Source organism: Panulirus ornatus, chromosome 55 (genome assembly GCF_036320965.1).
Source record: "Panulirus ornatus isolate Po-2019 chromosome 55, ASM3632096v1, whole genome shotgun sequence".
Taxonomy (NCBI): domain Eukaryota; kingdom Metazoa; phylum Arthropoda; class Malacostraca; order Decapoda; family Palinuridae; genus Panulirus; species Panulirus ornatus.
This window is the reverse complement of record NC_092278.1, coordinates 8,733,666-8,805,754: the sequence shown is the minus strand read 5'-3', so window position 1 is coordinate 8,805,754 and position 72,089 is coordinate 8,733,666.

The window sequence follows — 72,089 nt, the reverse complement described above, 5'->3', positions numbered from 1 at the left end:
GGCTATATTTTCATGGTTTGATCATTTTGTTATTAGTATTTTATTGTGTTTTTGAATATATTGTCATGGTGACTGTGTTGCCATAATTTCTATATTGTCATTTGATTTATTAAATTGATGGCAATATTGTCATAGAGACTGTATTGTCATGTTGCCTGTATGGTCATCATGGTTGTCTCGTCATCGTGACTCTATGGTCATGATGGCTATACTGTCGTTAAGATTACATTCTTATGGTAACTATATTGCCATCATGGCTTTTTCTCAAAGTAGCTATATTGTTAGGTTAGCTATCTTATTGTGATGGGTATTTTTTTTCCATTAGGTATATTGCCATGATAGATATACTAGGATTATGGCAAGATTAGCATGGTGATAAAGTGTTCGCAGCCCAACTGTTGTTTTGGACATTTTTTCATGGGAATACATTATCATGGTACCTACATTGTCAAGGTTACTATATTTCATGCAAGCTACATTGTAAAGATGACGATATTGGCATGGCGGGTGTATTGTTATGTTCAATATAACGCCATCCTGGCTACATTATCTTGGTCGCTATATCAACTTGATGGCTATATTTCTATGGTCAGTTTCACAGTTGGGGATGTATTTTGTCTTTACCTACAATTTGGGTGTGATTATATTACCATGATAATATTTCTATAACGGCTTATTTGGCATCTTGAGTGTATCTGTCTGGATATCATATCGTCATGTAACTTAGTCTGTCGTGCTTTTAAACGGTGATGGTGCTTATGTGAAAATGCTGATTACATTATCATCATTAATGTATGATTATTGTAACTATATAGCAATGGCAATATCTTTTTTGATCATTTTGGTATGTTAACTTCATTTTGATAGTAGTTATATTGGTATGGCAGGTACATTTTCATGGTTCTGACATTGTTTTATGGGCTATACTTTTAAGGCGGCTGTATAGTATTGATAAATTCTGTTTTGGACGCTATTGTCTCCTGGACACTATATACTTTAGAGGCTATATGTTTCCTATGATCCGAAAGCGACTATTTTGTCACGGTATCTATATTGTCAGATGGCGATATTGACGTTGTGAACATATTCTGAATGTTTCTTTAACGTTGCGTTGACTACATTGTTATATCAGTTATATGGCCATGGTGGCTTTGTTGTTATAGTGAATATATTATAGTTGTGACTATACTATCATAATGGCTAAATTGTCATGGGAAATATGTTGATATGGATGCTATATTCTCATGATACTTTTTTGGTAATTGTAAAAATTTTTCAAGTTTACTCTAATATCACAGTGATCGATTTATGTTGTAACATTATTGTTATGGTGGCTGTACAATCATGGTGACTATATTATCGTTTGATGCGTTTTCAGTGTTACTATTTAGTGAATATGGCTTTAATGTCAGTGTAGCTATACTTTCATTGGGAACAAATTTTCATAGTGACGCAATTGTCATTATGAAATGAAGTCATTTTTTCTAATTTGGGTTACATTGCTCTGTTATATATATCGTCAACTTGGCTATATTGGGAAGGTGATTTTTTTTTTATAGGTGGTATATTGTCATTTTTAATCGTGCATATTCTGTTATAACCATTATATTCTCATGATACCCATATCATTAAGGTGAAAATATTGGCATGGAGACTATATTATCTTTATGACTGTCATCTTATGATAACAATATAGGTACACTGATATATAGGCAACATAAAAAGACAATCACCCCCTTGTAATATAACAAAAAATAACAAATAGTCATCATGGCAATATATTCACTTAACAATATAGCCACCATGGCGATATAGTTACCGAATCAATATAATCGTAATGGAAATATAACTACCATGACCATATAGACACGATGACAATACAACCACCAAGACAATTCAGGAACCATGACATTATATTATGATAATATAGCCACCAATTCAACAAATGAAATGACAGAATATATATATTATGGCAACAGTCACCATGACAATATACACACAAGTGGAATATAATCGACATAACAGAATGATTATATTATGAAAATATAGCCACTCTGCCTCTATGGCTTCCATTGGAATATAGCCAACATAATAATACATATACAATGACATTCCTGAAAACATAACAATATAGCATATCACGACAATGTAGTCCCCTAATGATTTAATCAAAATGAGAATCTCGTTTTATAATGATACATCCTCAAGGGCAAACCCAACACCAATATAAAAGCTACCTTGAAAATGTAGTCACCTTGACATTATAACCATCATGATGAAATAGACACCATGACAATAAAGTTACTTTAGCAAGATATCCAACATGATATCATTGTCATAATAACAATATAGTCATAATGCTAATATATAGTTACCGGAATGTTATAGTTATCATGATACTGTATCACTTACGACAAAAATGCATGATTAAAAAAATGAAAATATAGCAACCGTAAAAAAAAAACACGTTGCTAATAAAGCCAAGGTGATGATATATATATATATATATATATATATATATATATATATATATATATATATATATATATATATATATATATATATATGATAGAAATGTAACCAAAATAAGGAGATGGCCAAAAAAACAATATGTTCATAATGACAATAATTTCACTATGAAAATATATTCTCCATAACACTATAGGTACACTAACAGTAAAGCTATCTTCAGAAAAGTGTAAAATCAAAATACAGCAAACTACATTATAGCCACCATGACAATACAGCCATCTTGACAATAATATCACGATATAACTCAATCACCAGGACAATAGAGTCACCTTAACAGTAATCTTACAATGACTTTATAAATATCATGAAAATATAGCCCCCATGTCAAGATATTTGCTATGACAATTTAGCCATTATGTAAATATAGTCACGACGACAATCTATTCACTATGACAATAAAGCTACCATGATCATATAACTGATATGACAATATAGTCAAAGCAAAAATATAGAAACATTCAACTTATATTCACAATGGCAATATAACCACCTAACAATATAGATAATGTTAATATGTAGTCGTTTTCGGATTATAGTAAAAAATATAGACTCGAGGACAATATAGTCTCTGTGAAAAAACAGTGACTCAGACAGGATTCATCATCATGATATTCTCATAACATTATAGCTGTCATAGAATTGTAGTCAACATGACAAAATTATCACAATGAAATGAAACGACAAAACAATATAATTACCATAATCATACACCAATCATTATTATATATTGAGCAGGTGGACATAAACAAGATCATAGTGCAAAAACCAAGACAATTTAAGTGACATGATGAGATGATATCCATTCACTTACACTTACAATACCACATAAGTTTTCATGAAAATATTATCATGATCATATAATCACAACAGTATTGTCACTAATTACAAAATATATCCCGAAAGACAAAATTAACCATAACAATATAGCTATCAAGTTGATATAGCGACCAAGATAATGTAGACAGGACGGCATCATATTGAAAGTAAGAATACAACCACTACGCCAATGTCTTCACCATGACAATGTAGCTACCATGAAAATATAGTAACCTTAACTATGTACCTACCATGATAAAATACACAAAAATATCCACAACAAGAGTTAAGCTTCTAAAACACTATATCGCCATGCCAATATCGCCAAAATGTTATTATTACCATCATGATAATATACCGCCAGAAAAGAAATATATATACCCACTCCTCGACATATAGCTATTCTGATAATATTGCCAACATGAAAAGACAGTCACCTCCTTGTTATATAACGAAAATGACAAATAGCCATCATGACGATATAGTGAATTAACCATACAGCCACTATGGTAATATAGTTAGCATAACAATGTCATCTTAACGACAATGTAGCTAACATGACTATATAATCACGTTGACAATACAACCACCGTGACAATACAGATAACATGAAAATACCGTCTCTAAGACAATATTGCTATCAATTTGACAAATTATATGACAATATAGATATTATGGCAACATAGTCACCATGACAATATACTAAGAAATGGAATATAATCGCCATGATAAAATTATCCTACCATGAAAATATAGCCACCTACCGTTTTGGTTTCCATTGCAATGTAGAAACAGTAATAAAAGATTTACCATGACAGTACTGAAACCATAACAGTATAGCATATCATGGCAATGTAGTCACCAAATGATTTAATCAAAATGACAATTTCTTTTCTATAATGGTATATCCTCAAGGGCAATATCAACTCCATTAAAAAAGCTTCTACGAAAATACAGTCATTATGACATTATAAAAATCATGATAAAAAAGGCACCATGACAATATTGTTATCTTGGCAATATAGCCACTGTGACATTATAGTCATAATGATAATATAGTCGCTATGACAATACTGTCACCCTAAAAATATAATTATCATGATAATATTCCGCTTATGACAAAGTATGCAGGAGTTAAATAATGGCAATATATCACCTGTAAAAAGATCCCCTTGCCAATATAGCTAAGGTGACGATATATACATTATAGCAATGTAAATAAAATGAAAAGATAGCCAAAATGACGGTATGGTCATAATGACAATACTGCCACTATGAAAATATGTTCCCCATGACACTATAGCTACACTGACAACAAAGCCATATTCACAAAAGAGCAACATTGAAAATATAGCGAACGAGAATATAGGCACCGTCATAGTTCAGCCACCATGATAATAATGTCACGATACAAATCATCACCATGTCATTAGTCACCTTGATAATAAACTTACAATGACTATCTAAATATCACAAAAATATAGCCGCCATGTCAACATGTCTGCCATGATAATCTGGCCATTATGATAATATAGTCATGACGGCAATTTATTCACTATAACAATATAGCTACAGTGATCATATAACTGATGTGACAATACAGTCAAAGAAGCAAAAAAGAAATATGCAAATCATTTTCACTATGGCAGTATAACTACATAACAATATAGATACTGTGACAAATAGTCGCTTTTGAATCATAGCAAACATATAGCTGGCAGAACAGCATAGTCTCTATGACAAAATAGCGACCAAGACAGGATATGTCATTATAATATAGACACTTTGACAGTATGACCATAAAACAATGTAACAATCATGAAACTGTACCAGCCAAAACATTATAGATGTCATGAAATTTTAGTCAACATGACAAAATTATCATAATGAAATATCATCGGCATTACAATATAGTTACCATAATCATAGACAAATCATGATCATATAATCAGCAGGTTGACATAAACAATATCACAGGATAAAAACCATGACAGTATAAGTGACATGATGATATGATATTCATACACTTACAATACCAAAGAAGCCGCCATGAATATATTGTTATCATGATCATATAATCACAACAATATTGTAGGTATTGACAAATATATCTCCAACCAAAAAATTAATCATAGCAATATAGCCATCAACTTGTTATAGCGACCAAGATAATGTAGCGAGCATTGTATTGAGAATTACAATGCAGCCACCGTGCCAATGTCGTCACCATGACAATATAGCTACCATGAAATATAGTAACGTTGATAATGTAGCTGCCATGGCAAAATATTCAAGATAGAAAATACCCAAAAGATAGCCACATCAAGAGTTTAGGTGCTAAGACGATATATCACCAACCCAATACCTCTAAAATGTTAGTATAGCCATCATGGCAATATATCAATAGAAAAATACTCATCACAACGATATAGCTAACTTGAAAATAACTACTCTGACAATATAAGTAACATTAAAAGACAGCCACCTCCTTGAAATATAAAAGATAAAAAATGGCAAATAGCCATCATGGCAATATGGTAACAAAACACTATAGCCATCATGACAATATGGTAACCAAACAATATAGCCATCATGGCAGTATGATTACCATAGCAATGTATTCTTAATGGCAATATAGTCACCATGTCCTTACAGTCACGAAGACAATACAACTACCATGACAATACAGAAAACATCAAAACACAGTCTCTAATATAATATTGCCACTAATTCAACAAGTTAAATGACAATATAGATATTATGGCAACACAATCACGATGACAATATACTCAGAAATTTTATATAATCGTCATAAGAATATGATCCTACCATGAAAATATAGTCACTCTGCCACTATGGCTTCCATTACAATATAGCCACAATAACAAAACATTCACCACGACAGTACTAAAACCATAACCATATAGCATATCATGACAATGTAGTCACTTGATCATTTAATGAAAAATAAAAATTTCGCTTTATTATGGTATAACCTCAGGGACAAAATTTTATATACCATTAAAAAGCTGCCATGGAAATACAGTCACTATGACAAAAATATCATGATAAAATAGTGACCATGGCATTATAGCTACTCTGAGATTATAGTCAATATGACAATATAGTCGCTATTAAAATACTGTCACCATAATAATAAAGTTATCAAAATGATATATCGCTTGTGACAAAATATGAAAGATTAGAAAATGACAGTATAGCACCTATTAAAAAGATCACCTTGCCACTATAGTCAAGGTGACGATAAATACATAATAGCAACGTAAAGATAAAGAGATGATAACCAGAACGACGGTTTGTTCATAATGGCAATACTGCAACTATGAAAATATGTTCCCCACGATTCTCCAGCTTCACTGACAATAAAGCCATCTTCACAAGAAGAGTACTATTGAAAAAATAGCAAACGACTATACAGCCATCAAGACAGTACAGCCACCATGACAATAATCTCTCGATATAAATCAATCGCCAGGACATAAGCGTCACCTTGATAATGAATATACAATGACTACATGAACATCATGAAAATATAGCGTCCATATAAATATATTTGTCGTGAAAATATGGCCTCCATATGAATATCTTTAAAGTGACAGTTTCACCATTCTGATAATATGGTCAAGACGCTAATATATTCACCATAACAATAAAGCCACCATGATCACATAAATGATATGACAATATAGTCAACTCAACAATAAACGCATTTATAAATTATATCCACTCTGATAATACAGCCACATGAAAATATAGATACTGTGACAAAATAGTAATTTTTGGATCATAACAAAGATATAGCGTCCAAGAGAATATAGTCTCGATGACAAAATAGCGAAGAGGACAGGATTTATAATCACAATACAGTCACCTTGACAGTATAGTCAATAAAACAGTGGAACATCCATGAAAATGTACATACCATAACAATATAACTTACATGAAAATATAGTTACTATGACAAAATCATTACAATGAAATACAAACGATATCACATTATGGTTTCGATAATCATACACCAATCATGATCATATAAGATAAAACCTTCAAAACAAAGGAAGGGTAGCGACAACGCAGGGAGGAATAGCTACAAACTATCACTAGAAGACGTTAGCAGCTCCGTACACGTCGGTAGCTGGTGCGCGACTGTCATCAGGTGATTACACTGTCATTATATGCTATATTGTCATGGTTTCAGTACTGTCGTAGTGAATATATTGTTATGTTAGCTATATTGCAGTGTCAGGGTGATTAAATTGTCATGGTAGGATAATTTTGTTATCGCGGTTATATTGTATTTGTGATAATACTGTCATGGTGACTGTGTTCCAGTAATATCTATATTATCATTTAATTTGTTGAAGCGATTGCAATATTGTCGTAGAGACTCTAATGTCATGTTGCCTGTATTTCCATGATGGTTCCATGTCATCTTGACTATATACTCATGTTGCTTATATTCCAGTTATGATTCCATGGTTATGGTAACTATATTGCCATGGTGACTATATTGATAGGTGACGACATTGCCATGATAGCTATTTTTCATTTTTGTTATACTGTAAGGAGGTGACTGTCTTTTCATATTGAATATATTATCAGGGTAGCTATATTGTTAAGTTAGCTATATCATTGTGGTGCTTATTTTCTTTTTCTGGTGGTATATTGCCATGATGCCTAGACTAACATTTTGGCGATATTGGCATGTCTTAGCAAATAAACTGTTATTGTGGACATGTTCCATGGGATTTTATTATCATAGTAGCTACATTGTCAATGTTACTGTATTTTCATGGTAGCTCCATTGTCATGGTGATGATATTGCCATTGTGGCTGTATTGCTATTTTCAATATAATGACATCCTAACTACATTATCTTGGTCGCTATATTTACTTGCTGGCTATATTGGTATGGTTAATTTTGTCGTTGGGGATATATTTTGTAATTACTACAATTTTGTTTTAATCATATGATCATGATAATATTTTCCTGGCGGCTTATTTAGTAATGTGAGTTCAATTGTATGGATATCATATTATCATGTCACTATATTGTCATGGTTTTTATACTGTGATGGTGTTTATGTCAGCCTCCTGATGATATTATCATGATTGATATATGATTATGGTAACTAAATTGTAATGGCGATTATATTTCAATGAGACAATTTTGCCATGTTGCCTGCATTTTCATGGTAGCTATATTGTTATGGCAGGTACATTTTTATTGTTGTTCATTGTTTTATCTTCTATACTGTCAAGGTGACTATATTTAAATAAAAATTTTGTCTTGGTCGCTATTTTGTCATAGACACTATATTGTCCTGGAGTCTATATGTTTGCTATAATCCGAAAAAGATTATTTTGTCACAGCATCAATATTGTCAGGTGCTTATATTGCCATAATGAATATAATTTGAAGGCTTCCTTATTGTTGCGTTGACTGTATTATCATATCACTTATATGATCATGGCTATATTGTTATAGTGAATATATTGCCGTGTTGACTATATTATCATATTGGCTAAATTGTCATGGTAATTATGTTGACATGGAAGCCTTATTTTCATGATGTTTATATAGTCAGTGAATTATATCTTGACATTATTGTCATAGTGGCTGTACTTTCATGGTGGCTATATAGTCGTTTGCTGTTTTTTCAATGTTACTCTTCTGTGAAGATTGCTTTATTGTCATTGTAGCTATAATGTCATGGGGTATATATTTTCATAGCAGCAGTATTGTCATTATGAACATACCGTCATTTTGGCTATCTACACATTTTGGTTATATTGCAAAGATTTATATATCGTCACCTTGGCTATATTGTCAAGGTGATCTTTTTTATAATTGCTATGTTGTCATTTTTTTTAGTCATGCATACTTTGTAATAAGTGATTCATTATCGTGATAACTTTACTATTAAGGTGACAGTATATTGTCATTGTGACAATGTTGACATTATGACTATTATCTCTTAGTCGCATATTGCTAAGATAACTATACTGTCGTGGTGACTATTTCATGATGATGGTTATAATGACGGTTTGACTGCATTTTCTTTGTAGGATATTTAATGGTGTTGATTTTGCCCTTGAAGATATATCATAAAAACGAAAATTTCCTTTTTTCTTAAATTATTATGTGAATATATTGCCATGATATGCGATATTGTTATAGTTTCAGTACTGTCATGTTCAATGTATATTATGTTGTTTACATTACAATTAAAGTCATAGTGGCAGGGTAACTATATTTTCATTGTTGGATCATTTTGTTTTGACGATTTTATTGTATTTGTGAGTATATTCTCATGGTTACTGTGTTGCCGTAATTTCTATATTGTCCTGGACACTACATATCCTGATATCTATATTGTCATATCAGTTATATGATCATGGTATCTTTATTGTCATAGCGAATATCTTGTCGTCGTGGCTATATTATCATAATGGATTAATTGTCATAGGAAGTATGTTGATATGAGGACTATATTTTCATGATATTCATAAAGTCATTGAAAGATTACTATCAAGGTGACTCTAATAGCCTGGCGATTGATGTATATCATGACATTATTGTCACGATAGCTGTATTGACATGGTGGCTATATTGTCGTTTCCTGTATTTTCAATGTTACTCTTTTGTGAATATTGCTTTATTGTCATTGTAGCTATGGTGTCATTGGGAATATGTTTTCGTAGTAGCAGTATTGTCATTATGAACATATCGTCATTTTGGCTATCTGCTCATTTTGGTTACATTGCGAAGATTTACATATCGTCACCTTGGCTATATTGGCAAGGTGATCTCTTTATAGTTGCTATATTGTCATTTCTTTTAATCATGTATATTTTTTCATGAGTGATACATTATCTTGATAACTATATCATTAAAGTGACAGTATATTATCATGATGGCAATATTGTCATTATGACTACAATCTCTTAGTGGCTATATTGCTAAGATAACTACATGTGACTACATTTTCATTGTAGCTTATTTAATGGTGTTGATTTACCCTTGGAGATATATCATTATAAAAACGGATTTTTCATTTTGTTTAAATAATGAGGTGAATACATTATCATGATATGTTATATTGTTATAGTTTCAGTATTGTCATGGTGAATGTATATTATGTTGCCTACATTACAATGGAAGCCATAGTGGCAGGGTGGCTATATTTTCATGGTTTGATCATTTTGTTATTAGTATTTTATTGTATTTTTGAATATATTGTCATGGTGACTGCGTTGCCATAATTTCTATATTATCATTTGATTTATTAAATTGATGGCAATATTGTCATAGAGACTGTATAGTCATGTTGCCAGTATGGTCATCATGGTTGTCTTGTCATCGTGACTCTACGTTCATGATGGCTATACTGTCATTAACATTACATTCTTATGGTAACTATATTGCCATCATGGCTTTTTGTTAGAGTAGCTATATTGTTAAGTTAGCTATCCTATCGTGGTGGGTATTTTTTTTCCTTTTGGTATATTGCCATGATGGCTATACTAGAATTTTGGCAAGATTATCATGGTGATATAGTGTTCGCAGCCCAACTGTTGTTTTGGACATTTTTTCATGGGAATACATTATCATGGTACCTACATTGTCAAGGTTACTCTATTTCATGCAAGCTACATTGTAAAGATGACGATATTGGCATGTCGGGTGTATTGTTATGTTCAATATAACGCCATCCTGGCTACATTATCTTGGTCGCTATATCAACTTGATAGCTATATTGCAACGGTCAGTTTCATCGTTTTGGATGTATTTTGTCTTTACCTACAATTTGGTTGTGATTATATGATCATGGTAATATTTCTATGACGGCTTATTTGGCATCTTGAGTTTATCTGTCTGGATATCATATCATCATGTAACTTAGTCTGTCATGATTTTAAATGGTGATGGTGCTTATGTGAAAATGCTGATAACATTATCATCATTAATGTATCATTATTGTAACTATATAACAATGGCAATATCTTTTTTGATCAATTTGGTATGTTGACTTCATTTTGATAGTAGTTATATTGGTATGGCAGGTACATTTTCATGGTTCTGATATTGTTTTATGGGCTATACTGTCAAGGCGGCTGTATAGTATTGATAAATTCTGTTTTGGACGATATTGTCTTCTGGACACTATATACTTTAGAGGCTATATGTTTGCTATGATGCCAAAGCGACTATTTTGTCACGGTATATATATTGTCAGGTGGCTATATTGACGTTGTGAACATATTCTAAATGTTTCTTTAATGTTGCGTTGACTATATTGTTATATCAGTTATATGGCCATGGTGGCTTTGTTGTTATGTTGAAAACATTGTAGTTGTGACTATACTATCATAATGGCTAAATTGTCATGGGAAATATGTTGATATGGATGCTATATTCTCATGATACTTTTATGGTAATTGTAAAAAAATTTTCAAGTTTACTCTAATATCATAGTGATTGATTTATGTTGTAACATTATTGTAATGGTGGCTGTACAATCATGGTGGCTATATTGTCGTTTGATGCGTTTCCAATGTTACTATTTAGTGAATATGGCTTTAATGTCAGTGTAGCTATACTTTCATTGGGAGCAAATTTTCATAGTGACGCAATTGTCATTATGAAATAAAGTCATTTTGGCTATCTTCTAATTTGGGTTACATTGCTATGTTATATAAATCGTCACCTTTGCTATATTGGGAAGGTGACTTTTTTATAGGTGGTATATTGTCATGTTTTAATCGTGCATATTCTGTTATAAGCGATATATTATCAGGATACCCATATGATTAAGGTGAAAATATTGGCATGGCGACCATATTGTCTTTATGACTGTAATCTTATGATAACAATATAGGTACCCTGATATATAGGCAATATGAAAAGACAATCACCCACTTGTAATATAACAAAAATTAACAAATAACCATCATGGTAATGTATTCATTTAACAATATAGCAACCATGCCAAAATAGTTAACGCATTAATATAATCTTAATGGAAATATAACTACCATGACCATATAGACACGATGACAATACAACCACCAAGACAATAAAGGAACCATGACATTACATTATGACAATATAGCCACCAATTCAACAAATCAAATGACAGCATAGATATTATGGCAACAGTCACCATGACAATATACACACAAGTGGAATATAATCGACATAAGAAAATGATTATAGTATGAAAATATAACCTCTCTGCCACTATGGCTTACATTGGAATATAGCCAACGTAATAATACATATACAGTGACATTCCTGAAACCATAACAATATAGCATATCACGAAAATGTAGTCCCCTAATGATTTAATTAAAATGAGAATCTCGTTTTATAATGATACATCCTCAAGGGCAAACCCAACACCAATATTAAAGCTACCGTGAAAATGTAGTCACCATGACATTATAACCATCATGATGAAATAGACACCATGACAATAAAGTTATTTTGGCAAGATATCCAACATGATATCATTGTCATAATAACAATATAGTCAAAATGCCAATATATAGTTACCGGAATGTTATAGTTATCATGATAATGTATCACTTACGACAAAAAATGCATGATTAAAAAAAAAATAAAAATATAGCAACAATAAAAAAAGATCACATTGCTAATATAGCCAAGGTTAATATATATATATATATATATATATATATATATATATATATATATATATATATATATATATATATATATATATATATATATATATGATAGAAATGTAACCAAAATAAGGAGATGGCCAAAATGACAGTATGTTCGTAATGACAATAATTACACTATGAAAATATATTCTCCATGACGCTATAGGTACAAGGACAGTAACGGTATCTTCACAAAAGAGTAAAATCAAAATACAGCAAAATTACAATATAGCCACTATGACAATAGAGCCATCTTGATAATAATATCACGATATAACTCAATCACCAGGACAATAGAGTCACCTTGACAGTAATCTTACAATGACTTTATGAATATCATGAAAATATAGCCCCCATGTCAAGATATTTGCTATGACAATTTAGCCATTATGAAAATATTGTGACGACGACAATCTATTCACTATGACAATAAAGCTACCATGATCATACAACTGATATTACAATATTATCAAAGCAAAAATATAGAAACAATCAACTTATATCTACAATGGCAATATAACCACCTGACAATATAGATAATGTTAATAGATAGTCGTTTTCGGATCATAACAAAAATATAGACTCCAGGACAATACAGAGTCTGTCAAAAAACAGTGACTCAGACAGGATTTATCATCATGATATTCTCATAACATTATAGCTGTTATGGAATTGTAGTCAACATGACAAAATTATCACAATGAAATAAAACGACATTACAATATAGTTGCCATAGCCATTCACCAATCATGATTATATAATCAGCAGGTTGACAGAAACAAGATTATAGTGTAAAAACTATGACAATTTAAGTGACATGATGAGATGATATCCATTCACTTACACTTACAATACCATATAAGTTTTCATGAAAATATTATCATGATCATATAATCACAACAGTATTGTCACTAATTACAAAATATATCCCATCAGACAAAATCAACCATAACAATATAGCCATTAAGTTGATATAGCGACAAAGAGAATGTAGCCAGGACTGCATCATATTGAAAGTAAGAATACAACCACCATGCCAATAATTTCACCATGACAATGTAGCTACCATGAAAATATAATAACCTTGACTATGTAGCTACCATGATAAAATATACAATTGAAAAATGTCCACAACAAGAGTTTAGCTGCTAAAACACTATATCGCTATGCCAATATTGCCGAAATGTTATTACTTCCCTCATGATAATATACCGCCAGAAAAGAAATATATATACCCACTACTCGACAATATAGCTATTCTGACAATATTGCCAACATGAAAAGACAGTCACCTCTTTGTTATATAACAAAAATGACAAATAGCCATCATGGCGTTATAGTGATTTAACAATACAGCCTCTATGTTAATATAGTTACCATAACAATGTGATTCTAACGACATTGTAGCCAACATGACTATATAGTCACGTTGAAAATACAACCACCGTGACAATAAAGATACCATGACAGTACCGTCTCTAAGACAATATTGCCATCAATTTGACAAATTATATGACATTATAGATATTACAGCAACATTGTCACCATGACAATATACTAAGAAATGCAATATAATCGCCATGATAGAATTATCCTACCATGAAAATATAGCCATCTACCATTTTGGTTTCCATTGCAATGTAGAAACTGTAATAAAAGATTTAGTATAGCATATCATGTATAGCATATCATGGCAATGTAGTCACAAAATAATTTAATCAAAATGACAATTTCTCTTCTATAATGATATATCCTCAAGGGCAATATCAACTCCATTAAAAAAGCTTTTACGAAAATACAGTCATTATGGCATTATAAAAATCATGATAAAAAGTCACCATGACAATATAGTTATCATGGCAATATAGCCACTGTGACATTATAGTCATAATGATAATATAGTCACTATGACAATATTGTCACCATAAAGATATAATTATCATGATATTTCGCTTTTGACAAAGTATTCAAGAGTTAAATAATGACATTATATCACCTATAAAAAGATCACCTTGCCAATATAGTTAAAGTGACTAAACTAAACTAAAATGAAAAGATACTAAAATGAAAAGGTAGCCAAAGTAACTAAAATGAAAAGATAGCCAAAATGACGGTATGGTCATAATGACAATATTGCCACTATGAAAATATGTTCCCCATGACACTATAACTACACTGACAACAAAGCCATATTCACAAAAGAGCAACATTGAAAATACAGCAAACGAGAATATAGCCACCATCATAGTTCAGCCACCATGATAATAATGTCACGATACAAATCATCACCATATCATTAGTCACCTTGACAATAAACTTACAATGACTATATAAATATCATGAAAATATAGCCTCCATGTCAACATGTCTGCCATGATAATCTGGCCATTATGATAACATACTCATGACGACAATTTATTCACTATAACAATATAGCCACAGTGATCATATAACTGATGTGACAATACAGTCAAAGAAGCAAAAAAAGAAATATACAAATCATATTCACTATGGCACTATAACTACATAACAATATAGATACTGTGACAAATAATCGCTTTTGAATCATAGCAAACATATAACGGGCAGGACAACATAGTCTCTATGACAAAATAGCGACCAAGACAGGATATATCATTATAATATAAACACCTTGACAGTATAAACCATAAAACAATGTAACAATCATGAAACTGTACCTGCCAAAACATTATAGATGTCATGAAATTTTAGTCAACATGACAAAATTATCATAATGAAATATAATCGGCATTACAATATAGTTACCATAATCATAGACCAATCATGATCATATAATCAAAAGGTTGACATAAACAATATCGCAGTATAAAAACCATGACAGTATAAATATCCATACACTTACACTTACAATACCAAAGAAGCCGCCATGAATATATTGTTATCATGATCATATAACCACAACAATATTGCAGGTAGTGACAAATATATCTCCAACGACAAAATTAATCATAGCAATATTGCCATCAACTTGTTATAGCGACCAAGATAATGTAGCGAGCATTGTATTGAGAATTACAATACAGCCACCACGCCAATGTCGTCACCATGACAATATAGCTACCATGAAAATATAGTAATGTTGATAATGTAGCTGCCATTGCAATATATTCAAGATAGAAAACTCGCAAAAGATAGCCACAACAAGAGTTTAGCTGCTAAGACGATATATCACCATGCCAATATCTCTAAAATGTTAGTTTAGCCATCATGGCAATATATCAACAGAAAAGATACTCATCACAACGATATAGCTAACTTGACAATATACTACTCTGACGATATAGGTAACATTAAAAGACAGCCACCTCTTTGAAATATAAAAGAAAAAAAATCACAAATAGCCATCATGGCAATATGGTAACTAAACAATATAGCCATCATGGCAATATGGTAACCAAACAATATAGCCATCATGGAAATATGATTACCATAGCAATGTATTCTTAATGGCAATATAGTCACCATGTCCTTATAGTCACGATGACAATACAACTACCATGACAATACAGAAAACATCAAAATACAGTCTCTAATACAATATTGCCACTAATTCAACAAGTTAAATGACAATATAGATATTATGGCAACACAATCACGATGACAATATACTTAGAAATGTTATATAATCGTCATAATGAAATGATCCTAACATGAAAATATAGTCACCCTTCACTATGGCTTCCATTACAATATAGCCACAATAACAAAACATTCACCACGACAGTACTGTAACCATAACAATATAGCATATCATGACAGTGTAGTCACTTGATCATTCAATAAAGAATTAAAATATCGCTTCTATTATGGTATAACCTCAGGGACAAAATTTTATACACCATTAAAAAGCTGCCACGGAAATACAGTCACTATGACATAAATATCATGATAAAATAGTGACCTTGGCAATATAGCCACTCTGAGATTATAGTCATTATGACAATATAGTCGCTATTGAAATACTGTCACCTTAATAATAAAGTTATCAGAATGATATATCGCTTGTGACAAAATATGTATGATTAGAAAATGACAGTATAGCACCTATAAAAAAGATCAATGTGCCACTATAGTCAAGGGGACGATATATACATAATAGCAACGTAAAGAAAAAGAGATGATAACCAGAACGACGGAATGTTCATAATGACAATACTGCAACTATGAAAATATGTTCCCCACGATTCTCCAGCTTCACAGACAATAAATCCATCTTCACAAAAAGAGTACTATTGAAAAAATAGCAAACGACTATACAGCCATCAAGACAGTACAGCCACCATGACAATAATCTCTCGATATAAATCAATCGCCAGGACATTAGCGTCACCTTGATAATGAATATACAATCAGTACATGAAGATCATGAAAATATAGCGTCCATATAAATATATTTATCGTGAAAATATAGCCTCCATATGAATATCTTTAAAGTGACAGTTTCGCCATTCTGATAATATAGTCAAGACGCTAATATATTCACCATAACAATAAAATCACCATGATCACATAAATGATATGACAATATAGTCAACGCAACAATAAACGCATTTATAAATCATATCCACTCTGAGATTACAGCCACATGAAAATATAGATACCGTGAGAAAATAGTCATTTTTGGATCATAGCAAACATATAGCGTCCAAGAGAATATAGTCTCTATGACAAAATAGCGAAGAAGACAGGATTTATCATCACAATACAGTCACCTTGAAAGTATAGCCAATAAAACAGTGGAAGAACCATGAAAATGTACCTACCATAACAATATAGCTTACATGAAAATATAGTTACTATGACAAATTCATTACAATGAAATACAAACGATATCACATTATGGTTTCGATAATCATACACCAATCATGATCATATAATATAAAACCTTCAAAACAAAGGAAGGGTAGCGACAACGCAGGGAGGAATAGCTACAACCTAGCTCTGAAAGACAATAGCAGCTCCGTACACGTCGGTAGCTGGTGCGCGACTGTCATCAGGTGAGTACATTGTCATTATATGCTATATTGTCATGGTTTCAGTACTGTCGTAGTAAATGTATTATTATGTTAGCTATACTGCAGTGGCAGGGAGGCTAAATTTTCATGGTAGGATAATTTTGTTATCGCGGATATATTGCATTTGTGATAATACTGCCATGGTGACTGTGTTCCAGTAATATCTATATTATCATTTAATTTGATGAAGCGATTGCAATATTGTCGTAGAGACTCTAATGTCATGTTGCCTGTATTGTCATGATGGTTGCATGTTATCTTGACTATATAGTCATGTTGGTTATATTCCAGTTATGATTACATGGTTATGGTAACTATATTGGCATGGTGACTATATTGATAGGTGACTACATTCCCATGATAGCTATTTTACATTTTTGTTATAATGTAAGGAGGTGACTGTCTTTTCATATTGAATATATTATCAGGGTAGCTATATTGTTAAGTTAGCTATATCATTGTGGTGCTTATTTTCTTTTTTTGGTGGTATATTGCCATGATGCCTAGACTAACATTTTGGCGATATTGGCATGGTGATATAGTGTCTTAGCAAATAAACTGTTATTGTGGATATGTTCCATGGGATTTTATTATCAGAGTAGCTACATTGTCAATGTTACTATATTTTCATGGTAGCTCCATTGTCATGGTGACGATATTGCCATTGTGGCTGTATTGTTATTTTCAATATAATGCCATCCTAACTACATTACCTTGGTCGCTATATTTACTTGCTGGCTATATTGCTATGGTTAATTTTGTCGTTGGTGATATATTTTGTCATTAACTTTAATTTTGTTTTAATCATATTATCAGAACAACAATATTTTCATGGCAACTTATTTGGTAATGTGAGTGCAAGTGTAGGGATATCATATTATCATGTCACTATATTGTCATGGTTTTTACACTGTGATGGTGTTTATATCAGCCTCCTGATGATATTATCATGATTGATATATGATTATGGTAACTAAATTGTAATGGCGATTATATTTCATTGTGACAATTTTGTCATGTTGCCTGCATTTTCATGGTAGCTATATTGTTATGGCAGGTACATTTTCATTGTTGTTATATTCTTTTATCGGCTATACTGGGAAGGTGACTATATCTTAATTAAAAATATTGTCTTGGTCGCTATTTTGTCATGGACACTATATTGTCCTGGAGCCTATATGTTTGCTATGATCCGAAAGAGACTATTTTGTCACAGCATCAATATTGTCAGGTGCTTTTATTGCTATAATGAATATAATTTGAAGGCTTCCTTATTGTCGCGTTGACTGTACTTTCATATCACTTATATGATCATGGCTATATTGTTATAGTGAATATATTGCCGTCTTGACTATATTATCATATTGGCTAAATTGTCCTGGTAAGTATGTTGACATGGAAGCCTTATTTTCATGATGTTTATATAGTCAGTGAATTATATCGTGACATTATTGTCATAGTGGCTGTACTTTCATGGTGGGTATATAGTCGTTTCCTGTATTTTCACTGTTACTCTTATGTGAAGATTGCTTTATTGTCACTGTAGCTATAGTGTCATGGGGGATATATTTTCATAGCAGCAGTATTGTCATTATGAACATACCGTCATTTTGGCTACCTACTCATTTTGGTTATATTGCGAAGATTTACATATCGTCACCTTGGCTATATTGTCAAGGTGATCTCTTTTATAGTTGCTATATTGTCATTTTTTTTTTAGTCATGCATATTTTTCATAAGCGATACATTATACATTAACTTTACTATTAAGGTGACAGTATATTGTCATTTTGACAATGTTGACATTATGACTATAATCTCTTAGTGGCTATATTGGTAAGATAACTATACTGTCACGGTGACTATTTCATGATGATGGTTATAATGACAGTTTGACTGCATTTTCATTGTAGCATATTTAATGGTGTTGATTTTGCCCTTGAAGATATATCATAAAAACGAAAATTTCCTTTTTTTTTAAATTATCAAGTGAATATATTGCCATGATATGCGATATTTTTATAGTTTCAGTACTGTCATGTTGAATGTATATTATGTTGGTTACATTAATTAAAGTCATAGTGGCAGGGTAACAATATTTTTATGGTTGGATCATTTTATGACGATTTTATTGTATTTGTGAGTATATTCTGATGGTTACTGTATTGCCATAATTTCTATATTGTCCTGGACACTACATATCCTGAAATCTATATTGTCATATCAGTTATATGATCATGGTAGCTTTATTGTCATAGTGAATATTTTGTCGTCGTGACTATATTTTCATAATGGCCAAATTGTCATAGGAAATATGTTGACATGAGGGCTATATTTTCATGATATTCATAAAGTCATTGAAAGATTACTATCAAGTTGACTCTAATAGCCTGGCGATTGATGTATATCGTGACATTATTGTCACGATAGCTGCATTGTCATGGTGGCTATATTGTCGTTTCCTGTATTTTCAATGTTACTCTTTTGTGAAGATTGTTTTATTGTCATTGTAGCTATAGTGTCATGGGGAATATATTTTCGTAGAAGCAGTATTGTCATTATGAACATATCGTCATTTTGGCTATCTGTTCATTTTGGTTAAATTGCGAAGATGTACATATCGTCACCTTGGCTATATTGGCAAGGTGATCTCTTTATAGTTGCTATATTGTCATTACATTATCTTGAAACTATATCATTAAAGTGACAGTATATTGTCATGGTGACTATATTGTCATTATGACTACAATCTCTTAGTGGCTATATTGCTAAGATAACTACATGTGACTACATTTTCATTGTAGCTTATTTAATGGTGTATATTTACCCTTGGAGATATATCATTATAAAAACGGATATTTCATTTTGTTTGAAATATGAGGTGAATACATGGTCATGATATGCTATATTGTTACAGTGTTAGTACTGTCATGGTGAATGTATATTATGTTGGCTACATTACAATGGAAGCCATAGTGGCAGGGTGGCTATATTTTCATGGTTTGATCATTTTGTTATTAGTATTTTATTGTATTTTTGAATATATTGTCATGGTGACTCTGTTGCCATAATTTTTATATTGTCATTTGATTTATTAAATTGTTGACAATATTGTCATAGAGACTGTATTGTCATGTTGCCTGTATGGTCATCATGGTTGTCTTGTCATCGTGACTCTATGGTCATGACGGCTATACTGTCATTAAGAATACATTCTTATGGTAACTATATTACCATCATGGCTTTTTGTCAGATTAGCTATATTGTTAAGTTAGCTATCTTATTGTGGTGGGTATTTTTTTTCCTTTTGGTATATTGCCATGATGGCTATACTAGAATTTTGGCAAGATTAGCATGATGATATAGTGTTCGCAACCCAACTGTTGTTTTGGACATTTTTTCATGGGAATACATTATCATGGTACCTACATTGTCAATGTTACTATATTTCATGCAAGCTACATTGTAAAGATGACGATATTGGCATGGCAGGTGTATTGTTATGTTCAATATAACTCCATCCTGGCTAAATTATATTGTTCGCTATATCAACTTGATAGCTATATTGCTACGGTCAACTTCATCGTTTTGGATATATTTTGTCTTTACCTACAAATTGGTAGTGATTATATGATCATGATAATATTTCTATGACGGCTTATTTGGCATCTTGAGTGTATCTGTCTGTATATCATATCATCATGTAACTTAGTCTGTCATGCTTTTAAACGGTGATGGTGCTTATGTGAAAATACTGATTACATTATCATCATTAATTTATGATTATTGTAAGTATACAGCAATGGCAATATCTTTTTTGATCATTTTGGTATGTTGACTCCATTTTGATAGTAGTTATATTGGTATGGCAGGTACATTTTCATGGTTCTGACATTGTTTTATGGGCTATACTGTCAAGGCGGCTGTATAGTATTGATAAATTCTGTTTTGGACGCTATTGTCTCCTGGACACTATATACTTTAGAGGCTATATGTTTCCTATGATCCGAAAGCGACTATTTTGTCACGGTATCTATATAGCAGGTGGCTATAATGACGTTGCGAACGTATTCTGAATGTTTCTTTAATGTTTCGTTGACTATATTGTTATATCAGTTATATGGCCAGGGTGGCTTTGTTGTTATAGTGAATATATTGTTGTTGTGACTATACTATCATAATGGCTAAATTTTCATGGGAAATATGTTGATATGGATGCTATATTCTTATTATACTTTTATGGTAATTGTAAAAAAATTTTCAAGTTTACTCTAATATCACAGTGATTGATTTATGTTGTAACATTATTGTTATGGTGGCTGTACAATCATGGTGGCTATATTGTCGTTTGATGCCTTTTTGAATGTTACTATTTATTGAATATGGCTTTAATGTCAGTGTAGCTATACTATCATTGGGAAAAAATTTTCATAGTGACGCAATTGTCATTATGAAATAAAGTCATTTTGGCTACTTCTAATTTGGGTTACATTGCTATGTTATATATATCGTCACCTTGGCTATATTGGGAAGGTGGTTTTTTATAGGTGGTATATTGTCATTTTTTAATCGTGCATATTCTGTTATAAGCGATATATCATCATGATACACATATCATTAAGGTGAAAATATTGGCATGGCGACTGTATTGTCTTTATGACTGTAATCTTATGATAACAATATAGGTTCCCTGATATATAGGCAACATGAAAAGACAATCACCCCCTTGTAATATAATAAAAAATAACAAATAGCCATAATGGCAATATATTCATTTAACAATATAGCCACCATGGCAATATAGTTACCATATCAATATAATCTTAATGGAAAGATAACTACCATGACCATATAGACACGATGACAATACAACCAACAAGTCAATAGAGGAACCGTGACATTACATTATGACAATATAGCCACCAATTCAACAAATCAAATGACAGTATAGATATTATGGCAACAGTCACCATGACAATATACATACAAGTGGAATATAATCGACATAACAAAATGATTATATTATGAAAATATAGCCACCCTGCCACTATGGCTTCCATTGGAATATAGCCAACATGATAATACATATACAATGACATTCCTGAAACCATAACAATATAGCATATCACGACAATGTAGTCCCCTAATGATTTAATCAAAATTAGAATCTCGTTTTCTAATGATACATCCTCAAGGGCAAACACAACACCAATATAAAAGCTACCGTGAAAATGTAGTCACCATGACATTATAACCATCATGATGAAATAGACACCATGACAATAAAGTTACTTTGGCGAGATATCCAACATGATATCATTGTCATAATAACAGTATAGTCAAAATGCCAATATATAGTTACCGGAATGTTATAGTTATCATGACAATGTATCATTTACGACAAAAAATGCATGATTAAAAAAATGAAAATATAGCAACAGTAAAAAAAGACCACGTTGCTAATATAGCCAAGGTGATGATATATATATGATAGAAATGTAACCAAAATAAGGAGAAGGCCAAAATGACAGTATGTTCATAATGACAATAATTCCACTATGAAAATATATTCTCCATGACCATATAGGTACACTGACAGTAAAGCTATCTTCAAAAAAGCATAAAATTAAAATACAGCAAACTACAATATAGCCACCATGACAATACAGCCATCTTGACAATAATATCACGATATAAGTCAATCACCAGGACAATAGAGTCACCTTGACAGTAATCTTACAATTACTTTATAAATATCATGAAAATATAACTCCTATGTCAAGATATTTCCAATGACAATTTACCCATTATGAAAATATAGTCACGACGACAATCTATTCACTATGACAATAAAGCTCCCATGATCATATAACTGATATGACAATATAATCAAAGCAAAAATATAGAAACATTCAACTTATATTCACAATGGCAATATAACCACCTGACAATCCAGATACTGTTTATAGATACTCTTTTTCGGATCATTGCAAAAATATAGACTCCAGCACAATATAGTCTCTGCGAAAAAACAGTGACGCAGACAAGATTTATCATCATGATATGGTCATAACAGTATAGCTATCATGGAATTGTAGTCAACATGACAAAATTATCACAATGAAATAAAACCACATTACAATATACTTACCATAATCATACAGCAATCATGGTTATATAATCAGCAGGTTGACATAAACAAGATCATAGTGTAAAAACCATGACAATTTAAGTGACATGATGAGATGATATCCATTCACTTACACTTACAATACCACATAAGTTTTTATGAAAATATTATCATGATCATATAATCACAACAGTATTGTCATTAATTACAAAATATATCCCGAAAGAAAAATTAACCTTAACAATATAGCCATCAAGTTGATACAGCGAACAAGATAATGTAGCCAGGACGGCATCATATTGAAAGTAAGAATACAACCACCATGCCAATGTCTTCACCATGACAATGTAGCTACCATGAAAATATAGTAACCTTGACTATGTAGCTACCATGATAAAATATACGATTGAAAAATATCCACAAGAAGAGTTTAGCTGCTAAAACACTATATCGCCATGCCAATATCGCCAAAATGTTATTAATGCCATCATGATAATATACCGCAAGAAAAGATATATATATACCCACTACTCGACAATATAGCTATTCTGACAATATTGCCAACATGCAAAGACAGTCACCTCCTTGTTATATAACAAAAATGACAAATAGCCATCATGGCGATATAGTGATTTAACAATACAGCCACTATGGTGATATAGTTACCGTAACAAAGTGACCTTAACGACAATGTAGCCAACATGAGTATATAGTCACGTTGACAATACAACCACAGTGACAATAAAGATAGCATGACAGTACCGTCTCTAGGACAATATTGAAATCAATTTGACAAATTATATGACAATATAGATATTATGGTAACATTGTCACCATGACAATATACTCAGAAATGCAATATAATCGCCATGATAAAATTATCCTACAATGAAAATATAGCTACCTACCATTTTGGTTTCCAATGCAATGTAGAAACAGTAATATAAGATTTACCATGACAGTACTGAAACCATAGCAGTATAGCATATCATGGCAATAAGGTCACCAAATAATTTAATCAAAATGACGATTTTTCTTCCATAATGGTATATCCTCAAGGGCAATATCAACACCATAAAAAAGCTTTTACGAAAATAGTCATTATGACATAAGAAAAATCATGATTAAAAAGTCACCATGCCAATATAGTTATCTTGGCAATATAGCCACTGTGACATTATAGTCATAATGATAATATAGTCGCTATGACAATATTGTCACCATAGAAATATAATCATCATGATAATATTTCGCTTTTGACAAAGTTTGCAAAGTTAAATAATGACAATATATCACCTATAAAAAGATCACCGTGCCAATATAGCTAAGGTGAAGATATGTACATTATAGCAATATAACGAAAATGGGAAGATAGCCAAAATGACTGTATGGGCATCATGACAATACTTCCACTATGAAAATATGTTCCCCATGACACTATAGCTACACTGACAACAAAGCTATATTCAAAAAAGAGCAACATTGAAAATACAGCAAACGAGAATATAGCCACCATCATAGTTCAGCCACCATGATAATAATGTCACGATACAAATCATCACCATGTCATTAGTCACCTTGATAATAAACTTACAATGACTATATAAATATCATGAAAATATAGCCTCCATGTCAACATGTCTGCCATGATAATCTGGCTATTATGATAATATAGTCATGACGGCAATTTATTCACTATAAAAATATAGCCACAGTGATCATATAACTGATGTGACAATACAGACAAAGAAGCAAAACAGAAATAAGCAAATCATATTCACTATGGCAGTATAACTACATGACAATATAGATACTGTGATAAATAGTCGTTTTTGAATCATAGGAAACATATAACCGGCAGAACAACATAGTCTGTATGACAAAATAGCGACCAAGACTGGATATATCATTATAATATAGACACCTTGTCAGTATAGACCATAAAACAATGTAACAATCATGAAACTGTACCTGCCAAAACATTATATATGTCATGAAATTTTAGTCAACATGACAAAATTATCATAATGAAATATCATCGGCATTACAATATAGTTACAATAATCATAGCCCAATCATGATCATGTAATCAGCAGGTTGACATAAACAATATCATAGTATAAAAACAATGACAGTATAAGTGACATGATGATATGATATCCATACACTTACACTTACAATACCAAAGAAGTCGAAATGAATATGTTGTTATCATGATCATATAATCCCAACAATATTGTAGGTAGTGACAAATATATCCCCAACGACAAAATTGATCATAGCAATATAGACATCAACTTGTTATAGCGACCAAGATAATGTAGCAAGCATTGTATTGAGAATTACAATACAGTCACCGTGACAATATCGTCACCATGACAATATTGCTACCATGAAAATATAGTAACGTTGATAATGTAGCTGCCATGGCAAAATATTCAAGATAGAAAATACCCAAAAGATAACCACAAGAAGAGTTTAGCTGCTAAGACGATATATCACCGTGCCAATATCTCTAAAATGTTAGTATAGCCACATTGGCAATATATCAACAGAAAAAATACTCATCACAACGATATAGCTAACTTGACAATATACTACTCTGGCAATATAGGTAGCATTAAAGACAGTCACCTACTTGAAATATAAAAGAAAAAAAATGACAAATAGCCATCATGGCAATATGGTAACTAAACAATATAGCCATCATGGCAATATGGTAACCAAACAATATAGCCATCATGGATATATGATTACCATAGCAATGTATTCTTGATGGCAATATAGTCACCATGTCATTATAGTCACGATGACAATACAACTGCCATGACAATACAGAAAACATCAAAATACAGTCTCTAAGACAATATTGCCACTGATTCAACAAGTTAAATGACAATACAGATATTATGGCAACACAATCATGATGACAATATACTCAGAAATGTTATATAATCGTCAAAATGAAATGATCCTACCATGAAAATATAGTCACCCTGCCACTATGGCTTCCATTACAATATACCCACAATAACAAAACATTCACCACGCCAGTACTGAAACCATAACAATATAGCATATCATGACAATGGAGGCACGTGATCATTTCATGAAAAATTAAAATTTCGCTCCTATTATGGTATAACCTTATTGAGAAAATTTTGTACACCATTAAAAAGCTGGCATGAAAATATAGTCACTATGACATAAATATCATGATAAAATAGCGACCATGGTAATATAGCCACTCTGAGATTATAGTCATTATGACAATATAGTCGCTATTAAAATACTGTCACCTTAATAATAAAGTTATCAAAATGATATATCGCTTGTGACAAAATATGTATGATTAGAAAATGACAGTATAGCACCTATAAAAAAGATCACCTTACCACTATAGTCAAGGTAACGATATATACATCATAGCAACGTAAAGAAAAAGAGATGATAACCAGAACGACGGTATGTTCATAATGACAATACTGGAACTATGAAAATATGTTCCCCACGATTCTCCAGCTTCAATGACAATAAAGCCATCTTCAGAAAAAGAGTACTATTGAAAAAATAGCAAACGACTATACAGCCATCAAGAGAGTACAGCTACCATGACAATAATCTCTCGATATAAATCAATCGCTAGGACATTAGCCATCATAGTTCAGCCACCATGATAATAATGTCACGATACAAATCATCACCATGTCATTAGTCACTTGATAATAAACTTACAATGACTATATAAATATCATGAAAATATAGCCTCCATGTCAACATGTCTGCCATGATAATCTGGCCATTATGATAATATAGTCATGACGGCAATTTATTCACTATAACAATCTAGCCACAGTGATCATATAACTGATGTGACAATACAGTCAAAGAAGCAAAACAGAAATATACAAATCATATTCACTATGGCAGTATAACTACATGACAATATAGATACTGTGACAAATAGTCGCTTTTGAATCATAGCAAACATATAGTCGGCAGAACAACATAGTCTATATGACAAAATAGCGACCAAGACTGGATATATCATTATATAATAGACACCTTGTCAGTATAGACCATAAAACAATGTAACAATCATGAAACTGTACCTGCCAAAACATTATAGATGTCATGAAATTTTAGTCAACATGACAAAATTATCATAATGAAATATCATCGGCATTACAATACAGTCACAATAATCATAGCCCAATCATGATCATATAATTAGCAGGTTGACATAAACAATATCATAGTATAAAAACCATGACAGTATAAGTGACATGATGATATGATATCCATACACTTACACTTACAATACCAAAGAAGCCGACATGAATATGTTGTTATCATGATCATATAATCCCAACAATATTGTAGGTAGTGACAAATATATCCCCAACGACAAAATTGATCATAGCAATATAGACATCAACTTGTTATAGCGACCAAGATAATGTAGCAAGCATTGTATTGAGAATTACAATACAGCCACCGTGCCAATATCGTCACCATGACAATATAGCTACCATGAAAATATAGTAACGTTGATAATGTAGCTGCCATGGCAAAATATTCAAGATAGAAAATACCCAAAAGATAAGCCACAAGAAGAGTTTAGCTGCTAAGACGATATATCACCGTGCCAATATCTCTAAAATGTTAGTATAGCCACATTGGCAATATATCAACAGAAAAAATACTCATCACAACGATATAGCTAACTTGACAATATACTACTCTGGCAATATAGGTAACATTAAAAGACAGCCACCTACTTGAAATAGAAAAGAAAAAAAAATGACAAATTGCCATCATGGCAATATGGTAACTAAACAATATAGCAATCATGGCAATATGGTAACCAAACAATATAGCCATCATTGAAATATGATTACCATTGCAATGTATTCTTAATGGCAATATAGTCTCCATGTCATTATAGTCACGATGACAATACAACTACCATGACAATACAGAAAACATCAAAATACAGTCTCTAAGACAATATTGCCACTGATTCAACAAGTTAAATGACAATATAGATATTATGGCAACACAATCACGATGACAATATACTCAGAAATGTTATATAATCGTCATAATGAAATGATCCTACCATGAAAATATAGTCACCCTGCCACTATGGCTTCCATTACAATATAGCCGCAATAACAAAATATTCACCACGCCAGTACTGAACCCATAACAATATAGCATATCATGACAATGGAGTCACTTGATCATTTAATGAAAAATTGAAATTTCGCTCCTATTATGGTATAACCTCATTCACAAAATTTTATACACCATTAAAAAGCTGGCATGAAAATATAGTCACTATGACATAAATATCATGATAAAAGAGTGACCATGGTAATATAGCCATTCTGAGATTATAGTCATTATGACAATATAGTCTCTATTAAAATAATGTCACCTTGATAATAAAGTTATCAAAATGATATATCGCTTGTGACAAAATATGTATGATTAGAAAATGACAGTATAGCACCTATAAAAAAGATCACCTTGCCACTATAGTCAAGGTGACGATATATACATCATAGCAACGTAAAGAAAAAGAGATGATAACCAGAACGACGGAATGTTCATAATGACAATACTGGAACTATGAAAATATGTTCCCCAAGATTCTCCAGCTTCAATGACATTAAAGCCATCTTCACAAAAAGAGTACTATTGAAAAAATAGCAAACGACTATACAGCCATCAAGACAGTACAGCCACACTGACAATTATCTCTCGATATAAATCAATCGTCCGGACATTAGCCTCACCTTGATCATGAATATACAATGAGTACATGAACATCATGAAAATATAGCGTCCATATAAATATATTTGTTGTGAAAATATAGCCTCCATATGAATATCTTTAAAGTGACAGTTTCGCCATTCTGATAATATAGTCAAGACGCTAATATATTCACCATAACAATAAACCCTCCATGATCACATAAATGGTATGACAATATAGTCAACGCAACAATAAACGAATTTATAAACTATATCCACTCTGAGAATACATGCACATGAAAATATAGATACTGTGACAAAATAGTCATTTTTGGATCATAGCAAACATATAGCGTCCAAGAGAATATAGTCTATATGACAAAATAGCGAAGAAGACAGTATTTATCACCATACAGTCACCTTGACAGTATAGCCAATAAAACAGTGGAACAACCATGAAAATGTACCTACCATAACAATATAGCTTACATGAAAATATAGTTACTATGACAAGTTCATTACAATGAAATAGAAACGATATCAAATTATGGTTTCGATAATCATACAGCAATCATGATCATATAAGATAAAACCTTCAAAACATAACAAGGGTAGCGACAACGCAGGGAGGCATAGCTACAACCTAGCTCTGAAAGACGATAGCAGCTCCGTACACGTCGGTAGCTGGTGCGCGACTGTCATCAGGTGACTACATTGTCATGATATGCTATATTGTCATGGTTTCAGTACTGTCGTAGTGAATGTATTATTATGTTAGCTATATTGCAGTGGCAGGGTGGCTAAATTTTCATGGTAGGATAATTTTATTATTGCGGTTATATTGCATTTGTGATAATACTGTCATGGTGACAGTGTTCCAGTAATATCTATATTATCATTTAATTTGTTGAAGCGATTGCAATATTGTCGTAGAGACTCTAATGTCATGTTGCTTGTATTGTCATGATGGTTGCATATCATCTTGACCATATAGTCATGTTGGTTATATTCCAGTTACGATTACATGGTTATGGTAACTATATTGCCATGGTGACTATATTGATAGGTGACTACATTGCCATGATAGCTATTTTTCATTTTTGTTATACTGTAAGGAGGTGACTGTCTTTTCATATTGAATATATTGTCAGGGTAGCTATATTGTTAAGTTAGATATATCATTGTGATGCTTATTCTCTTTTTCTGGTGGTATATTGCCATGATGCCTAGACTAACATTTTGGCGATATAGGCATGGTGATATAGTGTGTTAGCAAATAAACTGTTATTTTGGATATGTTCCATGTCATTTTATTATAATAGTAGCTACATTGTCAATGTTACTTTATTTTCATGGTAGCTCCATTGTCATGTTGACGATATTGCCTTTGTGGCTGTATTGTTATTTTCAATATAATGCCATACCTAACTACATTATCTTGGTCGCTATATTTACTTGCTGTCTATATTGTTATGGTTAATTTTGTCATTGGGGATATATTTTGGTATTAACTAAAATTTTGTTTTAATCATATGATCATGATAACAATATTTTCATGACCGCTTATTTGGTAATGTGAGTGTATGGATATCATATTATAATGTCACTATATTGTCATGGTTTTTATACTGTGATGGTGTTTATGTCAGCCTCCTGATGATATTATCATGATTGATATATGATTATGGCAACTAAATTGTAATGGCGATTATATTTTATTGTGACAATTTTGTCATGTTGCCTGCATTTTCATGGTAGCTATATTGTTATGGCAGGTATATTTTCATTGGTGTTTCATTGTTTTTTCGGCTATACCGTCAAGGTGACTATATCTTAATTAAAAATCTTGTCTTGGTCGCTATTTTGTCATGGACACTATATTGTCCTGGAGCCTATGTTTGCTATAATCCGAAAGAGACTATTTTGTCACTGCATCAATAGTGTCAGGTGCTTATATTGCCATAATGAATACAATTAGAAGGCTTCCTTATTGTTGAGTTGACTATATTCTCATATCACTTATATGACCATGGCTATATTGTTATAGTGAATATATTGCCGTCTTGACTATATCATCATATTCGCTAAATTGTCATGGTAAGTATGTTGACATGGAAGCCTTATTTTCATGATGTTTATATAGTCAGTGAATTATATCGTGACATTATTGTCATAGTGGCTGTACTTTCATGGTGGCTGTATTGTCGTTTGCTGTATTTTCACTGTTACTCTTTTGTGAAGATTGCTTTATTGCCATTGTAGCTATAGTGTCATGGGGGATATATTTTCATAGCAGCAGTATTGTCATTATAAACATACCGTCATTTTGGCTATTTACTCATTTTGGTTATATTGCGAAGATTTACATATCGTCACCTTGGCTATATGGTCAAGATGATCTCTTTTATAGTTGCTATGTTGTCATTTTTTTTAGTCATGCATATTTTTTCATAAGCGATACATTATCGTGCTAACTTTACTATTAAAGTGACAGTATGTTGTCATTGTGACAATGTTGACAATATGACTATAATCTCTTAGTGGCTATATTGCTAAGATAACTATACTGTCATGGTGACTATTTCATGATGATGATTATAATGACATTTTGACTGCATTTTCATCGTAGCATATTTAATGGTGTTGGTTTTGCCCTTGAAGATATATAATAAAAACGAAAATTTCCTTTTTTTTAAATTGTCATGTGAGTATATTGCCATGATATGCGATACTGTTATAAATTCAGTACTGTCATGTTGAATGTATATTATGTTGGTTACATTACAATTAAAGTCATAGTGGCAGGGTAACTATATTTTCATGGTTCGATCATTTTGTTATGACGATTTTATTGTATTTGTGAGTATATTCTCATGGTTACTGTGTTGCCGTAATTTCTATATTGTCCCTGACACTACATATTCTGAAATCTATATTGTCATATCAGTTATATGATCATGGTAGCTTTATTGTCATAGTGAATATCTTGTCGTCGTGACTATATTATCATAATGGCTAAATTGTCATAGGAAATATGTTGACATGAGGGCTATATTTTCATGATATTCATAAAGTCATTGAAAGATTCCTATCAAGGTGACTCTAACATCCTGGCGATTGATGTATATCGTGACATTATTGTCACGATAGCTGCATTGTCATGATGGCTATATTGTCGTTTCCTGTATTTTCAATGTTACTCTTTTCTGAAGATTGCTTTATTGTCATTGTAGTTATAGTGTCATCGGGAATATATTTTCGTAGTAGCAGTATTGTCATTATGAAAATATCGTCATTTTGGCTATCTTTTCATTTTGGTTACATTGCGAAGATTTATATATCGTCACCTTGGCTATATTGGCAATGTGATCTCTTTATAGTTGCTATATTGTCTTTTTTTTAATCATGTATATTTTTTTCATGAGTGATACATTTTTTTTCCTTTTGGTATATTGCTATGATGGCTATACTAGAATTTTGGCAAGATTAGCATGGTGATATAATGTTCGCATCCCAACTGTTGTTTTGGACATTTTTTCATGGGAATACATTATCATGGTACCTACATTATCAACGTTACTATATTTCATTCAAGCTACATTGTAAAGATGACGATATTGGCATGGCGTGTGTATTGTTATTTTCAATACAACGCCATCCTGGCTACATTATCTTGATCGCTATATCAACTTGATGGTTATATTGCTACGGTCAATTTCTTCGTTGGGTATGTATTTGGTCTTTACCTACAATTTAGTTGTGATTATATGATCATGATAATATTTCTATGACGGCTTATTTGGCATCTTGAGTGTATCTGTCTGGATATCATATCATCATGTAACTTAGTCTGTTATGCTTTTAAACGGTGATGGTGCTTATGTGAAAATGATGATTACATTATCATCATTAATGTATGATTATTGTAACTATATAGCAATGGCAATATCTTTTTTGATCATTTTGGTATGTTGACTTCATTTTGATAGTAGTTATATTGGTATGGAAGGTACATTTTCATGGTTCTGACTGTTTTATGGGCTATACTGTCAAGGCGGCTGTATAGTATTGATAAATTCTGTTTTGGACACTATTGTCTCCTGGACACTATATACTTTAGAGGCTCTATGTTTCCTATGATTCGAAAGCGACTAATTTGTCGCGGTATCTACATTGTCAGGTGGCAATATTGACGTTTTGAACATATTCTGAATGTTTCTGTAGTGTTGCGTTAACTATATTGTTATATCAGTTATATGGCCATGGTGGCTTTGTTGTTATATTGAAAATATTGTAGTTGTGACTATACTATCATAATGGCTAAATTGTCATGGGAAATATGTTGATATTAATGCTATATTCTCATGATACTTTTATGGTAATTGTAAAAATTTTTTCAAGTTTACTCTAATATCACAGTGATTGATTTATGTTGTAACATTATTGTTATAGTGGCTGTATAATCATGGTGGCTATATTGTCGTTTGATGCGTTTTCAATGTTACTATTTAGTGAATATGGCTTTAATGTCTGTGTAGCTATACTTTCATTGGGAACAAATTTTCATAGTGACGCAATTGTCATTATGACATAAAGTCATTTTGGCTATCTTCTAATTTGGGTTACATTGCTATGTTATATATATCGTCATCTTGGCTATATTGAGAAGGTGATCTTTTTATAGGTGGTATATTGTCATTTTTTAATCGTGCATATTCTGTTATAAGCGACATATTATCATGATACCCATATCATTGAGGTGAAAATATTGGCATGGCGACTATATTGTCTTTATGACTAATCTTATGATAACAATATAGGTACCCTGATATATAGGCAACATGAAAAGACAATCACCCCCTTGTAATAAAACAAAAAATAACAAATAGCCATCATGGCAATATATTCATTTAACAATATAGCCACCATGGCAGTATAGTTACCGTATCAATATAATCTTAATGGAAATATAACTACCATGACCATATAGACACGATGACAATACAACCACCAAGGCAATACACGAACCATGACATTACATTATGACAATATAGCCATCAAATAACAAATCAAATGACAGTATAGATATTATGGCAACAGTCACCATGACAATATACACACAAGTGGAATATAATCGACATAACAAAATGATTATATTATGAAAATATAGCCACCCTGCCACAATGGCTTCCATTGGAATATAGCCAACATAATAATACATATACATTGACATTCCTGAAGCCATAACAATATAGCTTATCACGAAAATGTAGTCCCCTAATGATTTAATCAAAATGAGAATCTCATTTTATAATGATACATCCTCAAGGGCAAACCCAACACCAATATAAAAGCTACCGTGAAAATGTAGTCATCATGATATTATAACCATCATGATGAAATAGACACCATGACAATCAAGTTACTTTGGCAAGATATCCAACATGATATCATTGTCATAATAACAATATAGTCAAAATGCCAGTATATAGTTACCGGAATGGTATAGCTATCATGATAATTATCACTTACGACAAAAAATGTATTATTAAAAAATGAAAATAACAATATAGTCAAAATATAGTCAAATATAGTCAATATAGTCAATATATAAAGTCAATATAGTCAATAGAGTCAATATAGTCAATATAGTCAAAATGCCAATATATAGTTACCGGAATGTTATAGCTATCATGATAATTATCACTTACGACAAAAAATGTATTATTAAAAATGAAAATATAGCAACAGTAAAAAAAGATCACATTGCTAATATAGCCAAGGTGATGATATACATATATATGATAGAAATGTGACCAAAATAAGGAGATGGCCAAAATGACAGTATGTTCGTAATGACAATAATTCCACTATGAATTTATATTTTCCATGACACTATAGGTACACTGACAGTAAAGCTATCTTCACAAAAGTGTAAAATCAAAATACAGCAAACTACAATATAGCCACCATGACAATACAGCCATCTTGACAATTATATCACGTTATAACTCAATCACCTGGACAATAGAGTTACCTTGACAGTAATCTTACAATAACTTTATAAATATCATAAAAATATAGCCCCCATGTCAAGATATTTGCTATGACAATTTAGCCATAATGAAAATATAGTCACGACGACAATCTATTCGCTATGACAATAAAGCTACCATGATCATATAACTGATATGACAATATAATGAAAGCAAAAATATAGAAACATTCAACTTATATTCATAATGGGAATATAACCACCTGACAATATAGATACTGTTAATAGATAGTCGTTTTCGGATCATAGCAAAAATATAGACTCCAGGACCATATAGTCTCTGTGAAAAAACAGTAACTCAGACAGGATTTATCATCATGATATGGTCATAACACTATAGCTGTCATGGAATTGTAGTCAACATGATAAAATTATTACAATGAAATAAAACGACATTACAATATAGTTACCATAATCATACACTAATCATGATTATATAATCAGCAGGTTGACATAAACAAGATCATAGTGTAAAAACCATGACAATTTAAGTGACATGATGAGATGATATACTTTCACTTACACTTACAATACCATATAAGTTTCCATGAAAATATTATCATGATCATATAATGACAACAGTATTGTCACTAATTACAAAATATATCCCGAAAGACAAAATTATCCACAACAAATAGCCATCAAGTTGATATAGCGACCAAGATAATGTAGCCAGGACGGCATCATATTGAAAGTAAGAATACAACCACCATGCCAATGTCTTCACCATGACAATGTAGCTACTATGAAAATATAGTAACCTTAACTATGTAGTTACCATGATAAAATATACAATTGAAAAATGTCCACATCAAGAGTTTAGCTGCTAAAACACTATATCGCCATGTCAATATCGCCAAAATGTTATTATTGCCATCATGATAATATACCGCCAGAAAAGAAATACATATACCCACTTCTCGACAATATAGCTATTCTGATAATATTGCCAACATAAAAAGACAGTCACCTCCTTGTTATATAACAAAAATGACAAATAGCCATCATGGCGATATAGTGATTTAACAATACAGCCACTATGGTAATATAGTTACCATAAAGATGTGATCTTAACGACAATGTAGCCAACATAACTATATAGTCACGTTGACAATACAACCACCGTGACAATACAGATAACATGAGAGTACCGTCTCTAAGACAATATTGCAATCAATTTCACAAATTATATGACAATATAGATATTATGGTAACATAGTCACCATGACAATATACTCAGAAATGCAATATAATCGCCATGATAAAATGATCCTACCATGAAAATATAGCCACCTACCATTTTGGTTTCCATTGCAATGTAGAAACAGTAATAAAAGATTTACCATGACAGTACTGAAACCATAACAGTATACCATATCAAGGCAATGTAGTCAGCTGATTTAATCAAAATGACAATTTCTCTTCTATAATGGTATATCCTCAAGGGCAATATCAACACCATTAAAAAAGCTTCTACGAAAATACAGTCATTATGACATTATAAAAATCTTGATAAAAAAGTCACTATAACAATATAGTTATCTTGGCAATATAGCCACTGTGATATTATAGTCATAATGATAATATAGTCGCTATGACATTATTGTCACCATATAAACATAATCATCATGATAATATTTCGCTTATGACAAAGTATGCAAGAGTTAAATAATGACAATATATCACCTATAAAAAGATCACCTTGCCAATATAGCTAAGGTGACGATATATACATTATAGCAATATAACTAAAATGAAAAGATAGCCAAAATGACGGTATGGTCATAATGACAATACTGCCACTATAAAGATATGTTCCCCATGACACTATAGCTACACTGACAACAAAGCCATATTCACAAAAGAGCAACATTGAAAATACAGCAAACGAGAATATAGCCACCATCATAGTTCAGCCACCATGGTAATACTGTCACCATACAAATCATCGCCATGTCATTAGTCACCTTGATAATAAACTTACAATGACTATATAAATATCATGAAAACATAGCCTCCATGTCAACATGTCTGCCATGATAATCTGGCGATTATGATAACATAGTCATGACGGCAATGTATTCACTATAACAATATAGCCACAGTGATTATATAACTGATGTGATAATACAAAGAAGCAAAAAAGAAATATACAAATCATATTCACCATGGTAGTATAACTACATGACAATATAGATGCTGTGACAAATAGTCGCTTTTGAATCTTAGCAAACATATAGCCGGCAGGACAACATAGTCTCTATGACAAAATAGCGACCAAAATAGGTTATATCATTATAATATAGACACCTTGACAGTATAGACCATAAAACAATGTAACAATCATGAAACTGTACCTGCTAAAACATTATAGATGTCATGAAATTTTAGTCAACTTGAAAAAATTATCATGATGAAATATCATCGTCATTACAATATATTTACGATAATCATAGACAAATCATGATCATATAATCAGCTGGATAACATAAACAATATCACAGTATAAAAACCATGACAGTGTAAGTGACATGATGATATGATATCCATACACTTACACTTACAATACCAAAGAAGCTGCCATGAATATATTGTTATCATGATCATATAATCACAAAAATATTGTAGGTAGTGACAAATATATCCTCAACGACAAATTTAGTCTTGGCAATGTTGCCATCAACTTGTTATAGCGACCAAGATAATGTAGCGAGCATTGTATTGAGAATTGCAATACAGCCACCGTGCCAATGTCGTCACCATGACAATATAGCTACCATGAAAATATAGTAACGTTGATAATGTAGGTGCCATGGCAAAATATTCAAGATAGAAAATACCCAAAATATAGCCACAACAAGAGTTTAGCTGCTAAGACGATGTATCACCATGCCAATATCTCTGAAATGTTAGCATAGCGATCATGGCAATATATCAACAGAAAAAACACTCATCACAACGATATAGCTAACTTGACAATATACTACTATGACAATATATGTAACATTAAAAGACAGCCACATCCTTGAAATATAAAAGAAAAAAAATGACAAAGAGCCATCATGGCAATATGGTAATTAACCAATATAGCCATCATGGCAATATGGTAACCAAACAATATAGCCATCATGGAAATATAATTTCCATAGCAATGTATCCTTAATGGCAATATAGTCACCATGTCCTTATAGTCACGATGACAATACAACTACCATGACAATACTGAAAACATCAAAATACAGTCTCTAAGACAATATTGCCACTAATTCAACAAGTTAAATGACACTATAGATATTATGGCAACACAATCACTATGACAATATACTCAGAAATGTTATATAATCGTCATAATAAAATGATCCTACCATGAAAATATAGTCACCTTCCCACTATGGCTTCTATTAAAATATAGCCGCAATAACAAAACATTCACCACGACAGTACTGAAACCATAACAATATACCATATCATAACAATGTAGTCACTTGATCATTTAATGAAAAATAAAAATTTCGCTTCTATTATGGTATAACCTCAGGGACAAAATTTTATACACCATTAAAAAGCTGCCATGAAAATATAGTCACTATGACATAAATATCATGATAAAATAGTGACCATGGCAATATAGCCACTCTTAGATCAAAGTTATTATGACAATATAGTCGCTATTGAAATACTGTCACCTTAATACTAAAGTTATCAAAATGATATATCGCTTGTGACAAAATATGCATGATTAGAAAATGACAGTATAGCACCTATAAAAAATATCACCTTGCCTCTATAGTCAAGGTGAAGATATATATATCATAGCAACGTAAAGAAAAAGAGATGATAACCAGAACGACGGTATGTTCATAATGACAATGCTGCAACTATGAAAATATGTTCCACACGATTCTCCAGCTTCATTGACAATAAAGCCATCTTCATAAAAAGAGTACTATTGAAAAAATAGCAAACGACTATACAACCATCAAGACACTACAGCCACCATGACAATAATCTCTCGATATAAATCTATCGCAAGGACATTAGCGTCACCTTGATAATGAATATACAATGAGTACTTTAACATCATGAAAATATAGCGTCCTTATAGATATATTTGTCGTGAAAATATAGCCTCCATATGAATATGTTTAAAGTGACAGTTTCGCCATTCTGATAATATAGTCAAGACGCTAATATATTCACCATAACAATAAAGCCACCATGTTCACTTAACTGATATGACAATATAGTCAACGCAAGAATAAACACATTTATAAATTATATCCACTCTGAGAATACAGCCACATGACAATATAGTCAACGCAAGAATAAACACATTTATAAATTATATCCACTCTGAGAATACAGCCACATGAAAATATAGAGACTGTGACAAAATAGTCACTTTTGGATCATAGCAAACATATAACGTCCAAGAGATTATAGTCTGTATGACAAAATAGCGAAGAAGACAGGATTTATCATCATAATACAGTCACCTTGACAGTATAGCCAATAAAACAGTGGAACAACTATGAAAATGTACCTACCATAACAATATAGCTTACATGAAAATATAGTTACTATGACAAATTCATTACAATGAAATACAAACGATATCACTTTATAGTTTCGATAATCCTACACCAATCATGATCATATAAGATAAAACCTTCAAAACAAAGCAAGGGTAGCGACATCGCAGGGAGGAATAGCTACAACCTAGCTCTGAAAGACGACAGCAGCTCCGTACACGTTGGAAGCTGGTGCGCTACTGTCATCAGGTGATTACATTGTCATGATATGCTATATTGTCATGGTTTCAGTACTGTCGTAGTGAATGTATTATTATGTTAGCTACATTGCAGTGGCAGGGTGGCTAAATTTTCATTGTAGTATAATTCTGTTATCGCGGTTATATTGCATTTCTGATGATACTGTCATGGTGACTGTGTTACAGTAATATCTATATCATCATTTAATTTGTTGAAGCGATTGCAATATTGTCGTAGAGACTCTAATGTCATGTTTCTTGTATTGTCATGATAGTTGCATGTCATCTTGACTATATAGTCATGTTGGTTATATTCCAGTTATGATTACATGGTTATGGTAACTATATTGCCATGGTGACTATATTGATAGGTGACTACATTACCATGATAGCTATTTTTCATTTTTGTTATACTGTAAGGAGGTGACTGTATTTTCATATTGAATATATTATCAGGATAGCTATATTGTTAAGTTAGCTATATCACTGTGGTGCTTATTTTCTTTTTCTGGTGGTATATTGTGATGATGCCTAGACTAACATTTTGGCGATATTGGCATGGTGATATAGTGACTTAGCAAATAAACTGTTATTGTGGATATGTTCCATGGGATTTTATTATCATAGTAGCTACATTGTCAATGTTACCATATTTTCATGGTATCTCCATTGTCATGGTGACGATATTGCCATTGTGGCTGTATTGTTATTTTCAATATAATGCCATCCTAACTATATTATCTTGGTCGCTATATTTACTTGCTAGCTCTATTGCTATGGTTAATTTTGTCGTTGGGGATATATTTTGTCATTAACTACAATTTTGTTTTAATCATATGATCACGATAATACTTTCATGGCGGCTTATTTGGTAATGTGAGTGCAAATTTTTAGATATCATATTATCATTTCACTATATTGTCATGGTTTTTCTACTGTGATGGTGTTTATGTCAGCCTCCTGATGATATTATCATGATTGATATATGATTATGGTAACTAAGTTGTAATGGCGATTATATATCATTTTGACAATTTTGTCATGTTGGCTGCACTTTCATGGTAGCTATATTGTTATGGCAGGTACATTTTCATTGTTGTTTCATAGTTTTATCGGCTATACTGTCAAGATGATTATATATTAATTAAAAATCTTGTCTTAGTCGCTATTTTGTCATGGACACTATATTGTCCTGAAGCCTATATGTTTGCTATGATCGAAAGAGACTATTTTGTCACAGCATCAATATTATCAGGTGCTTATATTGTAATAATGAATATAATTTGAAGGATTCCTTATTGTTGCGTTGACTGTATTGTCATATCACTTATACGATCATAGTTATATTGTTATAGTGAATATATTGCCGTCTTGACTATATCATAATATTGGCTAAATTGTCATGGTAAGTATGTTGACATGGAAGCCTTATTTTCATGATGTTTATATAGTCAGTGAATTATATCGTGACATTACTGTCATAGTGGCTGTACTTTGATGGTGGCTATATAATCGTTTGCTGTATTGTCACTGTTACTCTTTTGTTAAGATTGCTTTATTGTCATTGTAGCTATAGTGTCATGGGGGATATGTTTTTATAGCAGCAGTATTGTCATTATAAACATACCGTCATTTTGGCTATCTACTCATTTTGGTTATATTGCGAAGATTTACATATCGTCACCTTGGCTATATTGTCAAGGTGATCTCTTTTGTAGTTGCCATATTGTCATTTTCTTTACTCATGCATATTTTTTCATAAGCGATACATTTTCGTGATAACTTTACTATTAAGGTGACAGTATATTGTCATTGTGACAGTGTTGACATTATGACCATAATCTCTTAGTGGCTATATTGCTAAGATGAGTATACTGTCATGGTGACTATTTCATGATGATGGTTATAATGACAGTTTGACTGCATTTTCATTGTAGCATATATAGTGGTGTTGATTTTGCCCTTGAAGATATATCATAAAAACGAAAATTTCCTTTTTCGTAAATCATTATATGAATATATTGCCATGATATGCGATATTGTTATAGTTTCAGTACTGCCATGTTGAATGTATATTATGTTGGTTACATTATAACTAAAGTCATAGTGGCAGGGTAACTATATTTTCATGGTTGGATCATTTTGTTATGACGATTTTATTGTATTTTTGAGTATATTCTCATGGTTACTGTGTTGCCGTAATGTCTATATTGTCGTGGACACTACATATCCTGAAATCTATATTGTCATATCAGTTATATGATCATGGTAGCTTTATTGTCATAGTGAATATCTTGTCGTCGTGACTATATTATCATAATGGCTAAATTATCATAGGAAATATGTTGACATGAGGGCAATATTTTCATGATATTCATAAAGTCATTGAAAGATTACTGTCAAGGTGACTCTAATAGCCTGGCGATTGATGTATATCGTGACATTATTGTCACGATAGCTGCATTGTCATGGTGGCTATATTGTCGTTTCCTGTATTTTCAATGTTACTCTTTTGTGAAGATTGCTTTATTGTCATTGTAGCTACAGTGTCATGGGGAATATATTTTCGTAGTGGCAGTATTGTCATTATGAACATATCGTCATTTTGGCCTATCTGCTCATTTCGGTTACATTACGAAGATTTACATATCGTCACCTTGGCTATATTGGCAAGGTGCTCTCTTTATAGTTCCTATATTGTCATTTTTTTAATCATGTATATTTTTCCATGAGTGATACATTATCTTGATAACTATATCATTAAAGTGACAGTATATATTCTTGGTGACTATATTGTCATTATGACTACAATCTCTTAGTGGCTATATTCCTAAGATAACTATATGTGACTACATTTTCATTGTAGCTTATTTAATGGTGTTGATTTACTTGTGGAGATATATCATTATAAAAACGAATATTTCTATTTGTTTTGATTATGAGGTGAATACATTGTCATGATATGCTATATTGTTATAGTTTTAGTACTGTCTTGGTGAATGTATATTATGGTGGCTACATTACAATGGAATCCATAATGTCAGGGTAGCTATATTTTCATGGTTTGATCATTTTGTTGTTAGTATTTCATTGTATTTTTGAATATATGGTCATGGTGAATGTGTTGCCATAATTCTATATTGTCATTTGATTTATTAAATTGATGGCAATATTGTCATAGAGACTGTATTGTCATGTTGCCTGTATAATCATTATGGTTGTCTTGTCATCGTGACTCTATGTTCATGATGGCTATACTGTCATCAAGATTACATTCTTATGGTAACTATAATGCCATCATGGCTTTTTGTCAGAGTAGCTATATTGTTAAGTTAGCTATCTTATTGCGGTGGATATTTTTTTTTCCTTTTGGTATATTGCCATGATGGCTATACTAGAATTTTGGCAAGATTAGCATGGTGATATAGTGTTTGCAGCCCAACTGGTGTTTTCGACGTTTTTACATTGGAATACGTTATCATGGTACCTACATTGTCAAGGTTACTATATTTCATGTAAGCTACATTGTAAAGATGACGATATTGGCATGGCGGATGTATTCTTATGTTCAATATAACGCCATCCTGGCTACATTATCTTGGTCGCTATATCAACTTGATGGTTATATTTCTACGGTCAATTTCATCGTTAGGGATGTATTTTGTCTTTACCTATTATTTGGTTGTGATTATATGATCATGATAATATTTCTATGACTGCTTATTTGGCATCTTGAGTGTATCTGTCTGGATATCATATCATCATGTAACTTAGTCCGTCATGCTTTTAAACGGTGATGGTGCTTATGTGAAAATGCTGATTAAATTATCATCATTAATGTATGATTATTGTAACTATATAGCAATGGAAATACCTCTTTTGATCATTTTTGCATGTTGACTTCATTTTGATAGTAGTTATATTGGTATAGAAGGTACATTTTCATGGTTCCGACAGTTTTATGGGCTATACTGTCAAGGCGGCTGTATAGTATTGATAAATTCTGTTTTGGACGCTATTGTCTCCTGGACACTATATACTTTAGAGGCTATATGTTTCCTATGATCCGAAAGCGACTATTTTGTCACGGTATCTATATTGTCTGGTGGCTATATTGACGTTTTGAACATATTCTGAATGTTTCTTTAATTTGCGTTGACTATATTGTTATATCAGTTATATGGCCATGGTGGCTTTGTTGTTATAGTGAATATATTGTAGTTGTGACCATACTATCATAATGGCTAAATTGTCATGGGAAATATGTTGATATGGACGCTATATTCTCATGATACTTTTATGGTAATTGTAAAAATTTTTTCAAGTTTCCTCTAATATCACAGATATTGATTAATGTTGTAACATTATTGTTATGGTGGCTGTACAACCATGGTGGCTATATTGTCGTTTGATGCGTTTTCAATGTTACTATTTAGTGAAATATGGCTTTAATGTCAGTGTAGCTATACTTTCATTGGGAACAAATTTTCATAGTGACGCAATTATCATTATGAAATAAAGTCATTTTGACTATCTTCTAATTTGGGTTACATTGCTATGTTATATATATCGTCACCTTGGCTATATTGGAAGGTGATTTTTTTTTATAGGTGGTATATTGTCATTTTTTAATCGTGCATATTCTGTTATAAGCGATATATTATCATGATACCCATATCATTAAGGTGAAAATATTGGCATGGCGACTATATTGTCGTTATGACTGTAATCTTATGATAACAATATAGGTACCCTGATATATAGGCAACATGAAAAGACAATCACCCACTTGTAATATAACAAAAAATAACAAATAGCCATCATGGTAATATATTCATTTAACAATATAGCCGCCATGGCAATATAGTTACCATACCAATATAATCTTAATGAAAATATAACTACCATGACCATATAGACACGATGACAATACAACCACCAAGACAATACAGGAACCATGACATTACATTATGACAATATAGCCACCAATTCAACAAATCAAATGACAGTATATATGTTGTGGCAAACAGTCACCATGACAATATATACACAAGTGGAATATAATCGACATAAGAAAATGATTATATTATGAAAATATAGCCACACTGCCACTATGGCTTCCATTGGAATATAGCCAACATAATAATACATATACAATGACATTCCTGAAACCATAACAGTATAGCATATCACGATAATGTAGTCCCCTAATGATTTAATCAAAATGAGAAGCTCGTTTTATAATGATACATCCTCAAGGGCAAACCCAACACCAATATAAAAGCTACCGTGAAAATGTAGTCACCCTTGACAATAAAGTTACATTGGCAAGATATCCAACATGATATCATTGTCATAATAACAATATAGTCAAAATGCCAATATATAGTTACGGAATGTTATAGTTATCATGATAATGTATCACTTACGACAAAAAATTCATGAATAAAAAATGAAAATATAGCAACCGTAAAAAAAGATCACGTTGCTAATATAGCCAAGGTGATGATATATTTAAGATAGAAATGTAACCAAAATAAGGAGATGGCCAAAATGACAGTATGTTCATAATGATAATAATTCCACTGTGAAAATATATTCTTCATGACAGTATAGGTACACTGACAGTAAAGCCATCTTCAAAAAAGCGTAAAATTAAAATACAGCAAACTACAATATAGCCACCATGACAGCAAAGCCATCTTGACAATAACATCACGATATAACTCAATCACCAGGACAATAGATTCATCTTGACAGTAATCTTACAATGACTTTGTAAATATCATGAAAATATAGCCCCCATGTCAACATATTTGCTATGACAATTTACCCATTATGAAAATTTTGTCACGACGACAATCTGTTCACTATGACAATAAAGCTACCATGATCATATAACTGATATGACAATATAATCAAAGCAAAAATATAGAAACATTCAACTTATATTCACAATGGCAATATAACAATCTGACAATATAGATACTGTTAATAGATAGTCGTTTTCGGATCATAGCAAAAATATAGACTCCAGGACAATATAGTCTCTGTGAAAAAACAGTCACTCAGACAGGATTTATCATCGTGATATGGTCATAACATTATAGCTGTTATGGAATTATAGTCAACATGACAAAATTATCACAATGAAATAAAACGACATTGCAATATAGTTACCAAAATCATACACCAATCATGATTATATAATCAGCAGGTTGACATAAACAAGATAATAGTGTAAAAACCATGACAATTTAAGTGACATGATGCGATGATATCCTTTCACTTACACTTACAATACCACATTCTTTTTCAAGAAAATATTATCATGATCATATAATCACAACAGTATTGTCACTAATTACAAAATATAACCCGAAAGACAAAATAAACCATAACAATAAAGCCATCAAGTTGATATAGCGACAAAGAGAATGTAGCCAGGACGGCATTATATTGAAAGTAAGAATACAACCACTATGCCAATGTCTTCACCATGACAATGTAGCTACCATGAAAATATAGTAACCTTGACTATGTAGCGACCATGATAAAATATACAATTGAAAAATATCCACAACAAGAGTTTAGCTGCTAAAACACTATATCGCTATGCCAATATCGCCAAAATATTATTTTTGCCATCATGATAATATAGAGCCAGAAAAGAAATATATATACCCACTACTCGACAATATAGCTATTCTGACAATATTGCCAACATGAAAAGACAGTCACCTCCTTGTTATATAACAAAAATGAGAAATAGCCATCATGGCGATATAGTGATTTAACAATAAAGCCACTATGGTAATATAGTTAGCATAACAATGTGATCTTAACGACAATGTAGCCAACATGACTCTATAGTTACGTTGACAATACAACAATGCGTGACAATACAGATAATATGACAGTATCGTCTCTAAGACAATATTGCAGTCAATTTGACAAATTACATGACAATATAGATATTATGGCAACATAATCACCATGACAATATACTCAGATATGCAATATAATCGCCATGATAAAATTATCCTACCATGAACATATAGCCACGTACCATTTTGGTTACCATTGCAATGTAGAAACAGTAATAAAAGATTTACCATGACAGTAGTGAAACCATAACAGTATAGCATATCATGGCAATGTAGTCAACAAATAATTTAATCAAAATTAAAATTTCTCTTCTATAATGGTATATCCTGAAGGGCAATATCAACACCATTAAAAAAGCTTCTACGAAAATACAGTCATTATGACATTATAAAAATCATGATAAAAAAGTCACCATTACAATATAGTTATCTTGGCAATATAGCCACTGTGACATTATAGTCATAATGATAATATAGTCGCTACGACAATATTGACACCATAAAAAGGTAATTATCATGATAATATCTCGCTTATGACAAAGTATGCAAGAGTTGAATAATGAACATATATCACCTATAAAAAGATCACCTTGCCAATGTAGCTAAGGTGACGATATATACATTATAGCAATGTAACTAAAATGAAAAGATAGCCAAAATGACGGTATGGTCATAATGACAATACTGCCACTATGAAAATATGTTCCCCATGACACTATAGCTACACTGACAACAAAGCCATATTCACAAAAGAGCAACATTGCAAATACAGCAAACGAGAATATAGCCACCATCATAGTTCAGTCAACATGATAATAATGTCACGACACAAATCATCACCATGTCATTAGTCACCTTAATAATAAACTTACAATGACTATTTAAATATCATTAGAATATAGCCTCCATGTCAACAAGTCTGCCATGATACTCTGGCCATTATGATGATATAGTCATGACGGCAATGTATTCACTATAACAATATAGCCACAGTGATCATATAACTGATGTGACAATACAGTCAAAGAAGCAAAAAAGAAATATACAAATAATTCACTATGGCAGTATAACTACATGACAATATATATACTGTGACAAATAGTCGCTTTTGAATCATAGCAAACATATAGCCGGTAGGACAACATAGTCTCTATGACAAAATAGCGACCAAGACAGGATATATCATTATAATATAGACACCTTGACAGTATAGACCATAAAACAATGTAACAGTCATGAAACTGTACCTGCTAAAACATTATAGATGTAATGAAATTTTAGTCAACATGACAAAATTATCATAATGAAATATCATCGGTATTACAATATAGTTACCATAATCATAGACCAATCATGATCATATAATCAGCAGGTTGACATAAACAATATCACAGTATAAAAACCATGACAGTATAAGTGACATGATGATATGATATCCATACACTTACACTTAAAATACCAAAGAAGCTGCCATAAATATATTGTTATCATGATCATATAATCACAACAATAGTGTAGATAGTGACAAATATATCCCCAACGACAAAAGTAATCATGGCAATATAGCCATCAACTTGTTATGGCGACGAAGATAATGTAGCGAGCATTGTATTGAGAATTACAATACAGCCACCGTGCCAATGTCGTCACCATGACAATATAGCTACCATGAAAATATAGTAACGTTGATAATGTAGCTGCCATGGAAAAATATTCAAGAGAGAAAATACCCAAAAGATAGCCACAACAAGAGTTTAGCTGCTACGAAGATATATCACCATGCTAATTTCTTAAAATGTTAGTATAGCCATCATGGCAATATATCAACAGAAAAAATACTCATCACAACGATATAGCTAACTTAACAATTTACTACTCTGACAATATAGGTAACATTAAAAGACAGCCACCTCCTTGAAATGTAAAAAAAAAATGACAGATAACCATCATGGCAATATAGTAACTAAACAATATAGCCATCATAGCAATATGGTAACCAAACAGTATAGCCATCATGGCAATATGATTGCCATAGCAATGTATTCTTAATGGCAATATAGTCACCATGTCCTTATAGTCACGATGACAATACAACTACCATGACAATACAGAAAACATCAAAATACAGTCTCTAAGACAATATTGCCACTAATTCAACAAGTTAAATGACAATATAGATATTATGGCAACACAATCACGATGACAATATACTCAGAAATGTTATACAATCGTCATAATAAAATGATCCTACCATGAAAATATAGTCACCTTCCCACTATGGCTTCCATTACAATATAGCCACAATAACAAAACATTCATCACGACAGTACTGAAACCATAACAATATAGCATATCATGACAATGTAGTCACTTGATCATTTAATGAAAAATAAATCAAAAAGCTGCCATGAAAATACAGTCACTATGACATAAATATCATGATAGAATGGTGACCATGGCAATATAGCCAATCTGAGATTATAGTAATTATGACAATATAGTCGCTATTAAAACACTGTCACCTTAATAATAAAGCTATCAAAATAATATATCGCTTGTGACAAAATATGCATGATTAGAAAATGACAGTATAGCACCTATAAAAAAGATCATCTTGCCACTATAGTCAAGGTGAAGATATATACATCATAGCAACGTAAAGAAAAAGAGATGATAACCAGAACGACGGTATGTTCATAATGACAATACTGCAACTATGAAAATATGTTCCCCACGATTCTCCAGCTTCACTGACAATAAAGCCATCTTCACAAAAAGAGTACTATTGAAAAAATAGCAAACGACTATACAGCCATCAAGACAGTACAGCCACCTTGACAATAATCTCTCGATATAAATCAATCGCCAGGACATTAGCGTCACCTTGATAATGAAATACTATGAGTACATGAACATCATGAAATTATAGCGTCCATATAAATATATTTTTCGTGAAAATATAGCCTACATACGAATATCTTTAAAGTGAGAGTTTCGCCATTCTGATAATATAGTCAAGACGCTAATATATTCACCATAACAATAAAGCCACCATGATCACATAAATGATATGACAATATAGTTAGCGCAACAATAAACGCATTTATAAATTATATCCACTCTAAGAATACAACCACATGAAAATATAGATACTGTGACAAAATAGTCATTTTTGGATCATAGCAAACATATAGCGTCCAAGAGAATACAGTCTCTATGACAAAATAGCGAAAAAAAAGGATTTATCATCACAATATAGTCACCTTGACAGTATAGCCAATAAAACAGTGGAACAACCATGAAAATGTACCTACCATAACAATATAGCTTACATGAAAATATTGTTACTATGACAAATTCATTGCAATGAAATACAAACGATATCATATTATGGTTTCGATAATCATACACCAATCATGATCATATAAGATAAAACATTCAAAACAAAGCAAGGGTAGCGACAACGCAGGGAGGAATAGCTACAACCTAGCTCTGAAAGACGATTGCAGCTCCGTACACGTCGGTAGCTGGTGCGCGACTGTCATCAAGTGACTACATTGTCGTGATATGCTATATTGTCATGGTTTCAGTACTGTCGTAGTGAATGTATTATTATGTTAGCAATATTTCAGTGGCAGGGTGGCTAAATTTTCATGGTAGGATAATTTTGTTATCGCGGTTATATTGCATTTGTGATAATACTGTCATGGTGACTGTGTTCCAGTAATATCTATATCATCATTTAATTTGTTGAAGCGATTGCAATATTTTCGTAGAGACTCTAATGTCATGTTGCCTGTATTGTCATGATGGTTGCATGTCATCTTGACTATATAGTCAAGTTGGTTATATTCCAGTTATGATTACATGGTTATGGTAACTATATTGCCATGGTGACTATATTGATCGGTGGCTACATTGCCATGATAGCGATTTTTCATTTTTGTTATACCGTAAGGAGGTGACTGTCTTTTCATATTGAATATATTATCAGGGTAGCTATATTGTTAAGTTAGCTATATCATTGTGGTGTTTATTTTCTTTATCTGGTGGTATATTGCCATGATGTCTAGACTAACATTTTGGCGATATTGGTATGATGATATAGTGTCTTAGCAAATAAACTGTTATTTTGGATATGTTCCATGGAATTTTATTATCATAGTAGCTACATTGTCAGTGTTACTATATTTTCATGGTAGCTCCATTGTCATGGTGACGATATTGCCGTTGTGGCTGTATTGTTATTTTCAATATAATGCCATCCTAACTACATTATCTTGGTCGCTATATTTACTTGCTGGCTATATTGCTATGGTTAATTTTGTCGTTGGGGATATATTTTGTCATTAACTACAATTTTGTTTTAATCATATGATCATGATAACAATATTTGCATGGCGGCTTATTTGGAAATGTGAGTGCAAGTGTATGGATATCATATTAAAATGTCACAATATTGTCATGGTTTTTATACTGTGATGGTGTTTATGTCAGCCTCCTGATGATATTATAATGATTGATATATGATTATGGTAGCTAACTTGTAATGGCGATTATATTTCATTGTGACAATTTTGTCATGTTGCCTGCATTTTCATGGTAGCTATATTGTTATGGCAGGTACATTTTCATTGTTCTTTCATTGTTTTATCGGCCATACAGTCAAGGTGAATATATCTTAATTAAAAATCTTGTCTTAGTCGCTATTTTGTCATGGACACTATATTAACCTGGGTCCTATATGTTTGCTATGATCCGAGACTATTTTGTCACAGCATCAATATTGTCAGGTGCTTATATTGCCATAATGAATATAATTTGAAGGCTCCCTTATTGTTGCGTTGACTGAATTGTCATATCGCTTATATGATCATGGCTATATTGTTATAGTGAATATATTGCCGTCTTGACTATATCATCATATTGGCTAAATTGTCATGGTAAGTATGTTGACATGGAAGACTTATTTTCATGATGTTTATGTGGTCAGTGAATTATATCGTGACATTATTGTCATAGTGGCTGTACTTTCATGGTGGCTATATTGTCGTTTGCTGTATTTTCACTGTTACTCTTTTGTGAAGATTACTTTATTGTCATTGTAGCTATAGTGTCATTGGGATATATTTTCATAGCAGCAGTATTGTCATTATGAAAATACCGTCATTTTGGCTATCTACTCATTTTGCTTATATTGCGAAGATTTACATATCGTCACCTTGGCTATATCGTCAAGGTGATCTCTTTTATAATTGCTATGTTGTCATTTTTTTTAGTCATACATATTTTTTCATAAGCGATACATTATCGTGATAAATTTACTATTAAGATGCCAGTATATTGTCATTGTGACAATGTTGACAATATGACTATAATCTCTTAGTGGCTATATTGCTTAGATAACTATACTCTCATGGTGACTGTTTCATGATGATGGTTACAATGACATTTTGACTGCATTTTCATTGTAGCATCTTTAATGTTGTTGATTTTGACCTTGAAGATATATCGTAAAAACGAGAATTTCCTTTTTTTTAAATTATCATGTGAATATATTGATATGATATGCGATATTGTTATAGTTTCAGTACTGTCATGTTGAATGTATATTATGTTGGTTACATTACAGTTAAAGTCATAGTGGCAGGGTAACTATATTCTCATAGTTGAATCATTTTGTTATGAAAATTTTATTGTATTTGTGAGTATATTCTCATGGTTACTGTGTTCCAGTAATTTTTATGTTGTCCTGAACACTATATATCATGAAATCTATATTGTCATATCAGTTATATGATCATAGTAGCTTTATTTTCATAGTGAATATCTTGTCGTCGTGACTATATTATCATAATGGCTAAATTGTCATAGGAAATATGTTGACATGAGGGCTATATTTTCATGATATTCATAAAGTCATTGAAAGATTGCTATCGAGGTGACCCTAATAGCCTGGCGATTGATGTATATCGCGACTTTATTGTAACGATAGCTGCATTGTCATGATGGCTATATTGTCGTTTCCTGTATTTTTAATGTTACTCTTTTGTGAAGATTGCTTTATTGTCATTGTAGCTATAGTGTCATGGGGAATATATTTTCGTAGTAGCAGTATTGTCATTATGAACATATCGTCATTTTGGCTATCTACTCATTTTGGTTACATTACGAAGATTTACATATCGTCACCTTGGCTATATTGGCAAGGTAATCTCTTAATAGTTGCTATATTGTCATTTTTATTAATCATGTATATTTTTTCATGAGTGATACATTATCTTGATAACTATATCATTAAAGTGACAGTATATTGTCATGATAACTATATTGCCATTATGACTACAATCTCTTAGCGGCTATATTGCTAAGATAACTACATGTGACTACATTTTCATTGTAGCTTCTTTAATGGTGTTGATTTACCCTTGGAGATATATCATTATAAAAACGGATATTTCATTTTGTTTAAATTACGAAGTGAATACATTGTCATGATATGCTATATTGTTATAGTTTCAGTACTCTCATGGTGAATGTATATTATGTTGGCTACATTACAATGGAAGCCATAGTGGCAGGGTGGCTATATTTTCATGGTTTGATCATTTCGTTATTAGTATTTTATTGTATTTTTGAATATATTGTCATGGTGACTGTGTTACCATAATTTCTATATTGTCATTTGATTTATTAAATTGATGGCAATATCGTTATAGAGACTGTATTGTCATGTTGCCTGTATGGTCAAGATGGTTGTCTTGTCATCGTGACTCTATGTTCATGATGGCTATACTGTCGTTAAGATTACATTTTTATGGTAACTATATTGCCATCATGGTTTTTGTCAGAGTAGCTATATTGTTAAGTTAGCTATCTTATTGTGGTGGGTAATTTTTTTCCTTTTAGTATATTGCCATGATGGCTATACTAGAATTTTGGCAAGATTATCATGGTTTTATAGTGTTCGCAGCCCAACTTTTGTTTTGGACATTTTTTAATGGGAATACATTATCATGGTACCTATGTTGTCAAGGTTACTATATTTCATGCAAGCTACATTGTATAGATGACGATATTGGCATGGCGGGTGTATTGTTATGTTTAATATAACGCAATCCTGGCTACATTATCTTGTTCGCTATATCAACTTGATGTCTATATTGCTACGGTCAATTTCATCGTTGGGGATGTATTTTGTCTTTACCTACAATTTGGTTGTGATTATATGATCATGATAATATTTCTATGACTGCTTATTTGGCATCTTGAGTGTATCTGTCTGGATATCATATCATCATGTAACTTAGTCTGTCATGCTTTCAAACGGTGATGGTGCTAATGTGAAAATGCTGATTAGATTATCATCATTAAAGTATGATTATTGTAACTATATAGCAGTGGCAATATCTTTTTTGATCATTTTTGTATGTTGACTTCATTTTGATAGTTATATTGGTGTGGCAGGTACATTTTCATGGTTCTGACATTGTTTTATGGGCTATACTGTCAAGGCGGCTATATAGTATTAATTTATTCTCTTTTGGACGCTATTGTCTCCTGGACACTATATACTTTAGAGGCTATATGTTTCCTATGATCCGAAAGCGACTATTTTGTCACGGTATCTATATTGTCAGGTGGCTATATTGACGTTGTGAACATATTGTGAATGTTTCTTTAATGTTGCGTTGACTATATTGTTATATCAGTTATATGGCCATGGTGGATTTGTTGTTATAGTGAATATATTGTAGTTGTGACTATCCTATCATAATGGCTAAATTGTCATGGGAAAAATGTTGATATGGATGCTATATTCTCAAGATACTTTTATAGTAATTGTAAACATTTTTTCAAGTTTACACTAATATCACAGTGATTGATTTATGTTGTAACATTATTGTTATGCTGGCTGTACAATCATGGTGGCTATATTGTCGTTTGTTGCGTGTTCAATGTTACTATTTACTGAATATGGCTTTAATGTTAGTGTCAACTTTCATTGGGAACATATTTTCATAGTGACGCCATTGTCCTTATGAAAGAAAGTCAGTTACGCTATCTTCTAATTTGGGTTACATTGCTAAGTTATATATATCGTCACCTTGGCTATACTGGGAAGGTGATTTTTTTATAGGTGGTATATTGTCATTTTTTAATCGTGCATATTCTGTTATAAGCGATATATTATCATGATACCCATATCATTAAGGTTAAAATATTGGCATGGCGACTATATTGTCTTTATGACTGTAATCTTATGATAACAATATAGGTACCCTGATAAATAGGCAACATGAAAACACAATCCCCCTTTGTAATATAACAAAAAATAATAGATAGCCATCGTGGCAATATATTCATTTAACAATATAGCAACAATGGCAATATAGTTATCATATGAATATAATCTTAATGGAAATATAACTACCAAGACCATATAGACACGATGACAATACAACCACCGAGACAATACAGGAACCAAGACATTACCTTATGACAATATAGCCACCAATTCAACAAATCAAATGACAGTATAGATATTATGGCAACAGTCACCATGACAAAATACACAAAAGTGGAATATAATCGACATAACAAAATGATTATAATATGAAATTATAGCCACTCTGCCAGTATGGCTTCCATTGAATATAGCTAATATAATAATACATATACAATGACATTCCTGAAACCATAACAATATAACATCTCAAGACAATGTAGTCCCCTAATGATTTAATCAAAATGAGAATCTCGTTTTATAATGATACATCCTCAAGTGGAAACCCAACACCAATGTAAAAGCTACCGTGAAAATGTAGTCACCATTACATTATAACCATCATGATGAAATTGACACCATGACAATCAAGTTACTTTGACAAGATATCCAACATGATATCATTGTCATAATAACAATATAGTCGAATTGCCAATATGTAGTTACCGGAATGTTATAGTTATCATGATAATGTATCACTTACGACAAAAAATGCATTATTAAAAAAATGAAAATATAGCAACCGTAAAAAAAGATCACGTTGCTAATATAGCCAAGGCGATGATATATATATGATACAAATGTAACTAAAATAAGGAGAAGGCCAAAATGACAGTATGTTCATAATGACAATAATTCCACTATGAAAATATATTCTCCATGACACTATAGGTACACTGACGGTAATGCTATCTTCAGAAAAGCGTAAAATTAAAATACAGCAAACTACAATATAGCCACTATGACAATACAGCCATCTTGACAATAATATCACGATATAACTCAATCACCAGGACAATAGAGTCACCTTGACAGTAATCTTACAATGACTTTATAAATTTCTTGAAAATATAGCTCCCATGTCAAGATATTTGCTATGACAATTTAGCCATTATGAAAATATAATCACGACGACAATCTATTCACTATGACAATAAAGCTACCATGAGCATATAACTGATATGACAATATAATCAAAGCAAAATATAGAAACATTCAACTTATATTCACAATGGCATTATAACCACCTGACAATAGATAGGCGTTTTCGGATCATAGCAAAAATATAGACTCCAGGACAATATAGTCTCTGTGAAAAAACAGTGACTCAGACAGGATTTATCATCATGATAAGCTCATAACATTATAGCTGTCATGGAATTGTAGTCAACATGACAAAATTATCACAATGAAATAAAACGACATTACAATATAGTTACCTTAATCATACACCAATCATGATTATATAATCAGCAGGTTGACATTAACAAGATCATAGTGTAAAAACCATGACAAATTAAGTGACATGATGAGATGATATCCATTCACTTACACTTACAATGCCACATACGTTTTCATGAAAACATTATCATGATCACATAATCACAACAGTATTGTCACTAATTACAAAGTATATCCCGAAAGACAAAATTAACCATAACGATGTAGCCATCAAGTTGATATAGCGACCAATATAATGTAGCCAGGACGGCATTATACTGAAAGAAAGAATACAACCACCATGCCAATATCTTCACCTGACAATGTAGCTACTATGAAAATATAGTAACCTTGACTATGTAGCTAAAATGATAAAATATACAATTGAAAAATATCCACAAGAGTTTAACTGCTAAACTCGCTATACCAATATCGCCAAAATGTTATTATTGCTATAATGATAATATACCGCCAGAAAAGAAATATATATACCCAATACTCGACAATATAGCTATTCTGAAAATATTGCCAACATAAAAATACAGTCACCTCATTGTTATATAACAAAAATGACAAATAGACATAATGGCGATATAGGGATTTAACAATACAGCCACTATGGTAATATAGTTAGCATAACAATGTGATCTTAACGACAATGTAGCCAACATGACTATATAGTCACGTTGACAATACAACAACCGTGACAATACAGATAACATGACAGTACCGTCTCTAAGATAATATTGCCATCAATTTGACAAATTATATGACTATATAGATATTATAGCAACATAGTCACCATGACAATATACTCAGAAATGCAATATAATCGCCATGATAAAACTATCCTACCATGAACAAATAGCCACCAACCATTTTGGTTTCCATTGCAATGTAGAAACAGTAATAAAAGATTTACCATGACAGTAGTGAAACCATAACAGTATAGCATATCATGGCAATGTAGTCACCAAATAATTTAATCAAAATGACAATTTCTCTTCTATAATGGTATATCCTCAAGGGCAATATCAACACCATTAAAAAAGGTTTTACGAAAATAGTCATTATGACATTGTAAAAATCATGATAAAAAAGTCACCCTGACAATATAGTTATCTTGGCAATATAGCATCTGTGACACTATAGTCATAAAGATAATATAGTCGCTATGACAATATTGTCACCATAAAATATAATTGTCATGATAATATTTCGCTTATGACAAAGTATGCAAGAGTTAAATAATGACAATATATCACCTATAAAAAGATCACCTTGCTAATATAGCTAAGGTGACGATATATACATTATAGCAATGTAACTAAAATGAGAAGATAGAAAAAATGACGGTAGGGTCATAATACAATACTGCCACTATGAAAATATGTTCCCCATGACACTATAGCTACACTGACAACAAAGCCATATTCACAAAAGACCAACATTGAAAATACAGAACGAGAATATAGCCACCATGATATTTCAGCCACCATGACAATAATGTCACGATACAAATCATCACCATGTCATTAGTCACCTTGATAATAAACTTACAATGACTATATAAATATCATGAAAATATAGCCTCCACGTCAACATGTCTGCCATGATAATCTGGCCATTATGATAATATAGTCATGACGGCAATTTATTCACTATAACAATATAGCCACAGTGATTATATAACTGATGTGACAATACAGTCAAAGAAGCAAAAAGAAATATACAAATCATATTCACTATGGTAGTATAACTACATGACAATATAGATACTGTGACAAATAGTCGCTTTTGAATCATAGCAAACATATAGCCGGCAGGACAATATAGTCTCTATGACAAAATAGCGACCAAGACAGGATATATCATTATAATATAGACACCTTGACAGTATAGACCATAAAGCAATGTAACAACCATGAAACTGTAACTGCCAAAACATTACAATTGTCATGAATTTTAGTCAACATGACAAAATTATCAAAATGAAATATCATCGGCATTACAATATAGTTACCATAATCATATACCAATCATGATCATATAATCAGCAGGTTGACATAAACAATATCACAGTATAAAAACCATGACAGTATAAGTGACATCATGATATGATATCCAAACACATACACTTACAATACCAAAGAAGCCGCCATGAATATATTGTTATCATGATCATATAATCAAAACTATATTGTAGGTAGTGAAAAATATGTCCCCAACGACAAAATTAATCATAGGAATATAGCCATCAACTTGTTATAGCGACCAAGATAATGTAGCAAGCATTGTATTGAGAATTACAATACAGCCACCGTGCCAATGTCGTCACCATGAAAATATAGCTACCATGAAAATATAGTAACGTTGATAATGTAGCTGCCATGGTAAAATATTCAAGATAGAAAATACCCAAAAGATAGCCACAACAAGAGTTTAACTGCTAAGACGATATATCACTATGGCAATATCTCTAAAATGTTAGTATAGCCATCATGGCAATATATCAAAAGAAAAAATACTCATCACAACGATATAGCTAATTTGACAATATACTACTCTGCAAATATAGGTAACATTAAAAGACAGCCACCTCCTTGAAATATAAGAAAAAAAATGACAAATAGCCATCATGGCAATATGGTAACTAAAAAATATAGCCATCATAGCAATATGGTAACCAAATAATATAGCCATCATGGCAATATGATTCCCATAGCAATGTATTCTTAATGACAATATAGTCACCATGTCCTTATAGTCACGATGACAATACAACTACCATGACAATACAGAAAACATCAAAATACAGAGTCTCAGACAATATTGCCACTAATTCATCAAGTTAAATGACAATATAGATATTATGGCAACACAATCACGATGAAAATATAATCAGAAATTTTATATAATCGTCATGATAAAATGTTCCTACCATGAAAATATAGTCACCTTGCCAATATGGCTTCCATTAAAATATAGCCACAATAACAAAACATTCACCACGACAGTACTGAAACCATAACAATATAGCATATCATGACAATGTAGTCACTTGATCATTTAATGAAAAATAAAAATTTTGGTTTTGTTATGGTATAGCCTCAGGGACAAAATTTTATACACCATTAAAAAGTTGCCTTGAAAATACAGTCACTATGACATAAATATCATAATAAAATAGTAACCATTGCAATATAGCCACTCTGAGATTATAGTCATTATGACAATATAGTCGCTATTAAAATACTGTCACCTTAATAATAAAGTTATCAAAATGATATATCCCTTGTGACAAAATATGCATGATTAGAAAATGACAGTATAGCACCTATAAAAAAGATCACCTTGCCACTATAGTCAAGGTGACGATATATACATCATAGCAACGTAAAGAAAAAGAGATGATAACCAGAACGACGGTATGTTCATAATGACAATACTGCAACTATGAAAATATATTTCCCACGATTCTCCAGCTTCACTGACAATAAAGCCATCTTCACAAAAAGAGTACTATTGAAAAAATAGCAAACGACTATACATCCATCAAGACAGAACAGCCACCATGACAATAATCTCTCGATATAAATCAATCGCTAGGACATTAGCGTCACCTTGATAATGAATATACTATGAGTACATGAACATCATGAAAATATAGCGTCCATATACATATATTTTTCGTTAAAATATAGCCTCCATATGAATATCTTTAAAGTGACAGTTTCGCCATTCTGATAATATAGTCAAGACGCTAATATATTCACCATAACAATAAAGCCACCAAGATCACATAAATGATATGACAATATAGTCAACGCAACAATAAATAAATTCATAAATTATATCCACTCTGAGAATACAGCCACATGAAAATATAGATACTGTGATAAAATAGTCATTTTTGGATCATAGCAAACATGTACCGTCCAAGAGAATATAGTCTCTATGACAAAATAGCGAAGAAGACAGGCTTTATCATCACAATACAGTCACCTTGACATTATAGCCAATAAAACAGTGGAACAACCATGAAAATGTACCTACCATAACGATATAGCTTACATGAAAATATACTTACTATGACAAATTCATTACAATGAAATAGAAAAGATATCACATTATGGTTTCGATAATCATACACCAATCATGATCATACAATATAAAACCTTCAAAACAAAGCAAGGGTACCGACAACGCAGGGAGGAATAGCTACAACCTAGCTCTGAAAGACGATAGCAGCTCTGTACAGGTCGGTAGCTGGTGCACGACTGTCATCAGGTGATTACATTGTCCTGATTTGCTATATTTACATGGTTTCAGTACTGTCGTAGTGAATGTATTATTATGTTAGCTATATTGCAGTGGCAATGTGGCTAAATTTTCATGGTAGGATAATTTTGTTAACGCGGTTATATTGCATTTGTGATAATACTGTCATGGTGACTGTGTTCCAGTAATATCTATATTATCATTAAATTTGTTGAAGCGATTGCAATATTGTCGTAGAGACTCTAATGTTATGTTGCCTGTATTGTCATGATGGTTGCATGTCATCTTGACTATATAGTCATGTTGGTTATATTACAGTTATGATTACGTGGTTATGGTAACTATATTGCCATGGTGACTATATTGATAGGTGAATACATTGCCATGATAGCTGTTTTTCATTTCTGTTATACTGTAAGGAGGTGACTGTCTTTTCATATTGAATATATTATCAGGGTAGCTATATTGTTAAGTTAGGTATATCACTGTCGTGCTTATTTTCTTTTTCTGGTGGTATATTGCCATGATGCCTAGACTAACATTTTGACGATATTGGCATGGTGATATAGTGTCTTAGCAAATAAACTGTTATTGCGGATATGTTCCATGGGATTTTATTATTATAGTAGCTACATTGTCAATGTTACTATATTTTCATGGTAGCTAAATTATCATGGTGACGATATTGCCATTATGGCTGTATTGTTATTTTCAATATAATGCCTTCCTAACTACATTATATTGGTCGCTATATTTACTTGCTTGCTATATTGCTATGGTTATTTTGTCGTTGGGGATATATTTTGTCATTAACTACAATTTTTTGTTTAATCATGATCATGATAACAATATTTTCATGGCGGCTTATTCGGTAATGTGAGTACAGGTGTATGGATGTCATATTATCATGTCACTTTATTGTCATGATTTTTATACTGTGATGGTGTTTATGTCAGCCTCCTGATGATATTATCGTGATTAATATATGATTTTGGTAACTAAATTGTAATGGCGATTATATTTCATTGTGACTATTTTGTCATGTTGCCTTCATTTTCATGGTAGCTATATTGTTATGGCAGGTACATTTTCATTGTTGTTTCATTGTTTTATCGGCTATACTGTCAAGGTGACTATATCTTAATTAAAAATCTTGTCTTGGTCGCTATTTTGTCATGGACACTATATTGTCCTGGAGCCTATATGTTTGCTATGATCCGAATGAGACTATTTTGTCACAACATCAATATTGTCAGGTGCTTATATTGCCATAATGAATGTAATTTGAAGGCTTCCTTCTTGTTTCGTTAACTGTATTGTCCTATCAATTATATTATCATGGCTATATTGTTATAGTGAATATATTTCCGTCTTGACTATATTATCATATTGGCTAAATTGTCATGGTAAGTATGTTGACATGGAAGCCTTATTTTCATGATGTTTATATAGTCAGTGAATTATATCGTGACATTATTGTCATAGTGGCTACACTTTCATGGTGGCTATATAGTTGTTTGCTGTATTTTCACTGTTACTCTTTTATAAAGATTGCTTTATTGTCATTGTAGCTATAGTGTCATGGGGGATATATTTTCATAGCAGTAGTATTGTCATTATGAACATACCGTCATTTTGGCTATCTAGTCATTTTGGTTATATTGCGAAGATTTACATATCGTCACCTTAGCTATGTTATCAAGGTGATCTCTTTATAGTTGCTATATTGTCACTTTTTTTAGTCATGCATATTTTTTCATAAGCGATACATTATCGTGATAACTCTATTATTAATGTGACAGTTTATTGTCATTGTGACAATGTTGACATTATGACTATAATCTCTTATTGGCAATGTTGCTAAGATGAGTATACTGTCATTGTGACTATTTCATGATGATGGTTATTACAGTTTGACTGCATTTTCATTGTAGGATATTTGATGGTGTTGATTTTGTCCTTGAAGATATATCATGAAAACGAGAATTTCTTTTTTTTAAATTATCATGTGAATATATTGCCATGATATGCGATATTGTTATAGTTTCAGTACTGTCATGTTGAATGTATATTATGTTGGTTATATTATAATTAAAGTCATAGTGGCAGGGTAACTAAATTTTCATGGTTGGATCATTTTGTTACGACGATTTTATTGTATTTGTGAGTATATTCTCATGGTTACTGTGTCGCCGTAATTTCTATATTGTCCTGGACACTACATATCCTGAAATCTATATTGTCATATCAGTTATATGATCATAGTAGCTTTATTGTCATAGTGAATATCTTGAGGTCGTGACTATATTATCATATTGGCTAAATTGTCATAGGAAATATGTTTACATGAGGGCTATATTTTCATGATATTCACAAAGTCATTGAAAGATTACTAACAAGGTGACTCTAATAGCCTGGCGATTGATGATTATCATGACATTATTTTCACGATAGCTGCATTGTCAAGGTGGCTATATTGTTGTTTCTTGTATTTTCAATGCTACTCTTTTGTGAAGATTGCTTTATTGTCATTGTAACTATAGTGTCATGGGGAATACATTTTCGTAGTAGCAGTATTGTCATTATGAACATATCGTCATTTTGGCTATCTGCTCATTTTGGTTACATTGCGAAGATTTACATATGGTCATCTTGGCTATATTGGCAAGGTGATCTCTTTATAGTTGCTATATTGTCATTTTTTTTAATCATGTATATTTTTTTCATGAGTGATACATTATCTTGATAACTATGTCATTAAAGTGACAATATATTGTCATGGTGGCTATATTGTCATTATGACTACAATCTCTTAGTGGCTATATTGCTAAGATAACTACATGTGACTACATTTTCATTGTAGCTTATTTAATGTTGTTGATTTACCCTTGGAGATATATCATTATAAAAAGGGATATTTCATTTTGTTTAAATTATGAGGTGAATACATTGTCATGATATGCTATATTGTTATAGTTTCACTACTGTCATGATGAATGTATATTATGTTGGCTACATTACAATGGAAGCCATAGTGACAGGGTGGCTATATTTTCATGGTTTGATCATTGTGTTATTAGTATTCTATTGTATTTTTGAACATATTTTCATTGTTACTGTGTTGCCGTAATTTCTATATTGTCATTTGATTTATTGAATTGATGGCAATATTTTCATAGAGACTGTATTATCATGATTCCTGTATGGTCATCATGGTTGTCTTGTCATCGTGACTCTATGGTCTTGATGGCTATATGTCGTTAAGATTACATTCTTATGGTAACTATATTGCCATCATGGATTTTTGTCAGAGTAGCTATATTGTTAAGTTAGCTATCTTATTGTGGTGGGTATTTTTTTTTCCTTTTGGTATATTGCCATGATGGCTATACTAGAATTTTGGCAAGATTAGCATGGTGATATAGTGTTTGCAGCCCAACTGTTGTTTTGGACATTTTTTTATAGGAATACATTATCATGGTACCGACATTGTCAAGGTTACTATATTTCATGTAAGTTACATTGTAAAAATGACGATATTGGCATGGAGGGTGTATTGTTATGTTCAATATAACGCCATCCTGGCTACATTATCTTGGTCGCTATATCAACTTGATGGCTATATTGCTACGGTCAATTTCATCGTTGGGGATGTATTTTGTCTTTACCTACTATTTGGTTGTGATTATATGATCATGATGATATTTTTATGACGGCTTATTTGGCATCTTGAGTGTATCTGTCTGGATATCATATCATCATGTAACATAATCTGTCATGCTTTTAAACGGTGATGGTGCTTATGTGAAAATGCTGATTACAATATCATCATTAATGTATGATTTTTGTAACTATATAGCAATGGCAATATCTTTTTTCATCATTTTGGTATATTGACCTCATTTTGATAGTACTTATATTGGTATGGCAGGTACATTTTCATGGTTCTGACATTGTTTTATGGGCTATACTGTCAAGGCGGCTGTATAATATTGATAAATTCTGTTTTGGACGCTATTGTCTCTTGGACACTGTATACTTTAGGGGTTATATGTTTCCTATGATCCGAAAGCGACTATTTTGTCACGGTATCTATATTGTTAGGTGGCCATATTGACGTTGTGAACATATTCTGAATGTTTCTTTAATGTTGCGTTGACTATATTGTTATATCAGTTTTATGGCCATGGTGGCTTTGTTGTTATAGTGAATATATTGTAGTTATGACTATACTATCATAATGGCTAAATTGTCATGGGAAATATGTTGATATGGATGCTATAATTTCATGATACTTTTATGGTAATTGTAAACATTTTTTCAAGTTTACTCTAATATCACAGTGATTGATTTATGTTGTAACATTATTGTTATGGTGGCTGTACAATCATGGTGGCTATATTGTCGTTTGATGCGTTTTCAATGTTACTATTTAGTGAATATGGCTTTAATGTCAGTGTAGCTATACTTTCATTGGGAATAAATTTTCATAGTGACGCAATTGTCATTATGAAATATTCATTTTGGCTATCTTCTAATTTTGGTCACATTGCTCTGTTATATATATCGTCACCTTGGCTATATTGGGAGGGTGATTTTTCTTATACGTGGTATATTATCATTTTTCATTCGTGCATATTCTGTTATAAGCGATATATTATACTGATACCCATATCATTATGGTGAAAATATTGGCATGGCGACTATATTGTCTTTACGACTGTAATCTTATGATAACAATATACGTACCCTGATATATAGGAAACATGAAAAGACAATCAATCCCTTGTAATATAACAAAAAATAACAAAAAGCCATCATGGCAATATATTCATTTAACAATATAGCCACCATGGCAATATATTTACCGCATGAATATAATCTTAATGGAAATCTAACAACCTTGACCATATAGCCTCGATGACAGTACAACATCCATGGCAATACAGGAACCATGACATTACATTATCACAATATAGCCACCAATTCAACAAATCAAATGACAGTATAGATATTATGGCAACGGTCGCCATGACAATATACACGCAAGTGGAATATAATCGACATAACAAAATGATTAGATTATGAAAATATAGCCATTCTGCCACTATGGCTTCCATTGGAATATAGCCAACATAATAATACATAAACAATGACATTCCTGAAACTATAACAATATAGCATATCACGACAATGTAGTCCCCTAATGATTTAATCCAAATGAGAATCTCGTTTTATAATGATACATCCTCAAGGGCAAACACCAATATAAACGGTACCGTGAAAATGTAGTCATCATGACATTATAACCATCATGATGAAATAGACAACATGACAATAAAGTTACTTTGGCAAGATATGCAACATGATATCATTGTCATTATGACAATATATTCAAAATGCCAACATATAGTTATAGGAATGTTATAGTTATCATGATAATGTATCACTTACGACAAAAAATGTATGATTAAAAAAATGAAAAAATAGCAACAGTAAAAAAAGATCCCATTGCTAATGTAGCCAAGGTGATGATATATATATATGATAGAAATGTAACCGAAATAAGGAAATGGCCAAAATGACAGTATGTTCGTAATAACAATAACTCCAATTTTAAAATATATTCTCCATGACACTATAGGTACACTGACAGTAAAGCTATCTTCACAAAAGCGTAAAATCAAAATACAGCAAACTACAATATAGCCACCATGACAATACAGCCATCTTGACAATAATATCACGATATAACTCAATCACCAGGAGAATAGAGTCACCTTGACAGTAATCTTACAATGACTATAAATATCATTAAAATATAGCTCCCATGTCAAGATATTTGCTATGACAATTTAGCCATTATAAAAATATAGTCGCGATGACAATCTATTCACTATGACAATAAAGCTACCATGATCATATAACTGATATGACAATATAATCAAAGCAAAAATATAGAAACATTCAACTTATATTCACAATGGCAATATAACCGCCTGACAATATATATACTGTTAATAGATAGTCGTTTTCGAATCATAGCAAAAATATAGACTCCAGGACAATATAGTCTCTGTGAAAAAACAGTGACTCAGACAGGATTTATCGTCATGATATGCTTATAACATTATAGCTGTCATGGAATTGTAGTCAACATGACAAAATTATCACAAAGAAATAAAACGACATTACAATAAAGTTATCATAATCATACACCAATCATGATTATATAATCAACAGGTTGACATAAACAAGATCATAGTGTAAAAACCATGACAATCTAAGTGACATGATGAGATGATATCCATTCACTTACATTTACAATACCTTATAAGTTTTCATGAAAATATTATGATGATTATATAATCAAAACAGTATTGCCACTAATTACAAAATATATCCCGAAAGTCAAAATTAACCATAACAATATAGCCATCAAGTTGATACAGCGACCAAGATAATATAGCCAGGACTGCATCATATCGAAAGTAAGAATACAACCACCATGACAATGTCTTCACCATGACAATATAGCTACCATGAAAATATAATAACCTTGACTATGTAGCTACCATGATGAAATATACAATTGAAAAATATCCACAACCAGAGTTTAGCTGCTAAAACACTGTATCGCCATGCCAATATCGCCAAAATCTTATTATTGCCATCATGATAATACACCGCCAGAAAAAAAATATATATACCCACTACTCGACAATATAGCTATTCTGACAATATCGCCAACATGAAAAGAGAGTCACCTCCTTGTTAGATAAAAAAATGACAGATAGCCATCATGGTGATATAGTGATTTAACAATACAGCCACTATGGTAATATAGTTACCATAACAATTTGATCTTAACGACAATATAGCCAACATGACTATATAGTCAAGATGACAATACAACCACCCTGACAATGCAGATAACATGACAGGACCGTCACTAAGACAACATTGCCATCAATTTGACAAAATATATGACAATATAGATATTATGGCAAAATAGTCACCATGACAATAAACTCAGAAAAGCAATATAATTGCCATGATAAAACTATCCAACCATGAAAATATAGCCACCTACCATTTTGGTTTCCATTGCAATGTAGAAACAGTAATAAAAGATTTACCATGACAGTACTGCAACCATAACAGTATAGCATATCATGGCAATGTAGTCAGCTGATAATTTAATCAAAATGACAATTTCTCTTCTATAATGGTATATCCTCAAGGGCAATATGAACACCATTAAAAAAGCTTCTGCGAAAATGAAGTCATTATGACATTATAAAAATCATGATAAAAAAGTCACCATGACAATATAGTTATCTTGGTAATATAGCTACTGTGACATTATAGTCATAATGATAATATAGTCGCTATGACAATATTGTCACCATAAAAATATAATCATCATGATATTATTTCGTTTATGACAAAGTAGGCAACAGTTAAATGATGAAAATATATCACCTATAAAAAGATCACTATGCCAATATAGCTAAGTTAACGATATATACATTATAGCAAGGCAACTAAAATGAAAAGATAGCCAAAATGACGGTATGGTCATAATGACAATACTGCCACTATGAAAATATGTTCCCCATGACACTATAGCTACACTGACAACAAAGCCATATTCTCAAAAGAGCAACATTGAAAATACAGCAAACGAGAATATAGCCACCATCATAGTTCAGCTACCATGATGATAATGTCACGGTACAAATCATCACCAGGTCATTAGTCACCTTGATAATAAACTTACAATGACTATATAAATATCATGAAAATATAGCCTCCATGTCAACATGTCTGGCATGATAATCTGGCCATTATGATAACATAGTCATGACGGCAATTTATTCACTATAACAATATATCCACAGTGATCATATAATTGATGTGACAATACAGTCAAAGATGCAAAAAAGAAATATACAAATCATATTCAATATGGCAGTATAACTACATGACAATATAGATACTGTGACAAATAGTCGCTTTTGAATCATAGCAAACATATAGCCGGCAGGACAACATAGTCTCTATGACAAAATAGCGACAAAGACAGAATATATCATTATAATATAGACATCTTGACAGTATAGTCCTTAAAACAATTCAACAATCATGAAACTGTACCTGCAAAAACATTAGAGATGTCATGATTTTTAGTCAACATGATAAAATTATCAAAATGAAATGTCATCGGCATTACAATATAGTTACCATAATCATAGACCAATCATGATCATATATTCAGCAGGTTGACATAAACATTATCACAGTATAAAAACCATGACACTATAAGTGACATGATGATATGATATCCATACACATATACTTACAATACCAAAGAAGCCGCCATGAATATATTGTTATCATGATCATATAATCACAACAATATTGTAGGTAGTGACAAATATATTCCCAAGTACAAAATTAATCAAGACAATATTGCCATCAACTTGTTATAGCGACCAAGATAATGTAGCGAGCATTGTATTGAGAATTACAATACAGCCACCGTGCCAATGTCGTCACCATGACAATATAGCTACCATGAAAATATAGTAACTTTGATAATGTAGCTGCCATGGTAAAATATTCAAGATAGAAAATACCCAAAAGATAGCCACAACAAGAGTTTAGCTGCTAAGACGATATATCACCATGGCAATATCTCTAAAATGTTAGTATAGCCATCATGGCAATATATCAACAGAAAAAATACTCATCACAACGATATAGCTAACTTGACAATATACTACTCTGACAATATAGGTAACATTAAAAGACAGCCACCTCCTTGAAATATAAAAAAAAAATGACATAGCCGTCATAGCAATATGGTAACTAAACAATATAGCCATCATGGCAATATGGTAAACAAACAATATAGCCATCATTGCAATATGATTACCATAGCAATATATTCTTAATGACAATATAGTCACAAAGTCTTTATAGTCACGATGACAATACAGCTACCATGACAATACAGAAAACATCAAAATACAGTCACTAAGACAATATTGCCACTAATTCAACAAGTTAAAGGACAATGTAGATATTATGGCAACACAATCACGATGACAATATACTCATGAAATGTTATATAATCGTCATAATAAAACGATCCTACCATGAAAATACAATCACCCTGCCACTATGGCTTCCATTACAATATAGCCACAATAACAAAACATTCACCTCGACAGTACTGAAACCATAACAATATAGCATATCATGACAAAGTAGTCACTTGTTCATTTAATGAAAAAGAAAAATTTCGCTTCTATTATGGTATAACCTCAGGGACAAAATTTTATACACCATTAAAAAGCTGCCATGAAAATACAGTCATTATGACATAAATATCATGATAAAATAGTGACCATGGCAATATAGCCACTGTGAGATTATAGTCATTATGACAATATAGTCGCTATTAAAATACTGTCACCTTAATAATAAAGTTATCAAAATGATATATCGCTTGTGACAAAATATACATGATTACAAAATGACAGTATAGCACCTATAAAAAAGATCACCTTGCCACTATAGTCAAGGTGACGATATATACATCATAGCAACGTAAAGAAAAAGAGATGATAACCAGAACAACGGTATGTTCATAATGACAATACTGCAGATATGAAAATATGTTCCCCAAGATTATCCAGCTTCACTGACAATAAAGCCATCTTCACAAAAAGAGTACTATTGAAAACATAGGAAACGACTATACAGCCATCAAGACAGTACACCCGCCATGACAATAATCTCTCGATATAAATCAATCGCCAGGACAGTAGCGTCACCTTGATATTGAATATACAATCAGTACATGAACATCATGAAAATATAGCGTCCATATAAATATATTTGTCGTGAAAATATAGCCTCCATATGAATATCTTTAAAGTGACAGTTTCGCCATTCTGATAATATAGTCAACACGCTAATATATTCAACATAACAATAAAGCCACCTTGATCACGTAAATGATATGTCAATATAGTCAACGCAACAATAAACGCATTTCTAAATTATATCCACTCTGAGAATACAGCCACATGAAAATATAGATACTGTGACAATATAGACAGTTTTGGATCATAGCAAACATATAGCGTCCAACAAAATATAGTCTCTATGATAAAATAGCGAAAAAGACAGGAATTATCGTCACAATACAGTCACCTTCTCAGTATTGCCAATAAAACAGTGGAACAACCATGAAAATGTACTTACCATAACAATGTAGCTTACATGAAAATATAGTTACTATGACAAATTCATTACAATGAAAGACAAATGATATCACATTAT